The sequence below is a fragment of the Crotalus tigris genome, unplaced genomic scaffold, assembly GCF_016545835.1.
Source record: "Crotalus tigris isolate CLP2741 ecotype Arizona unplaced genomic scaffold, ASM1654583v1 scf7180000018018.2415403412:4055106, whole genome shotgun sequence".
Lineage (NCBI taxonomy): Eukaryota > Metazoa > Chordata > Lepidosauria > Squamata > Viperidae > Crotalus > Crotalus tigris.
In genome coordinates this window covers 3758012-3811292 of record NW_024096780.1, presented here as the reverse complement: position 1 = coordinate 3811292, position 53281 = coordinate 3758012, and the positions used below count along the sequence as shown (strand labels likewise).

The 53281-nt window shown below is 37.3% G+C and overlaps 1 protein-coding gene across 4 annotated transcripts; it reads right to left on the bottom strand.

The window, feature by feature from the left end:
* Positions 1 to 969: 969 nt before the first annotated feature.
* Positions 970 to 16282, bottom strand: OTULIN (OTU deubiquitinase with linear linkage specificity). Of its 4 annotated transcripts, none has more exons than XM_039346774.1 (10): positions 16031 to 16282; positions 15422 to 15516; positions 14676 to 14897; positions 12886 to 13194; positions 9062 to 9138; positions 7976 to 8079; positions 5441 to 5584; positions 5089 to 5214; positions 2619 to 2888; positions 970 to 1217 (listed from the first exon to the last, which is right to left on the bottom strand). In XM_039346774.1, the coding sequence occupies exons 3-10, from the start codon at positions 14873 to 14875 to the stop codon at positions 1023 to 1025; spliced, it is 1425 nt and encodes a 474-aa protein (XP_039202708.1). In that variant the 5' UTR covers positions 14876 to 14897; positions 15422 to 15516; positions 16031 to 16282; the 3' UTR covers positions 970 to 1022. The 4 variants fall into 4 exon arrangements, with proteins under 4 accessions (XP_039202708.1, XP_039202707.1, XP_039202711.1 ...); XM_039346773.1 differs by having other exon boundaries at positions 15422 to 15562; positions 16031 to 16145; XM_039346777.1 differs by lacking the exon at positions 12886 to 13194 and having other exon boundaries at positions 15422 to 16120.
* Positions 16283 to 53281: the final 36999 nt, after the last annotated feature.

Below are 53281 nucleotides of genomic sequence, written 5' to 3'. Positions count from 1 at the left end.
AAAAAGCTAGAGTTTATTGTCAAGAAAACTAGCAAGATCAACTTAAATTATACAGAGAAAAAATACAATGTAAATCTTGATTCCGATACTGAATGCTTTGAATGCTTATAAAAATACTTCACTTACATAAGAAAATCATGTTTTGTCTAAATGAGAATTTATAAAGCTTCCAAAGTCAGTCTCTTGCACTCTAGATCCATCCCCTTGAAATAGTTAAAAATAACAGAGAACGGTTTCATCCTTCTAATGAACCAATTCCATTATTGCCAATTTTCCTCATCTGCTCAGAATTTACACAACAGATTTCAGTGCCAACCCTTACAAAACAGGATTATGCACGTTTGGATGGGGCAGTTAGACAAACATTTGAACAAGCAGCCATTGTTGTTATATTGATAATCCATTCTATGTAATGGATTACTCACACTTTATAGACTAAAATAGACAATCATAAAAGAAAATGAGCTTTATTTTAAACAGGAGCTCCCCAATGGAAATTTTATTAAACTATCCCAGGGGTAGGCAACTTTGGCTTTTTTATGACTCGTGGACTTCAACTCCCAGAATTCCTGAGCCAGCATGGTTCAGGAATTCTGGGAGTTATAGTTCACAAGTCATAAAAGTACCAAGATTGCCTACCCCTGAACTATCCTATGAAAGCAACAAGAGGAACTTTTTATATGTCTCTCTTTCCTGTAGTGACACCTACTGGCAAGTCACTCAAATATCAGGTTCATCTGTTCTATATTGGAGGAGTGCACAATCTCCTTTGGGTACAATTCCCCAAGAAAAGTCCTGTAAAAATTGACCCCAGATTGTACTATAATTGCAATGTGATCAACAGTGAGATATCATATTACCACTTAATCCCCTCTGCCTATAAAACATTCACCAATCTAACTAAATTCAGTGTTCCAAAGTTTTGTTAAATTAACTGTCACAATCCAAATAATATTACAAATTAAGAAGTTTGCTTTTACATCATTTATTCAGTTTATATAACTGGAAGGGAATCATATCGCTTATACACTGGTCTCTTCACACATTCGGGCAGGAATATTGTAATGTCGGTCATCTTCTGTTATAAGAGTTACCATGGGCCAGGTTTCTTCAGGATCATTGGGATACAGAGTGATGAATTCTTCTGTTTTGTACTTATACAATCGGTAAACCTGGATGGTATGCTGCAAAGCATAGGCAAGGAGAAACATTTCAACCTAAGAGATGGGAGGGAGAACAAAATCTGATGTTATAAAGAGACAAGCATTGAGGCAGTTTTGATTTCATTGAATAAAGGTAATAGGTTTCCTCCCTATGCTTTCAGACTTCTGATCTATTTAGGAAACTATATACACACAGTGTCAAGCATGCAAGGCTCCACCTTGACCTACTACATGTGCATATATAGTTAAGTTTCTGAATGACTGCAAGAAGAAACCATCTCTGTATATCTCAGTTCTTTTAAATTTAAGCAAACCTAAAATAGCTTGGCGTCTTCCGGCTATTTTGACTTCAACTCCCATCAGTCCAGGCAGCATGCCAAAGGGAAAAAAGATTGAGAAGACATCTGGTGGCCATCAAGCTACCTACCTTAAACTCTAAAGACTCTATGAACTTTTAAAAGCCAACTCCATTCAGTTAACAGTCTGATCGGAGACCTTCCTACGGTGTCTTCTCACCCAGATCTTTGTTCTTCTATAGCTGCAGCTCTGCTTCTTCTTTATATCTCTTTATGTTGCACTCCACTGATGCTTTTTGCTAACATCAAGCTTTGTCCGGCTTTCAACTCTGTGTGTTGTTTAACTTTTTGTTTTCTCTGGCCAAAGCCCTCAATCACTTTTTAACAACTGGCAGACTGCAAGCTCACGGGCCTATTTGTAACTGCCAAGGAATATAATTAGAACACTTTCTCATGGACTGATCTTTTAAAATTCCACCTAGTTTTAAACTGTTGAGAATGCAACAACTTGGCTCCCATGCTCATCCATTACCTCTCACACAATGCATCATTGAGAAGTAAACGCTGCAACATTTTGCGATGTGCAGAACCCAAATAATTTTGTAGTATATAAAACTATTATTAGCAAACCATGCAACGCTTAAGACAACCTATTCCCACACTTAAAAAAAAAAACAACCCCTAATAAGCAGTGTTCTGATATCTTATTCAAATAGGCATGAACACACCAGCTGCTTTTCCAACACTGAATAATGGCCGTGAGGTACTTTTATTCAAAACCAAGCAGATTGACTACGGAGAAAGAAAGGAAAGTTAAACGTACTGAGCATGCCTGTCCTTTTCGTGTTTGTTTTTATTTCCAGATGAGTTAACTCTGCTTTATCATAAAGCTACATTGACATAATTTGGTAAACCTGAAAGGACAATTCTGCTTTACAGCCTGAGAAATTGCACAGGATGGGGTGGAAGTGGGGTCTCTTCTGAACCTTGCACTATCCATCTGCAGACTATGCTGTCTTTTAGCCTTGAGATGGCTTTTCACCCATTCTCCCAAGGTCTTTCTCACGTTCCTTTCCAGCTATTGATTGTACTGGATTAATTTTTTAACATTACATTAGGTATCGAATATTCAATTAATAAATGCAAGAATTGTGCTTACCTGTTCAAGGCCTCCCGTGTGACCAAGTTGATTCAAGTGGTTTTCCATTAATTGGGAAGGATTGCTAGATGTGTCTCGAGCAAACAGAAGCCAAGAGAACACAGGGACCTCTTTGCCCTTTTCGCTGTCTTCATACAATTGAATGGCAGTGCTCAGCATAAGAAACTTGACTGCTTCATAGAGCTTGTATTCTTCTTCTTCACTTTTGAAAAGCTCATCACAGGCTGCTTGCCTCTCTACAAAGGTTTTTATGTCACTCATATTTTTCCACTACAACAGGAAATAAACAGTGACTAGATTAACTGGGATGAAAAGATGTCCCTGGTGAAACAAACTGAAACCCTCTAGCATAGAGGCCCCCAACCCCTGGTTGGTGGACCAGTACGGGTCCGCGGCGTGCCAGCAACCGGTCTGCACAAACAAGCAAAGCCCCATACGCGAGATGCAGGCAGCACACAAAACCACACCCCCTCTGGTCCGCGGAAAAACCTCTCTCCGCGGAACCGGTCCCTGGTGCCCAAAAGGTTGGGGACCTCTGCTCTAGCACAATTGATATTCCAACCTTGTTTTGAAGCTCATCAATTGGTACCAAATATCAATTGGTACCCTTGAATATTCTCTGACCATGCTGCAGATGACTTGATTTCCAACTCATTAAGCTATTTAAAATGTTCAAACAGAGGAGAAAAGGGGGAAAAAACCTTCTAATTCTCCAATTATTGTGAATTGTCACGATCAACTATAATTACTTTATGAAATATAGCTGTTATTAAAAAAGTCAAGTGCCTAATATATTAATAAAAAACTCCATATTGTTAATGACAGCTTAACCTGTATCATGATGAAGTGCAGAAGTATGTCTTGCAAAAATTATTTAACATTTAAATTGTCTGTGTAACACACAATGAGATTGATTTCTAAGCAGTTTTTATGCAGATCTATTTTTATTTTTATACACCATTATTTACGTTTTTCAAAATGCTTTTTGAGATACTTTCAAAATAAAAATTCAGTTAATGCACATCAATAAATGTGGTGCAAAACAATCCAGTCTTGCCATTAATTTATTTAAGGGATCTATATCTCCACCTTTTTAATGCATACCTGTGCAATAGTGTTAAAATTTAAAACAAGCAACAGAATCTTATCCTAATAATAAAATACATGCAAGAAATGTTCGTCAAAGCTGATCTACCTCTATAAATATCAAAATAAGGAGTTTTAGATTAGCATTCTGAATTACATTTCACTTCAAAGGATATTCTTCTCTTCCAATATATTCCATTGTTTGTCAGCAATCCCCCAACTACATTTAACCCAGGACAAAGTGGTTAGGTTCTGTACAAAATAATAACAACTGTGGATTTGTAATCAAAAGTGCAATATTTAATGAGTGGGAGATCATTTCAACCTTTCATTATACATTGTCAGTGACCTTTGGTGACCGTTCTTGAACAAAAGGAATTTAAAGTAGATTTCATTATGAAAAACCTGCCCTAGGATTCATCAATCTGTGGCATGAGTTCAGGTGTTTTTCAAGACACACATATTTCTACTCAGCAATATAAGGGTGGCTGTAGGACCTCCCAAAACTATTTGATGAGTAGTCACGATAAATAAGGAATAATGACCAGTACTTTTTGCGTTTCATTTCTCTCTGACAAACCTGCCACTAATAATGTATTTTCTGTATATTTATCATTCCAGAAAAAGAGCAAGTCTACCAAGATGAAATGCAATAATGAACTTGTAAATCTTTAAGGTACTACAAAATTCTGTTTTTACTGCTAACTCAACTTACTTCTGGAAAAGGATTTAAACCACCATGTAGCAAATAAAGGACCATGCAATTATGTTCAATGCATAATATAATTAACTACAATCCAGTTAATTAACTATGGAACTAGTTAATTCCAACTTGCTTTATTTTGAAACTCTAGAAAGAGCTCAGAGAAGAGCAGCAAACATGATTAGGGGACTGGAGGCTAAATCATATAAAGAACGGTTGCTGGAGTTGGGTATGTCTAGCTTAATGAAGAGGAAGACGAGGGGTGACATGATAGCAGTGTTCCAATATCTTAGGGGTTGCCACAAAGAAGAAGGAATCAAGCTATTCTCCAAAGGACCTGAAGGCAGGACAAGAAGCAACAGATGGAAACTAATCAAGGAGAGAAGCAACCTAGAACTAAGGAGAAATTTCCTGACACTTGAGAACAATTAATCAGTGGAACGGCTTTCTTCCAGAGGTTGTGGGTGCTGCAACACTGGAGGTTTTTAAGAAGAGATATGACAGCCATTTGTCTCAATGACATAGGGTTTCCTGCCTGAGCAGGGGGTTGGACTAGATGACCTCCAAGGTCCCTTCTAACTTTATTATTATTGTTGTTGTTTTTATATGTTTAGAAACCAGGTTGCCTAGATAAGACTGCTAAGCTGCAACTATTTCATTTTCATACATTATTACTCATACCTTTCTTTTTAATAACATCAAACAATCTTTAATTTCATCCATTAGGCTTTCCACTTTACTTGTCCATGTGTGCCTGAGTCGCCACTGAGTGATCCATTCATATCTGACCATCAGCTTCTCCGGTAACTAAAAGGTTCAGATATTAAGTGTTAACATGTGTTAGAAAGTTAAAAAAAAAAAGATTATTTAAGTATTACATTTTAATTAAGCTTCTTATCCCCCCTAAAGCTATTTAATAAGCCATTTAAAGGTTTTTCTTTAAATGCCTCAGCTAAGGCTGATGAATAAAACTCCAAAGCAGAAGTGATCTTAAGTCTGCCTATGAAATAAAGTGGTTGAATATGAGGCCTACCGATATCAGGTCTTCTTTCTGAAGCCACTGAGGAAGGTGACCAGCTTGGCTGAGAGCTTGAAATAAGGTCGCCCGGAGAGCACAGTAATTATCTCCTCGCACTCTTCTTATTGAAATAAATTTATGCGAAACAGCTTCATAGCCCTGTATTAAAAATCATAATCTAATAGAGACGGTCCTAACTCAACAGAATAATGGAGTTGTCATGTTACCTAGAGTTCTAAACCAATCATCAACATTTGCCGGAAGTTAATAATCACAGCTGCTAACTTGTTGCTGAATACATGCACTATATCATCCACAGTGTTCCCAAATGTCATGTTTGGACACCCTCCCAAAATAAAATAAATATTTAGAACTGGCTGAAATCTTGTGAGATCTGCAAAATCTGATTGAACTATAGATTATTTGCATCATCATCATACAAATTCAACATCCGGAAAAAGACTAATGTAATGTAACAGCTAATGTAACAGCTCCATTTATACAATGTAACAGCTCCATTTATACAATCATAAACAATAATCTAATTCATAATTTTGACTACTGGGAATGAGGCTGGAGAGCGCCTTAGAATCACATCTTTCCCTCCCACTCCCAATTTTTCTTTTTGCACGTGGAGAGAAGATAATGACACTTTTCACTTAACCACACAACTCCAAAGAACCTGAGCTGCACTCTAAGCTCCTTTAAACAAGCCAAGATAAAGCAGCAATTGGATGTTCAAATTGGTAACAGCATAAACATCCTGGGAGGAGAAATCTAGTTATGACAAAAACTTTGGGAAGGGATGGTGAGTGAAGGAAGAAGATGAGGCTGTAAATAAGGACTTTTGATCAGAGATGTTTGCCTGATGCAGCAAGACTCTTTTTCTATTCCTATATCTTTTCTTATCCATCTTTATTATTTTTATAAATAATTCAAGGCAATGAAAATACCCAATACTTTTTCCTATTTTCTCTGCCAACAACCCCCATGAAGTGAGTTGGGCTAAAATAGAGTAACAGGCCCAAAGTCACCCAACCAGTTCTCATGCCTAAATGGGACTAGAATTCACAATCTCTCAGTTTCTAGCCTGGCGCCTTCACCACTAGATCTAACTGGCTCTCCTACTTATTTTACTTGCACAATTGCTCTACATCAGTGTTTTACTGAATTCTTGGAACTGAAGTCTGCAGGTTTTAAAGTTGCTAAATTTGATAAATATTGCACTACATTCTTCCTATCCACCTCAAGCAGAATTACAATGGGTAAAAAATCCCCACCCACTTCCAAAACTGGAAACTCCACAGTTATCTTTTTACATATTAAAAACAAGATTTGACTCTCAGTTGTTATGTAAATCAAAACTGATAACATTCTTTATGATGCACAATAAGATTAGCCATTTTCTCTTTTTCAAATCTGCAAGGTTCTTAAGACACCAAGATCACGCCTATTAAAGCCCTTCATGGAACATGGCTGGATTATTTGCAGAGCCCCTCATCTGTAGTTGTGTCTGCCTATCCCACAAGATCTGAAGGAGTGGCTGTGCTTCAAATTACCTCTTTAAAACTATGTCATCTATGTCAGTGTAGCTGGAATAGCATCCCTGCCCTAAGATTTGGGTAGATGTGTAGCTGTTGGCTTCTGCAAGGCTTTAAAAACTCTTTCCCCCCGCCCCCAGCACTGGGACAAGATTTTGGATAAGTCCATCTGAAAAAAATGGTTGTTTTTTTTTTGTACCTTCAAATCAGTTTTTAACTCCTGGCGACTGCCTAGCAAGTCCCTCCAGTTTTTGGGGTAAGATTTTAGAAGTGGTTTGCCATTGCCTGCTTCCTAGGGCTGAGACAGAGTGACTGGCCCAAGATCACCAGCTGACTTTCTGCCTAAGAGCTCATAGATTCTGAATTTCTAGCTTGATACCTTAACCACTATATCAAACTGCCTCTTCTGAAAAATGGTTTAAGCCTCAATTTATGTTGTTTTTATGTACTGCTTTAATGGTATCTATATTCATGGTTTATCTTTTTGTGTGTGCTTTAATCCTCAAGGTGGCCAGAATTGTAATTTTAAAACTGGGTGGTCACATACAATAAATAATAAATGCCTTATCTGATCATCTGATTAATTTCTCCTTCAGTCCGAACAAAAGGAATCCAATTACGAGCATAATTTTGCAAACTTAAATTGTATTGAAACATCACACTGAGAAGAGCTGGGTGCACCTTGAGCGATTTGTATGCAATAATCGTTCCTACACTGCATCTTTCTACAAAATAACCATATAAATTAGATTAAATTTAAATTAAAGGCCATTATCTTTTACAACTTCCAAAAATAAACTTTATTTTCAATTCTGCAATTACCAAAAATACAAAGAACAATTTACTCATGATAAACAATTTATACTCTGTCTTTTGTGTAAATATTAATATTGAGGTTTCACTAGAATATGTCTATATTTATTACTACCGTATATTTTCAAGAAAATAACAATTCGGATTTAGATCCCGAAAAGAGAAATTCCCTACATAGAGAAACAGGAGAACAGACCTTCCGAATACATTCAGCGTGGGATGTGTTTCCTCGCCACTCTTCTTGGCAATAATCCATGATATCTACTTCAGGTTCAATACTTAGCTTATTTTCTAGAAAATCTAAATTCAATTAAGACAAGAAAATTACATTTAAGTTAAACATCAGAAACTCCACTCTACATTTTTTTAAAAAGTATCTCCACATGCAGATGGAAATGGCCAGGATTTCCATCAGTTGCAGATTCCCTGTATCTGGAATGTTTGATCCTCCTTGGAATAAAATACATACACTTTTCATCTGTCAAATGTAATGTCTTCTAAGTGTTCTCATTTATTTGCTACTTTAAGGGTGGGTCTTTCATGCAGATGCAATAAATATGAAAACAAATAAGATACTACGTGCACCAAAACCATGTCATGATAAAAATCCAGGGTTTGGTAATTTCTCATTTAAAATATTGCAATACTTTATGTATGTGTATGTATATATAATTTTGCAGCAAGAGTACTAATTAGAACTGGGTGCTATGAATGGCAGTTGTACAAAGCTTTGAAAAATGTGCTTTCCAGTATTGAAGATTTGCATGAAAAACCTCTTTGAATTTATTATATAAATTACATAAAATGTTGGAATTGATTGTTGTTTTCTTCTAAACATTTTTTTTACTTGTTTGACACATGACTTTTGAACATTCTTAAGTACAATAACTTTGTTGTTAAGTCTGGTTTCTTTAAGAAGAAACTGGACAGCCACTTGTCTGAAATAGTATAGGGTCTCCTGGTTGAGCAGGGGGTTGGACTAGAAGACCTCCAAGGTCCCTTCCAACTCTATTCTGTAACTAACTTTCTCTGACATTGACAAATTCTAATGTGACAATATCCTTTAGGTTAAGAACCAGTTTATTGGGCCTGATTTTCAGTATACCTTGTAATTTTAGTCTTTGCTCCAAATTTTTATCTTTTAAGCTGCCATGGGGAAAAAATGATTTTGAAGGGCAGCATACTGTACCAATTTTTTTTTAAAGTCAACAAGTGCTAGGTGTTGATTTGTGCATCATCCAGCGTAGGCCTTACGCCATAAAGAAATACTTTTGAAATGTACCTGAAGAATCTGTCCCAATCTCAAGTAACACTTTCTCTCTCTCTATTTCATCCGCATCACGGTACAGGTCCTCCTCACTGCAACAACATTGATATACACTTCACGCAACAGGAAAGACTGAATTCATAGAGATATCTTTCTCAGCAAAAGGAGCTAGGCAGCTTTTCTCAGGCAATAGTTGTCAATTAAGGTTGTCCGTGCTGCAAACCTGATTTGGAAGAAATGCTTCAGAACTCATGCAGCATCCCTCTTCTGCTCATTAAAGCAACTGAATCATTTTTTCAAGCTTTTGCCCAAACTTGAAAACAAAAGAGATGATTTGGGTGACAATTAAAGCAGGCTTATGTATACTGTGGAATTTTTCTAGTCCAGAGGTCCCCAACCTTTTGGGCATCAGGGACAGGTTACGTGGAGAAAGTTTTTTCCGCGGACCGGAGAGTGTGTGGTTTTGGTGCTGCCTGCATCCTGTGGATGGGGCTTTGTTTGTGCAGCCCAGTAGCTGGCATGGTCCAGTACTGGTCCAAAAACCAAGGGTTGGGGACCTCTATTGTAGCCTACTGAAGAATTTTTCCCCATCCCCTTGTTTAAATCCATGTGTAACTGGTATTAGGACAGCACATACTTTGAAATCTACTCAGAAGTGCTTTGCAATGTGCATAAATGCAGCATCTCTCTTATCAAAGTAGCAACCTCATTTTTCAACTGCTTCTGAATTATTTGCAAAGTGCACATAACCATTATGTACATGTACACAGAAAAGGGGAGGGGGGAACTTCTTAAACACATTAGAGGTACTCCAAATTATACATCCTCAAATGTAAATAATTTGAAGACATACCTTTACTCCTCAGGACCATAACAACTCTAACAGATTGTTGCCTCCCAGATTAGAATGCATTTTGCTGGTGATTGCAAAACCTTAAAGGGGAATTAAAATAGGATTTTATTAAGAAAGCATCCAATATTCCACCAGATACATAAATAAATATAATCTAATAACATTGCCCTAGTAACGTCTTGGCACAATAAAATGCCTTCCATGAAAGGAATGGGGAGGAGAATGATTTTGGACTTAACTTTAGTATAGCCTCAAAATCAGTGCCAGAGTATTAGCACCACCCTGGAAAGAAAAAGGAAAGGAAACCCTGGTGTTCCATTCTTAGGATATTTGATTGTGCCCTATATTGGATGTTCAGTTAATTGAGAGCAATTGATTTCAAATGAGTCTTTTACTCCCAATCAATTAAAATAAGAGTACATGATATTCTGAATGCAGAATCCAAACTACCCTATTTGTGCATCTGAAAAACTTTAACGGAATATTACATAAAAGGTTTTCCCATTTTTACTTTTGCTGATAGTTCTTTTAAATATATCAGATGGAGAAAGAAAACATTCGTATTACTTTAATTCGAAGGAAGTTACAGGAAGATTAATTTTCCCACAAGTAGATTCATGGCATTTTGGATGTTACTCTTGCAACATTGTGTCATTTTAAATCTGTAACTCTTAAACTGTATGACCCTATTACTCCTTTTCCCTGTCTCAAATTATGTGATTAGCCCAGAAAAAAAAACAGACTGTGGTGTTTTACACAAGCATCTCGACAGTGTCAGTCCCAAACTGGATCCTTGACTCACAAACAGTAACAAATTGCATCCTTAACCTCCGTTTAATAACCATTGTTTTAAATGAAACTTTCCCAACCTGGTAACTGCTAGAAGACAGAATAATTCCAATAATTTTTAGTTAGCATATCAACTTGATATGTAGCTTAAAAATATCTTGGATCTAGGCAGGTAGGATATAAATGAATACTAAGAGTAATAATTCAAATATTGTTGTAATGACCCACAACAGTGGAGTGACATTGATATATTTCCTAACCTTCCTCTAACCTCTCTAACCCTTGTGCAGGAAAACCAATTTTATTTTTGTTGGGTCAAGGTCAGTGGTGGGATTCAGCCGGTTCACATCAGTTCGGCAGAACCGGTAGCTAATTTGTTGTTGCCCAGGCCCAGAATGGACTTCCAGAAGCGGCATCCACACAGAGAACTGGTTGTTCACATATTTGAATCCCACCACTGGCCAAGGTGCTGCACAAACTCTTGCACTGCATCTCAAGTTATATGGCGGTCCAATGTGCCTGTATCACAAAAAAAAAAAAAAAATCTTTCATAGTTCTCAAATAATATTTTCTAAATTCTGAGAAATATAACTTTGAATCCAACTTTGCTTCACTTCCTCCTCCTCCTCCTCAAAAAAAAAAAAGTTAATTTTGCTATTTTCAAAGGGTAAAAAAACAGGGACAATAGCCAACTTGGTATCAAAGTGTTACCATGTGCGTCAGATAGTAAAATGAACATAGAATTACTTACAGGAGTCTAATGAGCAAATTGCAAGGATGCTCAAGAGTAGGGGCATCATCACCATCAAAATGCATGCTAAATCATCCCACTGGGCAGGAGAAGACAGCAATCTGTGATTTTTAAGGACTTGAAAAACAAAAGTAGCTTTTAACTTTCACAGGTTGGTACTCCACTTCTTTGTCTAAAAGTCTAAGCCCCTAAGAAGCGCCTGGGCTCATTTGATCAGCTGTTGACTTTAATCTTCACCAGTTTAGCATCCTCCCATCTACTTTGATCTTCACTGGAAATTTTGAAAGTTGCGGTCCAATATATCTGGACAGCTTTTGATTATTTTGATTGGCTAGTTGTGATGTACACAAATTGGCTAGTTGTGATGTACACAAATAGCAGGATGCTATGATGGTCATAAATGGGCTCTAGTTGCAAAATGCCTAAACGGCAAATACATGACTGCAGAGACACTGTGCCCTGCAGGTCATAAACACAAGGATTGATCATAAAGTTACATTTTCAGTGCATCGTAACTTCAAATGGTTGCTAAACAAGATGGTTGGTAGTGTGTATTTAGAGATGTATGTGTATTTATATCCTTGCATAAACACCATACACACACACACACACACACACACACACGGCAGTTTGATGAAGGGAACTTTCAGGTATAATGCTAGATCAACAGTAAGTATAAGAACACTGTAAAGAATAACAAAATATAGTTTTCTTTTGGCAACAGTTAACTCTTGCTGTTCTTTAGTAAATTGAATATTACAGAAAACAGATTGTGCAATAAGTCAGACATATCACTATTACAGAAATTTTGGCCACAACTGTTTGTGGAGGCTTCACATTCTCTTACATTTCTTTATCTCTATAATAATGGCTTCGAGAATTTTTGTACCATATCTCAACATTTTGGATTAAGAAAAAAAACCAGGGCGTTCTCACAAATTTTTTCCAGGAGGTGACCACCTCATCCTATATAGCTTTACAAGTCATTAAAATACTAATAATTACTGAAAGATCAAAAAGAATTAGAATGCCAAAGATGCAGACTTGCTGAAAATGGGGTTTCCTCCCCCCCCCAAGTTAATACCAACATAGAGAAATTCAATGAAAGAAAATAAAATTAGACAAATCTAAATCAATTTTAGAGTTAAAAGTAAGGAATTAAAGGAGTTAGGACTATAAGTTGACAAATAAATGCCACTTAATAATGGTCTTAAGTTTTAAATATTAAAATAATAGGGATGTGGAAAGAAGTTATGCAAAAAAGGGGAGTCAGCAGCTTGTTTCTTTTTTTGTAAAACAGCCTGCAGGGAGCCAACATTTTGATCCTACCATCATATCAGCCCCTAAAATACTTCATGCATATATCAAGCACCTGAAAAACCTCAGTTAACTAAGTCACAAACTTTGAAATATACGTGCATAGCAAAACTGATGGCAGGAACTCACAAGTCTACAGAGAACCCCATTGGGCAAGAGATGATTGATGCAGGCAGTTCTTTCCTCTTGAAATAATTCTCGTGGTGGACTACCGATGCTTTCAAGATATCGGCTTGAGCCCTCTGCAAGTGACATGCACTGTCTTCGTTGGCAATTAATTTGTGGCTGATGCTTGTGCTTGACATTTTATCACAAGGAGGGCCTTTTTCTTTTTTGCCTTTAGAAAATGACAGATTAAAAAAACCTTTTCTCCGTTTTTCTTCGGTGATAACTGGAGACCCTGATGCCTTCCTTGCCTTTGGCTGTGACATCCTAGGGCTATGAGAAAAACAGGCATATATGTAGGTGCTGCATTACTTATACAATTAAATGTAAGGCCAATGTTAGACCTGAGGACAGTTGCTTGGCCGGACCTAACTAACCAAATCCCCCAGGTTGAAGATGGCCAGATGCTTCTCAGTTTGTCACTACCTTGTGCCTAATTCCATGCAGGAAGCTTAATGAACACCCACTGTATTGTCAGAGATGATTAATGGTAAAGAAAGAGATATGGCTAGAACATATTTCACTACAGGGAAAGTTTATCATTTTCAAAGTTGTATGATGTTTCCTCTTCAAATGATTATTGTAAGAAAAATGGGGAAACTAAACGTATATTGCAATTGAACATAATTTTATTGCCTACTACCTATCATTTTTCCAATACCTCCATTAACTAGGATCATACTCAAAGTCCGTTAATGGGTATCTAAGATGCTATTCAAGATTAGGAAAATTAATCTTATTTTTATGAGTTTTACTTGAAAATCAGTGCATATTTTAACAGCCATTCATATTTCTTAATAAGCAAAGCAGCATTCTCCAACTTATTGTCCTCAGGTAATATTAAACTACAACTCCCAAATGCTCAGCTGGTAGAGTCAATGATATGCTGGTTAGAAATTCTACAAACTAGTCTAATACCTTTGGACAGGACTAGATTGAAGGAAGGCAGCTATAAAGCAATAAGAAAAAGAACAAGACAACAACAAAAAGCTAATTTGTCCATGAAAAAATATTACTAAAGTTTGTTTTCCACATATATATTTTTTCCTGTGACTTTCACTTAATCAGAATAATAAAACAGACACTTTCTGCTGGGTTGGGGATCCTAAAGCATCTTATTAATCCATGGTGATTAAACCAGAAAAATGCAAATATGTTTATGGGAGAGCAATTACTGCACAATATTTATTATTATTATTAAAGCTTTCTCCTGCCTATCTTACATTAATGCAAGGTACCTAATCCTTCAACCTCCTATTTTACCCATAAAACAACCCTGTAAGGCTGAGTTGGGCTGAGAGAGAGACTGGCCCAAAGTCACTCAGCGGGCTCAGCTGTCATTCTATAAACAAAGGGCCCTAAGAATTCAATAACTAAAATTGTCTAAACCAGGGGTAGGCAACTTTGGCTCTTTTATGACTCATGGACTTCAACTCCCAGAATCCGAGCCAGCATAGCTGGCTCAGGAATTCTGGGAGTTGAAATCCACGAGTCATAAAAGAGCCAAAGTTGCCTACCCCTGGTCTAAACCATTCAGATTTGAGATGAGAAGAGAATCTGATAAAAGTAACAGCAAAAATACAGGGTACAAAGTATCCCTTCCCATAAACCTTATCATTTTTTAAAAAAATAAAAAGCAGTGCCACTATTATTTAATGTACATTTCCTCCCAAACCAGAATATACTGATCTGTTAGAAATACAAGCAGGTGTGCTTTAAAGATACTATTTAATTTAGCTGATGATAGAGCTTACCTTTCTTGGACATATGGTACCTGGATGCTACTTAACTTAAATCGCTTAGTATCGTCCGCCACCATTGTACTGTGGGGACCAGCATAAGCTCGACTCTCTGGATGAGATTTTTGCTTCGTTAGTTTATTCTCATCTTCTACCGCAGCAGCTTTTCCATCATCAACTATCTTGCATAACAGCTCATCTTTATCTGTGCTCATCTCTAGTGGGTTGGCCGAATGACTAATAGGAGAAGATTGGCAAAAGACAGGATTTTAAGTATCTTTGCAAAAAAGAGAAACCAGCCAGTCACAGATATAGATAGGCACAGTAATAAATATAGGGAGATAACAGGGCTCCGTAAAATAACAATCCTAAAAGCCTTTGGGAAATGTACGTGAGCCCCAAGTTAAGTTAGTTAGCTTATTATAAGTATAGTAACTATTATAAGCATAGTAACTAAATTATAAGTATAGTAACTAAGTATAGTCTGTAGTGTAAGTACTATAAGAAACTGCGTTTTATTTCGACTGAATACCTAGTTGTAAGAACTACGCGGAAAGAAATGGAATGGGACGTCGAAACTCAAGATCTGAATGTTAGCTTATCGTTTGCCAACGTTCCATTAGACTCAACAAGACGCGATTGGCAGGAAGCTTGCAAAAGGATCAACCGAGGCTTCCGACAGCCCGCAATTATTCACACCGCCTTAAAGCGCTACCTGAATAGAAAAACAACAGATTAAGTGGCGGAATTGTAAATATTACCTTTTATTGCAGTCAGTCTCGTATTTTCGAGCGACACCAGAAAGGAACGCCCGGGCGTTTTGCGGAATCACTTTTTCTTCCGTATTCTCTGTAGACTGCCGATGATAGACATATACAATTCAGAGCTCATTTCCGAGTTCGCTTTGAAGGATCAAAAAGAGCATTTACTACATTTTATTATTTTAAAAAAATAATAACGGCAGGAGTCATAGCTAGATTAGGAAGCAGAAAGTGTCTGCCGTCTCCACCACGACATCGCCAGATATTAAACCAGACTGGAATCCTGGATCTTTTGAAACAACGCTTATATTTTTAAAAGAATAAAAAGCTTTCCTACAAATTACCGTCCAACGCACGAAGTTCATGTTTTCCTGGAAAAGTAATTGCATTGAAAGCCACAATTAAGTTCCCGCGTTTCAAATAGCGCTTACTCCAGGTTTAGTTGAGATTTAAAAAACCAAGCATTTAAAATACTGGATTTGAGTCTTTCCTTTTAATGGCGCAAACTCCTATTCCCCCTAAGGGAAATAAAGGCAGTTTAAAGAATGGGAGGGGGGGAGCGTTCCTTCTAGCAAAGAAAGTTCCTTTGCAACTTTCCTCTTTTCGTACCTCTATGATTTTCACACTAACAGCTGCCTCCTGTAACCCTCCTTCTCTGACGTCTGAGTTGCAGCTGAGACAGAGATTCCTGAGCCCTGTTAGGGTCGGATTTTTCCCGACATAAAGGATTTTTCTGGATTTGGGTCGCAGTAGCTTTCTGGAGGCTGAGTCGAACAGGAGCTTCACTTGGAAAGGCAGCTCCTGGGGCGGAGCCAGCGTTTGACCTCGTGGGCGGGACCACGGGAGACTTAGGAAGTGGCAATGTTCCCTCTAAGACAGTGCTGTTACTACGTCAGTATCCCTATTGGGATACAAGTAGACGTACAAACAGTTCATTTAGTGACAGTTCGAAGTTTTTCACACGGCCGTTGCAGCATCCCCATGATCACGTCATCAAAATCCAGATACTTGGCAACTGGTTCATATTTATGACGGGTCCTGGGGTCATGTGATCAGCTTTTGCGACCTTCTGTCAAGCAAAGTCAATGGGAAAGGCAAATTCCCTTAACAACCGTGTTGCCAACTTAACAATTGCAATGATTCATTTAACAACGGGCAAAAGTCATAAAATGTACAAAGCTCACTTAGCAACATAAATTTTGGAGTCAATTGTGGTTGTTAGTCGAGGATTGTCTGTAGGTAGAAATGTGTTGTTTTTTAAGGAAGGCTTGGAAAAAAAGATTCCCTTTCCCCCTTTCTGCTGTACTGTCTTGTGTGGGACGAGAGGTTGTACATGGGAGGGATGGGCAAAGAAGGCCAGGAGTGTAAACCAAGAGTATAAACTCCCAGCAAAGTCACACAATGTGTCAAGGCCATCCCAGTTGCTTAGCTAAAGGGAGATGGCAATTAAAATAAGCACATTGTTAAATGGACATCACCAGATGATGTACAAAGAAAACAAATCGATTATATAAAGCATGAAAGACATGTACAGGTGTTAGCTGTGAAACATTACAAGTGGCTTATGTGCAAGTTCCAACTTACGCTAAAGAAGAAGAAAGCCAATTAGTTTCTACAATATCATTGTGTGCATATATGCCCAAGTGGGGCCACGAATGCCTGCGATGCTTGAGGTGATGCTCATGCGAGTGGGGCTACGAATGCCCGCAGCGATGCCTGTGCAAGTAGGGCTGCAAACAGCTACAACGACGCTTGTGTGAGTAGGGCCACGAATGCCTGTGATGACACAGTGATGTTCACATGAGTGGAGCTGTGAATGTCCATGATGCTCGCGGCAACACTTATGTGAGTAGGGCTGTGCATGTGCGTACGCATACACACACCGACCAACCAGTCACGTGGCCCAGTGGCCAATAGACTGCGGCCCGGTATTGGGCCACGGCTTTAAAGGACCCCTGCTTTAAAGGACTAGGAGAATCCAATTTCCAGTGTGGCAGAAAAGAAAGAAGAATGACTTTTATGGGCACACTCTAAAATACACCTTTGTAACACTTCCCTGGAAGCACAGGAAAGACATATTGAAAGAATGTGACTTATTTTATGATGTCTCGTTAATTTGGAATCAAAGCCTTTGCAAATCTCTTTGTTAAGTCCATGGCCTTCCTCCATGGAGTGGAAGCAAAAGCACAACTGAGGCCAACTGAGGTTACGTAGAAGTAGCTATATTAAAGAGCCTTGTTATGTCTCTAAGTGACAGCTTGGGAGAATGGTGCTCATTTTTGTAACTGTATAGAACAGCGGTTCTCAACCTGTGGGTCGCGACCCCATTTGGGGTCGAACGACCATTTCACGGGGGTCTCCAAACAACGCAGTCCGCCATTTTCCCCCCTTTTCCTTAGCTGTGCTTTTATTCTATTGGCTTTTGAAAGCCAATAGAATAGACTCTCTTGAATAGAGTCTAATTCTATTGGCTTTCAAAAGCCAATAGGAATTGTCCAGGCTGTCTCTGCCCTGCTGAGCCTGCCAAAAGTCCCATTCTGCAAATGGTGCTGCAAGTTGTCTGCAGCGAAGGCGAGCTGTCTGGAAGTTTCCACCCCTCCCTGCTGAGCAACTACTAAAAATGTTAGTAAAAGAGGGCCAGGGGTGGGAGGTGGGAGGCCGGCGGGTGCAGGGAGGGTTGCTGGTGCGTGTAGGGCCCAGCGGGTGCCTTACCTCCCTTGGGTTGGGCCAGCTGGTGGCCCAGCCGGTGGTCGGCCTGCGCCATCTCTGCTGCTTGCCAGCTACGCCTCGGCCGGCGCAGGGGGCGGCACCACGCATGTGTGGCGCTCCCGGGCAGGGAAAGTCCTCGACTTATGACTGGTTGGGTAGTCCTCGACTTACGACCGGTGGGGGTCGCGGCATTAAAAAGGTTGAGAACCACTGGTATAGAATCAAACCATTAAATTGATATGGAAACCAGCAAAGAGTGAAGTTACAGTCTCAACTGTCCTTTTTCTGAATAGGAATTCAAACAGCAATGCTCCCTAGATGATTGCATTTAACCTACGTGCTGGTTTTATTGTGAACATTTTTATAATAGCAATAGTTCTCCTATTGACAAAAAATAGTTCTAGTTTCTGTTACAGTCTTTCTCCAGGGATCAAGTCAAATACCGATTTAAGATTTTCAAAGAATACATGTAATGCTTCTGGGGAGGGGAGGAAGTGCTGAACTGTTTCTGTGCCAAATATAAAATGTCAATCAATCTATTTTATTTGTGGCCAAAAGTCCCCAAAACAAATTACAAATATAATCTAACCTTGCCATTAGATAAAGCAGTCTAACAAATTAAATATTTAACAAATATTACATAATCCATTTAAAACAACTCATTGATATTTTTTTTTACTAAATACCTTGCTTTATTGCCTCAGTTAAAATGGAGCTGTTTCCAGTATAATATTAGACGTTTCATTTGTAAGTAACATTTTTAATTAATCTGAAAGGTCTCTTCCTGGTTTGGATTTTAAAATAGGACAGGTAACTTCTTCCTAAAGATTCTTATAAAATTCGTAATGTAATAAAATACAGTCCATTGTTTCAGAATTAGTAACAGTACAGGGACAAAAGCTTAGAAAGATGGGTATTTTTTTGAAATCTACCATATGGCACATTTGATGACACACATTTAATCTGGAAATTAAAGCAAGGGAGGAGAAATGTGATTTCAAACTTGCAGAATTCTATTACTGTAATCTTATGATAACAGTATGGTTAGTATTTATGATATTGATGTCTTGTCTGCATTACCTCATATTCTGAGCCATAGCTTTCCCAGTTTCTTACAGAAGCAAATGTGTAAGAGTTGTGTCAGCTCATTTTCCTTTTGCTTCTCACTGAACAACTGAGAGGGATGAGCAGGTGATATATGAACAGGAAGGACTGGGTCACAAGACAAAGAAAAGATTAATGGAATATAGAGGGAATACATTGATGGAGGTTGTCGTAATTGGTAGCTAAGGGTCAATTTGGATACTGATTAAGATTGACTCTATAGAGTGGGAACATACTTTCCATGTTGATCCTTAGAAAGATCAATATTCAGAACAGTAAGCAAACCTCATCACTCCTTTGTAATGAGACCAACTTGATTCTTTCGGTATGCAAAACTTTTATAACTGACATTAGTGTGGGTGGGTGGGGGAGTTTATATGAATGACAGTGTATTTCTTCAGTTATTTTTTTTAATATACAAACAAAATAAACAAGATAAAATTTCTAAAAGCCTGCAGTTCCAACTGGGTCTGCTGTTTCCCAATCAAGCAGGAGCTATTAACAGTCTCTGGGCATTTGACTTGTAAAATGTTGTGCTTTCTATAACATAAAACATCTGTTTTGCTTTCATCTTGAGCCTTTTTGGTTTTAGAGCAGCGGTTCTCAACCTATGGGTCGCGAACCCATTTGGGGTCGATCGACCATTTTTCGGGGGTCGCCAAAGAAGGCGATCTGCCATTTTCTCCCCTCAGGGGGCGCCGCCGCGCATGCGCGCCGCGCATGGGGGTGCCGCTGCGCATGTGTGCTGCGCATGGGGGCATCGCCATGCATGCGTGCCGCGCATGCGTGGCCCCACCCCATGCGCGCATTGCCGCGCATGCGCATAACGTTTGTGTGACGGGGGTCGCCGTCACACAAACGTTGAGAACCACTGTTTTAGAGGGAAGGAAACCAGGACTCCCTTGTTGCCTAATTTCCATAATTTGTGGACATGCCACCCTCCTTTTTCATCCATATCAAAACAGAGAACAGCATGCCAAAGCATCAGTTGATATACAGACATCGTTCAGTCAATGTTGTTATATATTGTAAACTAAGTGTAATAGAAGTGGTTGTCTGAGCTCTTCCTAGAATTGGGTCCATATGCTATTAACTGGAATTTAGTGCAGTAGCAACTTGCCCTTGTAAGGTGTAGATCAGGCATGTCAAACTCGCGACATCACATGATGTTGTGCGACGTATCGGAGCTTTTTCTCCATTGCCAGCAATGGGGTGGGCGCAGTTTTGGGATGACGCGTCCAGCCCATGGGCTGGCAGTTTGACACCCCTGGTGTAGATGAAAGAAATTGCCCATATCTTTGGATAAGATTTCCTGTTACAAACTCTGTCAATTGCTAAATACTGGATTCTAGTGCTTGTTCCAACAGTTGTAACGTAACCCATTTCGTAACAGAATACCAATGAAACTTTTCTTTTCTAACATGTTTTCATTATTTGGCAAAGGTTACTTTGGCTGCTATAAGCAAAAACTTAATGAAGTTTTTTATTTAGGAATTTATTATACTGACCATCAAATATGTGTAACAAACAAGTGCTAATGATCAGATGACTGCAAGAATATAAATGTTTCCAATCCCCACCAGTCAGATAGAACTGAAGAAGCGATTAGATGAGAAGCAAAAGTTTTTCGAACAAAAAATCCAAGAAAGTCCAGTTGCCTTTTGGAAAAGCATATTTGGGTTTTCAACATATTATAAAATTTGTTTCTGGCAATTAGAAAAATAATTGTTGGAAATACCTATCAGGAGGTTGAAAAAAATACATTAGTTTTGTTAGTGCTATCACCTTTTCTGCTACTATATTATTTAAAATGCTTAGAGAAATTTTGTTCCAGCTTTTCATACCTTTACTTATTGTTTTTTCCTCAAAGTAATTATTATTGAATTGGAGGTGGTTATGATCATGTCATTGGCAAATAAATTCAGTAATTTTCACTGCGTTAATTCCTTGCATTTGATCATTTGCATGTAGTACAATAACCAATAGTTCAATGATTAAAATAAACAGTAAAAGAAAAGGGACTTTCCTGTTTTGATGTCTTGTGTTATCAGAAAATGTTCTTATCAAAATTGTTTTTGAAATTTATTTTAAAGAAGTGGTTTATATTTAATAACTGGACAGCCATTTGTCCGAAATGGTATAGGGTTACCTGCCTGAGCAGGGGGGTTGGACTTGATGACCTCCAAGATTCCTTCCAACTTTATTATTATTATTATTATTATTATTATTATTATTATTATTATTATTATTATTAACTTTCTGGTATGACTAGATTTAATTTAGTTAAGAATAAAGCTAAATTGATCAGGCTACAATTAACCTGATACAATTGGCTATTAATTTACAATGTAATAATGAACTAGCTCTATATAAATAACTTATAGGTTTTCTTGGCTTTAAGTTTAATTTTAATTTTTCTTTATAAAGGAGAGGGTTTCTCCCCTGGTATAGTAGATTACATATTTCTAAAAATTCTAGAATTAGAATATCCTAACTCTATATACTTCTTTATAGAATATATTAGTAAATTTGTGTGGACTAGGTGACTTCCTATTTTTTAAATTTTGGAAAGCTGTTATTGTCAGATTCTGTGATGGTTAGTCTAAACCAGAGGTCTTCAAACTTCGCCCTTTTATGACTCGTGGACTTCAGTTCCCAGAATTCCTCAGCCAGCGTGCCTGGCTGAGGAATTCTGGGAGTTGAAGTCCACGAGTCATAAAAGGGCCAGGTTTGAAGACCCCTGGTCTATACAATGAATATCATGTGTTGATAAAGCCAAAATACCAATTTATTTAATTAGTTCTAATGTCTCCTTGGTGTTGGATTTTTGGATATATATAATTCTGTTAATAATCTTATAATTTCAGTATTGTTATTATCAGTGCTAATAATTATTTGACTTTTAAACTGTTTTTATGAATAATTTTATTTTGCCTTTTTTGGTGTAATAGTTAATAATGCAGAATTCTTGTTATCACACTTACAACATTTATATTTGGAATAGAGAAACTGCAGTGAAATTGTACTGATCTGTATGATATCTAATTATTTTCCAATTTTGAGTGTTTGTTATATTTTGCTAACAAATCTTTAATTTCTAAATGTAGTTTACCAGAGAGGCATTAACTTTTCTTTTTCCTTATATTCCTTTGCTTAATATGCTTCCCTTTCATTGCTTTCCATCTCGTCATAGGAGCCGAGTTTAATCTGAAAGCATCTTTCCCTTTTATAATTTAAGCATCCATTTCAGATAAGCCTGCTAGTGTTTTAAGTGTAAAGTGCAGCTGAATATGCAACAGAAGTGGAAAACTGTAAGGATTTACAGAAAGAAAAAGAAAAGCAGAAATGTTCTTCCTCCCCCCCCCCAAAAGGTTTCATTGCTTTCTATTAACAAACACAAAAACATAATTCAGTTCCACCATCTGTTTCCAATAAAAGTATAATTCTTAGAAATTGCAACACATGTGTTCTAATCCCAAGACAATCTCTCCTCCGTTTTGACTAGATATCAGATTTCAAAAACAGAGATCCTCACACAAAGCTGTATCTTTAATAACAAACCAGAGTAAAATAGTGATTTCCTCTTCCAAGAAATTCCGTCAACTTAATTAAATTCCAGCTTTGGGGAATCCACCAGTGTATGTCTAGACGACCAATGTTATTCTTTCTACATTGCTTTCATATAATGTCATGGGGAAAGCAGAATGAGCAAACATCACTATTGTATGTGTTTTAAAAAAATAGCTTTTCCCTTGAGAGAGTTTGGAACTGTAATTTGTAACCCAAAGTGTTTGAAATACATAGAATCTTCACATGGTATCAGTCTCAGTTTGCATCTGAGGTTTTTAAGGCTAGAGGTACCATTCTAACAGATGATGGATGGATGGATGGATGGATGGCTAGATGGCTAGATAGATAGATAGATAGATAGATAGATAGATAGATAGATAGATGATGGATGGTCACAAACATATTACTGAGGCAAATATTTTCTATAGTTTGCCTTGTAACTGTTGCCCACATTGTACATTGGTCTGGTTTAGATATAGCATTAAGCTATGGTTGGTATTATATGCATAAGCGTCAGTTTTTCCATGCTTTGGATTCCTCCCTTCCTTTAATAACATCAAAGAAGATTGGGTTTTGGTTTGCTTTTGTGTTGATCAGATTTTAATCTAAATTCTAGTCATTCTTCTCTTTTGTTTTCTTTTTTGTTGTTTTCTCTTTTGTTGAAATAATTCAGATTGTTAAACCACCAATTGGGAATAGTTTGCTTCAATAAAGTGTAGTTAAGAATCAGTAGTTTTTGAAGCATAATCCCAATCTTAGAGTTAACCAGTGGAGACATTTCTTCCAGTTTTAAATCTATAAACTATCCCTATCGTTTAGAAATTTGTTTACTGCACATTCCTCCTGTTCCTAATAGTCTGACCTTTCTTTTTTCCTCCCTTCTTATTGCAGAAATGAAATGAAACAGTTACAACATCTTCCATTGGGCAAATAGTTACCTGTCAGTGGAATATGGCTCATCATAATCTTCTTAAACTAAATAAATCTTTATTAGTTACCCACATATTCAGTTTGGGAAGATCAAAGAACCCTCTTCAAAGAACATTAATTTGTATTTATTTATTCAATTCCTATAGTTGCACATCTCACAAGTTGACTCTGGGCATTTTACAATCCTAAAATCATAAAACAATAAAAACAGTAAAACCAGAAAAGCATGCAAAAAATAAAATACAGCAGCCAAGCTAATTAAGCAACTGACAGTAAAGCCTAGATATAGGGCCCTTAACACATTCCGAGCCCCAGGCCCAGGTATATAGTCATGTTTTTAAAATCATAATCTAATCTTTGAGGGGAGAAAGCAGAGATTATAGTAAAGAAGCCCCTCTTCTATTTTCCCACCAATCAACACTCTTGACTGGCCATCAACATTTGCAACATGTCCAATTCACTGGATCGAATTGGATGGGTAAAGACTCTTAGAATTTACCAAATAACCAGAATAAAAAAAAATAATTTGTGCTTTCAAATGTAACTTTTCTTGCTTTAAGTTTTGAAAGTTAGTTGCTAGTTCCTTTAGATCTAGTTTTTCCAGTTATTTCATGCTCTGTTGTTATTGTGGTGAGTCCAACAAGTCTTGTGTACATCGTTGTTGCACTGATTTATTTTTATCAGTTTTAACTTTAAGCAGCTATGTTCCACATAATCAAGCAGAATTAAAAGATCCATTGAGTCTCTGTGAGTTTATTTTTACAAACATGATTGCTTCTTGAGGAAGGAAATGTTTCTTAGGTCATTTTTAAAAAGACTATAACTCACTCTAACCTCAAGTGTTTATGAATTTCCAAAAGTTAATCCCATCTCCAGTTTTATACAAAAGTCTTGTTTGCTTTTTTCTTTCATAAATTATGAATATTTTAGAAAATGCCAAATATGAAACTAGCAACTACATCTATTGAAATCTTTCATCAACTGAGGGAACAGCAATATTAAATTAATTTTGAATCTTATTTGGTGTTGTGAATGGGTGTGTTGCCTTCATATGAAAACTCTTCATTTCTGATGAATGTGGTTCAGATTTTGTCAGAAAACGCAGTTCTTTGGCAAGCCTAAAATAATCTTTCCTTGTTCTTCTGAATCTTTCATCACTGTAATTTCCCTAGAATATTTTTTTTAAGTTGGCTGCATCTTTTGAATACTAAAATGCATGTTCCAATTCTTTTCCTTCTTAGGGTAATCGTAGAATAGATAATGAATGAAGTCATAAATCTGGACTTGGAAATGCTATCTGTTCAAGAGCTTGCTGTCTCTGAGCGAACTGTATTATTAGATGGTCCAATAAAGAGAGTATTATTGAAAGTTAACATTTCCAAACTTGTAGGCTGCAAAGTATCAATGAAACTTCCTTATCTTCTCTAAGCCAAGTTGAAGAATTCACATGGTGAGTCACAATGTCCCAATAGTGTACTAAGCTTGAGAAAATCTCATAAGCACACTGCATCGGGTAAAACATACTGCTTGCTCCCAAGCAGCATCTAGTTCGGTGATGGCGAACCTTTTAGAGACCGAGTGCCCAAACTGCAACCCAAACCCACTTATGCATCGTCAAGTGCTGGGTGGGTATGGCCTATTGGCTGGGCATGGCCCATTGGGTGGGCGTGGCTGCGGTGGTAACGGCAGACTAGGTGGGACTAAAAAATTCAATTCCAACTTTGCAAGATCTTTTTTTTCCCCGCGAGAAGTTGAAATTGACTGATTGAACCTTTTTTGTTTTTTGCACACGGCAGTGGAGGCCTAAACCGAAAAGGTTTTATAAAACCGAGCTGAAGGCGTAGGACTGGGGTGACAGTGCGCGTGCCCACAGAGAGGGCTCTGAGTGCCGCCTCTGACACCTGTGCCATAGGTTCGCCACCACTGATCTAGCTGCTTCACTGAGAAGTAGATTTAGGAAATACACGCCGCACATTGCAAAGAATGAAAAAAAACTCCAGAATCAATTTCCATGGTACTTCTTTGCACATCATTGTCTTTACTTTTCATATTGCTCTATTGTAATACCTTTGTTACTTAGGTTTTCCATAGATTGATTCCACTGCGGAATCAAATCAAAAGAAAAGTTTATTACTTCCAAACAGCAGCAGAAAGAAATCAACCGACCAACAAACATAGCCAAGTAATTAATACGGAATAACATTCAGGGCTGATCAGCCATGTTCTGGAAGCTAGGAAGCAAATTGTCACATAGGATAGCTTCTGTTCTAAATTCTCAAATGGTAAAAATCCTGGGGAAAAAAAATCCCTTATGTGCATTTCAGTATTATTTTCCTTTTGAGAGTGAACACAATCAATTGTTCAAGGCAGCCCACATCTGTATAGAGGCCAGGACTGCTAAAAAATCTTGAGTGGCATAGAATGTTCTTAAAACAGTTTTTTAAAGGTGCCCTTGTTAGAATTTCAGTTGGTTTGTTCTTCATATTTTTTCCTAAATAACAATCCTGTATTATTTAACAATCCTGATAATTTAGTTTAGATAGATACCACTTTGTTACTGTTTCAAAGTCATCTCAAAATAACTTTGCCTTGGTTTGGTTTAGGTGAAAAAACTGTGTGTATGTGTGTGTATGTGTGTGTGTGTGTGTGTGTGTGTGAGAGAGAGAGAGAGAGAGAGAGAGAATATGAGTATATGTTGTCCTTACTGGACTTTTAATATTTTGATTTTTTTTAATTAAGAGTTGAGGTAGGGGGATAATTATGCTGTATTTAAAGATGGTAGATAAGCTACTAAAATTGTTTTCACCTGTTGGGATGAAGGAGAAAGGTTTTTTTCCCTCTTTCTTCAAAATTTGTTTTCTTTGTAGCAGTTCATTGAGAGAGAGACTGGAACCCTTGTTGCTTCTGTTTTTTTGACTTTGCCTACCTCACAGGGCTGACATCAGACAACAGATGAAAGGGAGTAAGAATTGCTATAGATTGTCAAAGGGCAGAGTTAAATCTGTTGTCCTCAATGGTAGGAAGAGACACGGTGCATTGATAGCTCTTTGAAGAAGTTCAGACAAGAGCATAAGCCTTGAGTACTAATCCTACCTTTATTGTAAGATTACAATGATAGGTGATAATATCTTGCAAATCTGAATGCACTTCTCCCCTGCTTTATTTTTCTTTCCAGAAAACTAGGGTGGGTCCTTCTGAGATACTTTCACCCCCTTGTACATGTATCTCTGTGCATTTGGGGAGGAGCCAACAATTTGTCTTTTGCCTTAAGAAGCAAAAAAATTTGTTCTGCTTCATCTCTACTTCCAGTTATAAAAAAAGGCTGCCACTAATGTAGAGTTTGACAGGTTTTCCACAACAGCAACCTATGTTTTATTTTGACAATAGAATGAGTTGCTACCATAAGCAAGAATTATCTGTGTCTCTTTGCTACCCATTATATTTTGTAATTCAATGGTGTTTCGCAGCACAAAAAGTAGCAGAGCAAGGGTGTGTAAATCATAAATTGGGAACAGGTAAAGTTGGGTGGCTATGCTATTCCAGTGTAAAAGAATTCTGAGCTGACCTAGGGGAAAGTAGCGGAAGCCATTAAGGATTTGAACAAGAGATTCAGAGTCCAAAGACAGAAGGAAGCATGAGAAAGAAACTCAAAACAACTCCGCCTTGATTTTGTTTATAATGGGACAGAAGAAACTTGGAAAGGCTTTCAAGATTCAGTTAATATATCCTACAACATAAACGTAGCATTCCTGGAAACCATGCAATGTCTTTTCTTGATCTAACTTACTTCGTAAAAAAAAAAAGCACTAATGAAGAGAAGTCTTTAATCCAGTGTTTCTCAACCTTGACAATTTTAAGGCATGTGGACTTCAACTCCCAGAATTCCACAGCCAGCAATGCTGGCTATGGAATTCTGGGAGTTGAAGTCCACATGCCTTAAAATTGTCAAGGTTGAGAAACACTGCTTTAATCCAATTCTGATTTCAATGGAATTTATTTCTTCCATAATATGTTTATACACTTTGACAGCATTTTGTTCGTGCCACTTTATTTAATGAATTACTGTCTTATGTTTTAGGAGGCATTTCCAGGATTTGCTATATAAATAAACAGCAGGGGAATCCTTATCACTGGTATTCTGGAAGATTATGCGATATGTTGTAAGTTTAGAAGAATTCAGTGTCTCAGCAAATAGATAGGTATGCTTTCAATTTTGCTCATAAATTATTCAGTATGAATCCAATACGTCTTTCCAAAGAGCCAAATGAAAAAAAGGTGCTGTATTCCTAAAGTCTGCCATAAGATGTCACTTAACTCTTCTGTGGATGAACACAGATGATACAACACATGCATAATGTTTAGAGTAAAGAAAACATATTTAAGTACATACGACATTAAATCTGTTTTATTTTGCCTTTTGAAATGGAGCAAATCTTGAAAATAAGTTACATTACTTTTAATCTAATAAATAATGTAATCTTGACATAGTTGTCAAGACCAGCCCAAAAGAGAAAAAGACTCCAGGACTCTCCACCAGTAATCATCATTCAGATCAGTATAGATTAATACCAAGGACCCCTGACATAGTTGTATTGTTTAATTCCAAAACAATACGTGAAATAAACCTTAACTGTGTGAAAATATTTACTTCCTGATATTTGATTATGTGCCATCAAGTTGGAATAGGCTATTAGCTACCACATAGACAGAGCTTCTCCAGGATGATCTGTTCCTAACCTACTTCTGTATTCGACATTACACCCATTACTGCGGTAATTGTATCTATACAATTTGCTACCATCCTCTTTCTTTTCCTTCTATTTTTTCTAATTATAGGCATCTCAAGAAAGCTAGATCATCTAATATGTCCAAAAATGCAATCATCTAAACCTCCCATTTGCGCTTTGAGTGAGAATTTTGGGTTGGTTTTTTTCTATATTCATTACCTTATTTTCTACGCTATCCATGGTATTATCAGAAATCTTACCCAACACCAGAATTCAGAAACAGCAATATTGTTCTACTTCTTTAGGTCCAACTTTCACTTCCAAAGAATATGACAGGGAAAAAACCATCCTCTGTATAATTTTATAGGAATAGACACATCACGGCAATGTAATATCTTTTCTGAGGCCTTTATTTCTAATCTACCAAGTGAGAGTTTGAAGTGTATTTCTTGATTGGTAGTTCCTTTACCGTTGAGGGGTTAAATCCTAAAAGGCAGAAGCTAACTATATCTCCCAATATTACCCTTGTCGTTTCTATGACTGGTTGCTGTGCCTGTTATTTGGCCTTCTTGATATGTAATCTTAGCCCCTTTTTTCACATGTTCCTTAACTTTCATAACTGGGGTTTGCAAATCCTTTGCATTTTCAGATGCCAGAGTAATGTCATCAGCACAGTGCAGGTTATTCCAATTTTAAAATCATGATCATCTTCCAATCCATTTCCCTCTATATGTACATATTCAGCATATATGTTGAATAAATAAGAGGAGAGTGGTTGTTTCATTGTTTTATTAACCTGGTGCCAATCTATTTTGCCACGTCCCACCTCAGTTGTGGCTTCCAGACCTGTGTATAGGTTTTGCATGATGGCAATGATATGTTCTGGGATTCTCATTTTCCTATGCACATTTCACAGGTTGACAAAATCAGCATTCTCAAAGACCTTTCTATAATTAATGTACACATATTGTCTTATTTTGAGTATTCTTTAGTTCTTTCAATTATCCAGAGTACATCGACAATAATGTCTTTTATGGCTTGGCTTTTTAAAATCAGCTTGACTATTTCACATTTCTCTTTCTTTATAGAGCCCTAATCTGTGTTGTAGGATCCGAAACATTATTTTGCTTACATGCGAAAGGAAGAATATTGTATAATAGCTAGTGCATTCTGTTCAGCCGTTTTTCTTTACTACTATATACAGAGGGACTTTATTATATATAGAGTGACTTTCCAGTCTGTGTGTATTAAACTGTGGATTAAACTGGCATTGTTTGGTTGCAACATTTATAGTTTCTCCTTTTGTTCTTTTCCATAAAGTGTTTTAATGATTAGCATCCCTATTGTATAGAATTTTAGTATATTCCTTCCATTTTTGTTTGTCTTGCTTTAATTCAGTTACTGTCTGTCTGTTTGGAAGGCTTTCGTTGTTCCATATTTGTGTCCACTTTCAGTGTTTTTGTAGATGTTGCTGGAGTACAGCACTGCTTCTTGTCTCATCTAACAGTTCTTTGGAATTCTTTGTTAAATTCCTTCCTGATAACTCTGTCTTTCTTGAATTTGGCTTCTCTTTTCTTTTTTTCTACCATTAGTTTTACATCCAGCTTGCTTTCTTCTGTTCCTTGATCTTTACCAGCCTCCTCTTACATTCATATTTAACCATTTATTTGATTTCATTTCATAGTCCCTTTGGTCAATGGTGGGATTCAAATATGTGAACAACCAGTTCTCTGTGTGGATGTCGTTTCTGGGCCTAGGCACCAAAAAATTAGCTACCGGTTCTGCTGAACTGATGTGAACCAGCTGAATCCCACCACTGCCTTTGGTTCCACATCAATGACGTTCAGAAGTTTAAAGCAATTCTAAATATTCTTAAAAATACACTGTATGTTCAAGATCATGTTGGTTAGCTTTCTTGTTGTTGTTCAGCTTAATTTGGAACTTGCCCATGAGGAGTTCATGATCTGTTTCACAGTCAACTTTGGCCTTCTTCGCTTTTATAATTGAGCACTTCTTTACACCAATAATGTCATGAATTTGATTTTTTTTAAATCTGATGTTCATGCACATAGATGGATTTCTGATCATTTTTTAATATGTAGTTGAGTCATTTTTCTGTCTTTTCAACTTGGGTTTTTATTTTCTTGCATGGCAACATCAGCAGCTATAGATCCTAAAGACCTTAATTTAGCCACATCTGAAAGATCATCAGTTCCTCAGGATGTTGAGCACCAGCCAATCAGCTTAACAATATATTGTCAGCCACTTTATCTTGTCTATACATTTGGTTTACTTGATGAAAAAAAAAGTGGTTAACAATGATCTTCTCGCATGCAGCACGATGTCTTTGTTGCCACAAAAGTGACCATTTGCCTCTAGCATTTTCTTGTACATTGCAAAGGCAAGACAAAGAAAAGGACAGACAGAGTGGAAATTACAAACATGATGTGGGCATATTTTAGGCAACCCCCTCCGTGTGACCTTTTCATCAGTTAGGTCAGAAAGGCAGCTATAACTATCTTTGAGATATGATTTACTGAGCAATAGGCTCTACCTAAGTGAATCTTCCCCGTTACCAATCATTTAAATTCCGTTTGCTGTGAATATTTTCTTACAAGGGCACTTTAAACAATTCACATGTATTGTGTGTATGTGTGTGTGAGCATCTCATCGGTTTAGTAGTGAATGCACCTCATATGGAGGTACCTTTTACCACCACGTTATATTGCTTCCAATTTAAAAAGGATCTCAGACCAGTTCCAGAACAGCAGCCTCATAGGTGGGGATAGCTCCAAACTCAGCTTCTTTGCTCTCTTAGGTTTTAGATTGCAGCTCCTTTGTATGTCATAAAGATTTTCAAGGCTAAAATTCAGTTAATTAATTGGAGTTGGCCATCATATTGCCAAAGAACGGCATTCTTCAGATTATATTAAAATCAAAATGGTGCTCAATTTATAATAAGAGAATCATATATTTCCACCAAATAGTAGACGTACGTTACAGTTGCTGTAATACCTATCTCTCTTATTCCATTAAGAGAAGTGGGGAAGGTTAAGCTGAAGAGAAAAGGATTTGTAGGATCAATAAGAATGAATTAAGAATATGAAAGTAGCAATAAAGAGGAAAAGGAGGATATATTCGTTGAGAGAAAGGTTAGAAATTGTTGTTTAAGGGTAAGACTGAAAAAATATTTTTATGCCCATGGTGTTGTGGTTATCAAAGGTGGTTTTGTGGGTATCAAAGCAGGTAGAGATTGCACAACAGATTTGTTTATCCCATCTAAAGCTAAAATTTCACTGTGGGATAAGGCAGAAATGAATAAACAAATAGTAATATACAAGTACAATTCAGGAAATACAACCACTGTCTGAATCAAAACAATGTGTTGTTTATGCCTGGAAATATTTGGGAAATGTATTAAATACTGAGATGTTATAAACTTTTTCAATTGAGTGGAAAATTGAGCTGAAAATTTTGGGGTTGTCTAAGAGAATTGAGTTGAGCTCATAACCGTATATAAATATAAAATTGTTCTGTCCAGCTTTTAACTATTTGAATTGCCTAGTAGCGAACTGTCTTGAGAATCTTTCTTTCCATCCTATAAAAGCAGGTTATAAAAATAATTGGAATGGTACACAGATGTCACACTTAAGTCTCATCTGCCCGAAGTCACTTAATTTGAAAAAACGACTTCTGTTCACAAATCACACCAAAATAAATAACAGAAAGTTAATTTTTGCCTGTTATCCAGAACTAAAACCAGCTGCTGAAAATCCAGATGTTATGAATGAGGAAGCAGAATAGTTCTATATAACTGTATTTCACAGAAATGCTATGCACTAACAAAAAATAGGTCTTCTCCCTGGGAAACTGTAGTGCAACTTCCAACATCCCTCCCTCCTTCTTCAGCTGCATTTTCCGTCACATTTAACTTCTCCTGTCTAATGAGCCTACTTAGGTATTCCTCCTCTTGGATGATACTCAAACTAGGTTGCTCTTATTTCCTGGGTTGGCATGGCTTGGTGGACATACCATGCTATTCCAAAATGATCTGCTTCTGAGTAATAACATAGAGCCTCTTCTGTCTCCAATGAACTTTTTTCTTCATGCTAGATTTTGTAGGGTTTCTCCTAGCTGCATGGGCTTCTACTGTACAAAACTGCATTAACAACTTATTAACTCTAGCCATTATATTTTTAAAAGTTGTGACGCTTAAAGTACAAACATCACTGCAATGTCATTTTGCCAAACATTTGCACAGGCCAAATGAATTCGAGGAGGGAGTACTGGCAATAATATTTTAGTAGGCTGTGCTGTTTCTTTTGGGTGAAGTCCAAACTAAAGTCTTTTCTTGGTAATTGTGTAAGCTATTGAAGCTTAGTCTAAAGCACATAGGATAAAATAGTCTGGAGTCATACCCATCGGTTCTGTTGAGAAGGCAAGAGAGAAAATTGAGGCAAACATGATCGTACTCCTTTACACTGCTATGCAAGGGTGGTCTTGCTACTTCTTAAATCCTCATTTACCCAAATTCAGCTTTGGGGAAAGGAGCACTTTCAACTTGAAACTTTTTGGAAGTTTCAGAAAACCTTGTTAATATCAAAATATACTTACTGTATATTTAGAATGTTGCTTTAAAATATGGGTAGCAACTTTCTGCAAAACTCCAGAATGTCTGGTTTTCTTCTCCCAGCTGCCCTACTGTATTTCTCAGATGGCCTTGCTATTTTTTTTTGTAAGTTCTATGATGTTCTAAATGTGACATTCTGTGCAAAACAGAGGTATGTAGGGTATTCAACATGTTTGGAACAAAAAAAAAAAAAAGCTTCCATTTCAGAAAGAAACTTCCAGAAAAATCTGTGGACGATCCTCAGAAAAACCAGATTAGCACAACTGGAGGAGAAATGGGACATTCTCCAGAACTTTCATTTAATGGAATGGTAGTAGTCATTCATACCTAATGGACAGCCTGTTTGGTTTTGAGGGCTTCACACATTGTAGTTATACCTAGGAAAGTTAAGCATGAAGAAGAGAAACACATATCATGTCATAAATATCAGTGCGACTGAAGTCTTTAATAAAATTCATTGGTCCAATATAATATGCAACATGTTTCGTCGTAAATATGTGCCATTTTGCTTACTAAGAATGAAGGGTAACTTAATGGGGAAATTGTTCATGAAGTGTATGCTGAGCCAATGTGTATTTCAAATATGAATTTGTTATGTATTGATAATATTGTCTTTGATTTCAGCATTAGCATTTCTTACCAGCCTTTCCCAACCCATGGCTGGCTAAAGAATTCTAGGAGTTGAAGCCCCTACACCTTAAAGTTGCCAAAATTGAGAAACACTCTCATTCAATTAAAATGTTTATTCTACTAAAATTTATTCACTTAACAATTATTAATTTATGTAGTACTTCAGAAATTAAGACCACTTCATACAGTATCCATTATTTAGTTCATCGCTTCCCAAACTTTCATGGTTCTTCCATCCTTAGGCAAGCCAGCCAAATCCTTGTACCTCTGCCATAAAAAGTGTAGATTTGGGAACTTTGTTTTTCACCAGCACTTAAACCAAATTTCTTTCTTTCTTCTTTTATCACTAGATATCAAAATCAAAGTTGTTTGCACTTTCATGTTAATAAATTCCATGAAATACCTAAACCTAATAGCCTGAAAGATGTTTTGCTTTTGTTAATTATGAATGCAGAACACCATCAAGGTTCCAGTTTTCTTTCTAAAAACAAACAAATCAAAGAATGGATGTATTACGATACTCATTTCTTTACCACCCTCAAGGTTCAGTGGAAATATTGATATTGGTTTTTTTTCAATCAGAATGGTTAAAGTCAAGCCAACATTTGCAAAATCAATATTGTTGGATTTATAAACTATTTTTTTCCTTCCAGGTGCTCAAACTGCTGTACTTTCCTGATTTTTCCCACAACAATGTACATATAGTCCCAAATACCAAGTTGGATCTAAGATTTATTTTTGATCAAACTAGCCCCAAAAATTGAGATAGTGGCAAATGGGATGTTCCAAGATTTGCTTCCCAAAAGAACTATAAGCATCAACTAGGGAGCACCAGAAATTACCCACTTTTAAAACTCAGTTGCAATATTTCCTTCACCCACAAATCAGTCAAGTCATCCTTTGCAAAATTAAAATCAAGGGAAATAGGTTCAAGAAAAAATACATTCCAGCTGTGTTTCAGTTTTAAGTAATCACAATGGAACTGACTGTCATAGATACAATCTAAGATACAAGGTGTTTATCAGTATTTTTTTCTCCAGAGAAACAGTCAAGATTTTCTCATCCTCAGTGCTTGCTGCACAATGTACTATTTTTAGTATTGTTGGAAATCTGTTGAAAGTAACTTTCTGCAGTCTTCACTTTGAGAGAAGCAATTTGGCCAGAAACAGAATGAATAGCCTTGAAGCGATTTACCTTGGATAAGTGGTAGGAAATCCTTGCAAGATCAATCAGTCCAGGAATAAAATCTTCTTTTTGAAATTCCCAGAAGCTTTATGTCTTTCTCTAATATACAAAGATCAGTGGATTTCTACATGGTACAAGACTTTTATTCTTATTTCTTCATAGTGTTCCCCACAGTCAGTAGGATTTCTTTCAAGACTGGAAAGTCTTTGAGAACAGTACACGGCAGTAAGTCACTGAAGCAACTAGAACTTCTTTCATAGGAAGAGAAAAGCTTGATTCATTGCCAAGATTTTTGATGTTCTATCCCTTTATGTTTCCCAGCTTCACCTTTGGTTAACCTGTGAAAGATTCATTGGAGCATTACAGAAACTCACCTATTAAGTTAGGTAACATCATTGTATTTAGGACTTTTTACCTTGCTGCAAAGTAGTTAATGGACATCATAATGAGAACAATCTGTACAGCACCCAGAATCATTCTGTGAGTGAAATGAGCAGTACTTAACATTTGATAAGTATAAAAAAAATAAATGTAAACCAAATCATGCCTGGCAAAACATAGGAATAGAAAGGTTTTTTTTTTCTCCTTCTCACAATTTTAGGACTCAGAGCAATTCAGTGAAGACATATGTGGAGGAGATCTAACCTGATAAAAGGAAGTTGGTGGAATTCTGGTAAGGAGATGGTTTTAAGGAAGTACAGGACAATTTCATGGAGGGTTGGGCTATCCATGCTACATCTTGATAGTCTACTATCTGGGGAATTAGAAATGATATATTTTAAATAACAGTTTCTATGGAACACAGAGGAAGAAAGCTATTCCTCTCTTGACTAATTCTGAGCTTCTTAAATATATTATGAAGGGGAAAGTTGTCATAGTGGGTTTCTGGACTGATTTCACAGGTTTCTTTCTGTTCTTATGTTTAAATGCAAAATATTTGAGATGCATTAGAATTTGAGTAGACTTTGTTCTTCAGTTTTTTTACACAAACATGAATGTCATTTTAATGATTAAGAAGAAAGACAAATATGCTTTATGTTGTCCTTGTAACAATAGAGATATTAGAAGAGAAGGGGAATCTTGCAAGTTTCTTTTGTTATTCCTGGGAACCTATGAAAAAATTGTTATTGGTAGACTGGATTCATAAAGTGCCAAGATGATGCTCCTTAAATAATGACTTAGAACAGCCAGTAGATCTTCCTTTGAAAAGTCCTGGGGCTAAGGAGGGATCACAGAGCAATAAACTGCAATATTATCAACTTGTTTGCATTATTTTCATTACCCTAATACAGTGTTTCTCAACCCCAGCAACTTTTAAGATGTGTGAACTTCAGCTCCCAGAACTCCCCCAGCCAACCAAGGAGTTGAAATCCACACATCTTAAAAGTTGCTGAGGTTGAGAAACACTGTCCTAATACAACAAGCCACAGGAAAGCAGCATTGTGGTGTCATCAAGATAGGGGCACGAGTAGGCAGAGTACATTATTGTTGATCCACAGCAGCCTTTGCACTCTACACTGAGAAAATGAGTACAAATACATTGTAAGCCTTGGACTGATGTACCATGGATAAAATAGTGACAGGAAACAAGACAGGGAAGAAGTATCACCAGTGAAGAGATGCAGTTAGTGTATGGTTAACAACCTATAGCCCATAGTCCAGATGTGACCTGCCACTCAGAATGATCAGGCCCATGATCTGAAAAAGAAATATATCCACTTGCCTGTGAGAGAAAGGGAGACTGTGCTCAAAGCCTTCTCAGTTGGCCATTTTTGCAATGGTTTTTCCAGCTGCCTTGATGTGGGTGGAGCAACAAAATTCCCAGCATAGTCTCCAGCCACCACCCAGAGGAAAGTTGCCAATCCCTGGCTTACAAGCCTTCTGATTTGTCGAATAGTCTTTTCATCAAGCTTTCCCTAGCCTGTTTCCACTCATCTGAAGGCCATTTTTAGATTTGCCCAGTTTACTGTCTACTCATTCCTTGCAGCCCCAACATTTTCAAAGGGCACATCTATTTTTATTGTTAGCAATTTTTTCTAGCCGAAAATGTTACAATTAATAGCCTCTCTAGTTTCATTGCTAAGAAATTCTCACTTTGACCCTCTCTTTCTTAAGAGGGCTTCCTCTTTAGTTTGTATTTTGTTCACACATCATTTTATGTCATCAATTTTGCATATATCCTCAAGACAACTCTATTATGACTTTAATAGTCATATGCATTTTTTTTTCTTTTGGTCACCCGCCACCTTGCTGTAAAATAAATTTGGTTGACATGCTTTTGTCTACTTGGCATTTACTTCTTTTTGGCTGCATTTGAATGTTTTCCTTTTGTTCTTCTGTCTCACTGCTGTGTTAGTAAATGTGATTTTTCCAGTTATGGAAATCCTCTTAGTTGTTCAGTCTCATAGCCACATTGTCATGGTTCCGACAGATGAAACTCTTTAAAAGAACTTTGAGGCATTGTTTACCTTAAAGAATCTTTTATTCAAGAAACAGAGCATCGGCACTACATAGTTAAAGCCAAAAACTGAATTCCCCCCCCACAAAGTATCAAAGCACAATTCCGTCCTCCAATTAACAGTCATAAATCACATTCCCCAATTAGCTTGAAGCGGTCTTTCTCCCCAGCTCTCCAGCCTGCCAAATCTTTATCAGCTCTGGGCTCAATAACTTTGATTCCCATGGCTGAGTTATTGTTGTTATGTCTAACTGGACTCTCATTCACATCCCTCCTCCCAGCATCATCTAGCTCTAAAGGTGAAAGAGAAAAGATGGCTACATTTCTATCTGTTGTCAAAGCAAGAACATCTGATGTTAGCAGCGTTGACATACATCAATTTAGCTATTGTCCTTAAAGTATGTTTTTTCTTTCTCTCTCTCTCGTTCTTGCATTTGAAAAGCCTAGTAAATAAGAGGAAGGAATTCTTTTGGCAAAATAGATCAAACTAGATTTAGGGATGGATATACTAGTGAGTTTAACAACTGACAGAACAAAAAGCCAATACCATTATTAAGCAAGTTCAGGTGGAGAATACCATCATACCACTCTGTATGATCGTATTCTCTACTTTAACTTTTGATTTATTCTCTCCAGGCCAAGTTGAAATAATCAGCAGATGGTTTTCTAATTATAAAAAAATACTATAATTGTAATATAATGAATTAACACAATCTAACATACATTTTGGAAAGCACCAATCAAAGCTGTGAACAATCATAATACTTACATCAGTGTTTCTCAATCTTGACTGTTCTAAGATGGGTGAATTTCAGCTCCCAGAATTCTCTCACCTGCACACTGGCCAGGAAATTCTGGGTATTGAAGCCCAACCAACTTAAAGCAGCAAAAGTCGAGAAACACTGACTTACATGATAGAATTAAAACCCCAGGCCTCTATTTCACAAGTGATTTCCTCATTGTATTGTTAACCCAGTGCTGCCTTCTGGGTTATGTTTTCAATATTTCAGCTTGGCCTATAATTCTGGAATTTCCATGTGGTCTCCTATCCAAGTATTCTCAGGTACCAATGATGCTTTTTTGATAACAGCTATGGTTAGTCAGATACACATCTGGGTCCCTGGTTGCGGCCTGGAATGAGGCGGCGTCCGGGGCCCTGGATCGAATTGCGCCTTTGCGACCTCTCTGTGGTGGTGGTCCCCGGAGGGCGCCTTGGTTTACTGAGGAGCTCCGGGAGATGAAGCGCCACAAGAGACGTCTAGAGCGACGTTGGAGGGCCAGTAACTCTGAATCTGACCGATCACTATTAAGAGCCTATCTTAGGACTTATTTAGTGGCGATAAGGGCGGCAAAGCGTGTTCACTTTTCCGCACTTTTTGCGTCCGCAGAATCTCGCCCGGCCGCCTTGTTTAGGGTGACCCGCTCCCTTCTTAAAGTGGAGGAGGCGGAGGAACCCTTGCAGGGGAGAGCTGAGGAGTTTGTTCAGTTTCTTTCGGACAAAATCGCTCAGATTCAGAGAGACCTGGACTCCGACTGGGCAGTGCCAGCCGAGTTGCCAGGGGCTGGTCTTAGTCATGTTATCTGGAGCGAGTTTGAGCCTGTGACCCCTGATGAAGTGGACAAGGCCGTGAGGGCAATGAATGCCGCCACCTGTTTATTGGACCCGTGCCCCTCCTGGCTGGTTTCTGCCAGTAGGGAGGTGACACGAGGCTGGCTCCAGGCGATAATCAACGCCTCCTTGATGGAGGGGTCTTTCCCGCAACCTTTAAAGGAAGCGGTGGTGAGGCCCCTCCTCAAGAAGCCTTCCCTGGACCCAGCTGTTTTGAAGAACTTTCGTCCCGTCTCCAACCTCCCCTTTGTGGGGAAGGTTGTAGAGAAGGTGGTGGCGTCCCAACTCTTGCGATCCTTGGATGAAACTAATTATCTGGACCCTTTTCAATCTGGTTTCAGGCCCGGCTACAGCACTGAGACTGCTTTGGTCGCACTGACCGATGACCTCTGGCGAGCCCGGGATAGGGGTTATTCCTCTATCCTGGTGCTTCTTGACCTCTCAGCGGCTTTCGATACCATCGACCATGGTATCCTTCTGCGTCGTCTCGGAGAGGTGGGGGTGGGCGGCACCATATTGCGGTGGTTCTCCTACCTCTCTGACAGGTCGCAGTCGGTGTTGGCGGGCGGACAGAGATCGACCCCTAGGCACCTCGATCATGGGGTGCCTCAGGGCTCGGTCCTGTCCCCCCTCCTTTTTAACATCTACATGGAACCGCTGGGTGAGATCATTCGGCGACACCGGGTGAGGTATCATCAGTACGCGGATGATACCCAATTATATATCTCTACCCCGTGTCCTTTCAGTGAAGCAGTTGACGTGATGTGCCGGTGCCTGGAAGATGTGAGGGTCTGGATGGGGGCAAACAGGCTTAGACTCAACCCTGACAAGACCGAGTGGCTCTGGGTCTTGCCTCCCAAAGGCCAACTGGATGGTCCATCATTAGTCCTGGGGGGGGGGCAAATTTACCTCCCTCAGTGCAGGCACGCAACTTGGGTGTCCTGCTGGACTCACAGCTAAATTTGGAACAACATCTATCAGCTGTGGCCAGGGGGACCTTTGCACAGGTTCGCCTAGTGCACCAGTTGCGACCTTATTTGGACCGGGAGGCTTTACTCACAGTCACTCATGCCCTTGTCACCTCAAGACTGGATTACTGTAACGCGCTCTACATGGGGCTACCCTTGAAGGGCGTTCGGAGGCTGCAGTTGGTTCAGAACGCAGCCGTGAGAGCGATTGTGGGCGCGCCAAGGTACGCCCACGTGTCACCTATCCTCCGCGAGCTGCACTGGCTTCCTGTGGGTCTCCGGACGCAATTCAAGGTGTTGGTTATCACCTTTAAAGCCCTTCATGGCATAGGGCCAGGTTACTTACAGGACCGCATTTTGCCGCACAGTTCCCAGAGACCGGTGAGGTCCCATAGATTGGGCCTTCTTCAGGTCCCGTCGGCCAGACAATGTCGGCTGGCGGGCCCTCAGGGAAGGGCCTTTTCTGTGGTGGCTCCGACCTGGTGGAACCAACTTCCCCCGAGGTTTGAGCTACTCCCACCCTGCCGGCCTTTAAGAAAGCCGTTAAAACTCTCCTGTTCCGGCAGGCCTGGGGCTGATGTCCCCGGGGGGGACCGGGATATGATCGGACTCGCGGAATGACTGTATTATTTTATTGTTTTATGATTGTTTTAACTCTGTACGCCGCCCTGAGTCCTTTGGGATTGGGCGGCATATAAATTAAATTAAATACAAATAAAAAATCTTCTACACCAAAATCATAAGCAGGTTAAATAGGATAACAGTATTCAATTAACCTTGAATAACTATACTGAAAAAGATGTAGGCTAAATTTATATAAATGTTGATTTTATGTAAATGTGAATAAAAATAATTGTAATTCTTTGTAGGAGTACATTTCTGCCTTAAACATTTACTAACTTCTATATTTGAGATGTAATTATTCTTCACAAGCAGTTATAGCTTTGGTTAAATGAATGCACTGATTTAGCAGAGTGGACCACACTACTATAAGAAATTAAGTGGACTCTAATATTAGGTACAATGTGGAAATAAAATATACAAATACCTATACTTAAAAGGAATGCTTATTTAATTGTGCTTAAAATGCTGATAAAGTTATCAGAAATCTGTAAAACTGTGTACTAATTACGCAATTTCATTTGAGAAGCATTTTTTTACTGGAGAAAATAGTAGGATTTTAATATACTTATTAGAGATCATGTTAAAATATGAAGATCAGAACAAATGAATAAAACATTTAGATGTTATTATACCATTTTTGAAAAATTTAGACTCCCATATATTTCCTAACTTTATGTTATTTAGACTCACTTATGTTTCCTAACTTTTATTATTGGGGAATCCCAAGGAAACTTCTTGAGCTGCTATCAAGATCATATCTATCTTTCACTAAGATTTATCTCGCTTCAAAAAAGGCTATATTGTTCTGCCTAGCAACGTGTGTCTTATTGGAGGACCTGCTTTTTAAGTCACAATATTAGGATTCTGGTTTCTATGGTGACAGAAAAATATAAAGGATACTGCAAAGAACTTTCAACTGTTTTTAAAAGCAGGACTTGCTGGATCATGAATTCTGAAAGGCAGTTCCAGTTGATCAACATCCTATGATTAAAAAAAAAAAGATTATGAAGAGAGGAAGTGGCCTTCATCTCCTTTTTCAGGCAAGATGTGCCCTATTACATTTTTGTAATTCTAGATAGTTGCAAACAAATTCTGGAAATCAAGGGATTGGTGAAACTTCCTGAGTCAGGCCTTATGTTAGACAAGAAAGAAAAAGAAACCCTGTAGGCATCTTTTAAAAGGCTGTAATAATACTTAAATTTTATAGGTATGTTATCTGAGAGAGAGATTCTAATAGAGATTGAAGGCCTTCTATCCAATTCTAATAAAAGTTGATCAAGACGTCATTAACAATTAATACCAGAATTCATTCTACTGTTATTAAAATATTGAATTTACTATGAATGAGAGAATTGAAGGAAGAATAAAAAATCTGCTGTTTCCATGAGGAAAACAACTGTCATTCTTTCCTTGTAACTATCATCCCTTAACATTCTCTTGCTTCTTCTCTCAACCTGAAGGTGGAATTTCAAAAGATTCTTTAGCTTTGACCTGGAGTGTTGTGTAAATTCAACCATTGGGGTCAACTAGATTGTTGTGAGTTGCGAAGGCAAATAAAAGTAGAATTAGCTAAAGAAAGAGGAGGTTTGAGTTCACTAGATCTGAAAGTGTATTTTGATGGCTGCCGTTTGCTCTGGATAAAAGATTGTGTGCATCTCCAAAACAAGAGATTACTTGAACTAGAAGATTATGAACTAAGATTTGGATGGCACACCTACTTATGGTATTACAAGATTAAAATAAATCCCAATTTAAGAATCATTCTTGTTAGGCATACCATCTTAAGGGATTGGAATAAATATAAAATAAGGTTCTCTACAAAGATACCTGTTTGGGTGTCACCTCAGGGGACTTGTTTTAAGAAAAGAAACAATGGTGATGCCAAACTGGTGGACTTATGATCAAATAATATTTTTTAATCAAGGTGGTATAATATCAAATTCAAAGAAGAATTGGAGTCAGCAGGACATGTCTGACACTTGTTTGCATACTTAGAATTGAAAGAAAGATTCAGATAAGATAAAAACAGTTATGGGTTTGACTTTTTAAAAAATGAAATAAAAATGTTATGAAATCATTATGATGTTTGAAATCATATTGTGTGGTACACGAAAGTAAAAAGTTGAGACTGTAATTATTCTACTGCACTGAAAAGATTTGGAAATTAATGCTTCCCCCCATTTTTTCCCCTTTACCCTACAGTTCTGTTTTCCACTTTCCACTTTCCTAATATCTTTATTTTCAGTTGCATGCTATATTTTATATTTCATTGAGTTTAATAAGAATTATATATTTTGCAAAAAAAGTAAAAATTACTAGATTTGCAATAAATATATGTTATGCTTCAATGAATGATTACATACAATGAGATTACATATCAAAGCCATATATAAAGGCATTATTAGAAAGCAGCAATAAAAGTGGACAAATATTTTTGGTGACTTTCTACAGACACGTGGGGGGAGTCATTAAATCATACATCAGTATTTTTTGCTTTTAAAAACAGATCCCTTAACTCCTCTCTTTTTCTAATAGATCAATGTTTATAGCACCTATAAAGTGCTATAAATACAGCACCTGCTTTTATATTCAGAAGGCCATTACTGGATTTTAAAATGGAGTCATTAATTTAATTTACGATTTCAGTGAGAATTAGGATTTGTCTTCTTAACTTGGGAGAAACATGTTCCTATGCAACATTTCATAGTGAACTAATGGGAAGGAGTACCATGAATAAGGGGAAATTAGATTTTTCTAATTTTTGCTAAAAAAAACAACAACAAATTTTGGTAAAGAAGTGAGACATTTTGATTAACAGCATTGTACTGGAATATATTAAAAGGCACCTTTATTTTATTTTTATTTCAGCACTCAGGGTCAGAAAAGACTTGGAATGATGTTTCTATGATGGTGGAGCTTGTGTGAATTTATAAGCACATTCCACATAACGATAAATACCCAGCCTGGAACCACATTCTTTCTGTTTTGTTTGTTCAAATGAATTTATATGATATGTAGATTTATAACAATAATCCACCCACTAACCCAATACTGTTTTTGTACCAATGAAGAGTCTCATGTATTAAAAGAAAATTAAACAGATTTATGGTTTTCCTGACTAAGGGTAAAAATAAAATGTGAAAGTGGTAAAGGCAGTTTTAAAATACTTAAAAAAAATACATACACTTTTTTTTCTACTTTGTGGAACAAGCTCAGATGAATGTTAAATAATGGAACATAGATTATTGGATTTTCCATTCTTGATTATCATTTTAGAGCAGACTCTTTGATTACTAATGAGATCAGAGGGGAATGAAATTTTTTTTCCCAAGGGGTACATATCTCTGAGAATGTCTGTTACACTAGTGATTTTCAGATTCTTCTATTTTCTATCCCCCAATCCCTAAATTAAAGAACTTGGATTCCACTGTGACAGAAACTAAAAACCCATTTTTCTTTGTACATTTAAATGAATTCTGTTGCTCTGTTAATTATTTAAAATAAGCTTCAAGAAAATAAAAATACAGTGATGTTCAGTAAATTGCACTGCAAAATAAAAAAAAATTCCATCAGTGTTGAAAATTATAATGATACCATGGAGGAAAAATTTTCATTCTATGTCTGAGAACATAAAATCAAGACAAAATATGCCAACATGAGGAAGGTTGTGATACTTATTTCACCTGATTGGTATGAAAACTGTGGTTATATTTCACTCACTAGCATGTTGATTCTGGGATTGTTGTTTGAAACAGCAACACATAGTGTGGCTTGGTTGAAAATGATCTGTTTCATTTTTGGAGTTGTCCTCTCAGAGAAAATATGCTCATGTAAGTAATTTGATTAAAAGTAACAGTTTTTAATAGCTCTTCCACCAAATACTTAATATTCGGATTTGCTTTACATCATAAAATATCTAAATGTCAACTTTTAAATAATCCTAATATTCAGTCACTTGATCATCAAATAAAAATGTCCCAGGAAGGTAATAAACAGTTTATTTGCTTCATTATCATTTTGAAATAATAACTTAATAACTCACAAATATTCAATTTGATATTGGCCGCAGATGGAAAATATTCATAAAATCAGAAATATGTACAGATAATCAGAAATAATTAACAAACTACCACATTTTATATTCCCTGGTAGATCTGCAAAACAATACCAGTTAAGAAATATGCCTTCATCAAACCTTTTCTTCCAAGAGGCTAATTTATTTTTTAAAGTTTCTATTTTATTTGGAAGATGAGTCACAAATTAATGAAATGTGTTTAGTTTACACATGCTAATTTCAATATTATTGAAACATTATTCAGTGGTTATTAAATTACTTGTTTTTTTTATTCCTGAATAGTACTTTATGACATGACAGTTGTTTCCTTCAAAGATTTGGCAGTTTAGTTATTGGCTTTAGAAAGATTAACAGTTATTTTTTTTCAATTAGGACACACATCAAACCATTCAGGAGTCATCTGTTCATATGCAAAGATTGCATTATAGATCACACAGTATATACTACAACATCAATCAGTATTCGTAATCCTTTGCCTTAATCCTACTTTGATACATGCCTACATAGCAATAGTACTACCATTTATATAGAAATCAAGAACAATTTTTCAGTCCAGTTAATTTTGTGAAAGCTATTCATCAATAAAGCAAAAATCTCTAAACTTGAGCAGAGCCTAGGCAATGTTGAGAGACTATACTGTGCAGCAGTCTATGAATCATGATACATTTATTGGCACTTTCTTCTCATTGGGTATTTGGAGATGAGTAAAAAAAGTTAAGATGGTATTCATGACTTTGAGATTTATTCCCAAGCTGTTCTATTTGTGTCATGAAAGCTAAGCACTAAAAAAGAGCATGGCTTTGATTGTGTGATCACAACCATTATCCTGACCCCTTGTGAATACCCCTAGTTACTAAAAAAAATAATAATAATCCTGACATTGTTTGAAATTTATGCTGATTCATCAGTTGAAAGCATAAACAGGTTGAATTTCACCAACAGGATAATAGACTGAGCTTCATCATTGCAAAACATGTTCCAGTTTGTCACATCATTAAATAGAGAGCTTTAACTACTGTATTTACTACTTAATCTCAAAGTACTTTGTGAGCATCTGATATTGTTGGCTTCATCATTATCTCTCTTATTGTATCCAGCTTTTTATATTCAACTTTCTTTTGAGATTTATTGCTGGTTTAAGTTATTAAAAATAGCCAATAGGTCTTTTCTTGAGATAAGCATACAAATGCCTCTTTAAAGTGATAGATTTCACTGCACAGTTCAATAAGGACTCAACGTTTCTTGTAAAGTGGAACAGGCTGTCTATTAGCTCTTTGTTTGACAAATCATATTGAAGATAGCTTCCTGTTTACAGTCTTTTGCTTTTTCATGGCTGCATAACTATGTCAAATATTTCTAAAGCTTCTTTAATTCTTATTGATTCCTTATTATAGGACTCTACCAATTTCACAACAGAATTTGTTTTGTTCATATATTTTCATTCAATTCAATTTAAGATTAATCTCTGACTTTCAAAATCTCAAGCTAGATATTCTGTTCCCTTCCTCCTGACCATTATTTGAAGTAATATATTGGTCTGGTTGTCAGTGGATCCAATATAGTTTAGGAAAGATATGCTATGTATTAAGCGGATTTGATATAATTCTCCATATTTTATTTTAAGATCTTGTTTTGCAAATCAGCAAGTAAGACAACTATATTGTTTGTAGCTGAGCAAGACAAGCTGTAAGGAGAACTTATAATGTTAACTGTTTCTCAGTGAACAGAATGCAAAAGTATTCAAATATTTTGCATAAAGAACAGACTCTAACAACACTGACATTTAATAATAGCTGGGTATTTTGGCCGCCTTAATATTATTCTGGGTGGTTTATTAATTTCAGCTGTCTGGAACCTGAAGCCCAAGCTGGATGCCATATGCTCTTTTTAAAAGGAGGGAAAAGCTTTTTAATGTATTTATTTTAGTTAGATATATGATTTAAGTTCTTGGAGAAGTGCAATATATCATTAAGTGAATTTGCAGTGATCAACCTGGGAACATATTATTTTATAATACTTATTCATGTTGTGTGTGTGTACATTTTCAATTATTGTTGTTTAGTACATGTTTTATTTTTTCCCCTCTAAATATCCACTTTAGGTGCCATCTATTTATGAAATATAAAGCTCCTCTGAAAAGAGAAACAAATAGAAAATACCATATTTTATGTTGTTTTTCATAGTTATGTGATTTTTAAGTCTTTGAAATTCTTTCAGTGGCTGTATTCAACATACATAATAGACAGTAATTGTGGAGCTGTAAGTTGAATTAACGTAGATTCAGTTGTTGGTGAAATTTACAAGCTATTAATTTACTAACTGTACTATATAATAACATCAGGGAATGTGATGTAAAGTGCATTGCTGCTTAAAATTCAGAAAAGCTTCATCACAATTCCTGTTGGACATGAACATGGACACACAAATACAAACTTGCTCATTTTTTTCCTGTATAATAAATACCAACATTGATTCAGGACTGGAGGAAATTGTGGATTAAAGGGCCAAGAGGTCATTGCTCAATCACTCTAGACTCCTAGTTCATCTCAGTTAAAAGTTAATTTCTTTACAGGGTTCAGAGAAGGCAGCAATCCTGCCACTTTCTATGTGAGGGTAAATCTGAATTGATGGCCTTATTTCCTGTAGTCACAGAGAGGTCACAGAGATCATTACTTTGTCAGCTAATGCTGGTTAATCCTTTAGGCTTCAGTGATGAATCAATCCTCAGAACAAAATGTAACAAATGAGCTTGATGTTTTGTTTGGGCTACCTTTTGCTTTATTTGCTAATCTTCTGAAAATCAGTATATAAAGTTAAATGATTGCCTCCACAAGGAGACCAAATATTATTTTACCTTAACACGAATGTAAGTACTGTTTTGTTAAAATCTGGACCTCTTTTTTAATTTTTGAAAATTGAAGGCCAGTGGTACTGGCAACAATCCACAGTGATGCCCAAATGACAAAATACAGTGATTGTCCCCTGAATTCAATTATGTACATTCTGACATCTGACACGATTCAATTATGTACATTCTGATATCCGACACTGTAATCCACAGTGTTTGTGTGATGATGTAGTCACATTTGATTATTTTTCTTTTTTCATTAAAATAATCTTAATCTGGAAAAAAGAAATGCCATTCACTGTACAATGAAAAAGACCATACTGATTAAAGTAAACTAAGGAACAATAGCAGGCAGAAATTAAGAAAAATTAAAAAGTATCTCTTTGAGAGCCAGTTTGGTGTAGTGGTTAGGTAATGATAAAAACCGCAAAGCCCCGAGTTCTAGTCCCAGCTTAGTCACAAAGTCACTTTCTCTCAACCTAAGAAGGAGCCAGTGGCAAAGCACTTCTGAGAAACCTTCCTAAGAAAACTTCAGGACTGATGAAAACAGTCTCCAAGAATCAGACATGATTGAATGGAAGAAAAATAAATAAATATCTGTCTAATTCAATGTTTAAACTTCCCCAGTAAATTTAGACCAGGAGTTTCAGGCTTTTTCAAGTCACAGAATCTGCCAGTTACATTTTTTTCCCCAGAACTCCTGACCTACAAAATGGCAATCTTACGATTTTTTAAATGCAAGAACAAGTTCTGCACTTCGCACTACAGTATGGATGCCTCCAGCTGTGCCCAAGTGACTTTTTTCCTTAGTCTCTCACAGAATCCATCAAATGATCACAAGACTAGAGTTCCAGAGAACAAAGTTTCCCTATCTAAACTTTATGGGAGATATGGTTTGATAGATATGATTTCTTGTACTCATTGTTTAGAGTAGAATGGATATCAAAAATTCCACTGGGTACCTGCCTCCTTTGGATCACACACATTTCTTCACTTGCTTCCCCTTGATGATGCCTGTGCCAAGAGCAGTTTTCTTGTTAATTTTGGGAGCCAGGAATAAACCCTTCAAGCCTTTTGCCCTGCTTCATTCCACTGTCTGTTTTGAAAAACAGGAGGATCTATAGCATTTTCTTTGTATTCTCTTATTCAGGCCTGGTTTGTGGGAGTCATGTCATGTGCTGCAGCACTAGATTTCAGAAATATGGGGGCTCTCCCCCAACCCATGTTGGTGCCTTTATCTTTCTCATGCTCTGCCTGCTGCCATCACAGTTTCTTCCTGTTGCTATTTTACTAGTCTCCTGTGCTGTGCTCTGATTGCAGAAACTCAGGGCGCATCCAGATAGTCAGTTTCATGTGGTTTCCTTCAATCCACAAGGTAGTCCTTAGTATGCTGGCGTGATTTGCTTGGCCTTAAAGTAAACTAGGTTTTGTTTGGTCTCAGTAAAAAGGACAAATAGTACTATCTTGACAGTTTAATACGTACAAGGAAAGTGATTGGTGGATTTCCTGACAGGGCTGTGCTGGGAGACTCATCTCTTGTCCTCCATAATGTTAGGAGGGGTGGGGATGAAAGTGGGGGAAGAAGTGAGATTTGACCAGTAGGTTTAGGATCTGTTAGTGCCTGATCCATGGAGATGGGGAGGTGGAGGCCTTCTGCTTCTCTGGGAGCCCTCCCCCATTCATCTCTCTTTCTTGCGTGTTGTGTTCACGCAGCCTTTTTGTTCACTAATCTTTGTCTTGCATGCTTGTTCCTTTCACTTGTTTGTTTCTCTCGATCACTCTTGCTCGTTTGTCTGTTGCTCATTCCATCTCCTGTTGTGCCACTTTCTTTGATTCTCTTACTTGCTCCATCATGCTACACGCCTTTTTTTTTGCTCCATTACATACGGTTATCTTGTTTGCTCCATCACTCCCTTCACTGCCTGCTCTCATCTCTTGCTCCAGCTTTATGCTTTGATCATGCCTATTTTCTCAGCCACTCTCATTCTATGATTCATCCCACTGCCCCTTCATCACCCTAACTATCACTGTTGCTCCATCAGTCTCATTTGTGTTTCTCTCAGACTGTCTTGCTTATTTGCCTTGCTTGCTTGCCTCCCTCATCCCTCTCTCACCTTTTCAGTGCGATTGCTCTTTTGATCGTTTGCTTGTTCACTCACTGTATAAATCAGTTGCTGGGGTGCTGTTAACCTGCCTCAATTAGTGCTGCTCTATTGCACTATAGCTAAAAAGCCCATATAATGCCTGGCCAGTGTTGTGCATCAATGCTCCATGCCTGATCCTTTTTGCTGTCCAAGCCACAATGGCAATAGAGGAGAGTTGCTATCAAGGTAGGGGATGGGCCCACAGCATCTGTCAGGTGCTAGGCAGGCCCAAACTCCTGCTGTGTCGTGACTAGTGAGGCAAGAAAAATTCTATACATAACAGGACTGTGTTGGGAAAAGATGGGGAACAGTTCTTTAAAATTGGATCAGATAAATGTGAAGCTAAGTGGCCTCAGCTGTGAGCTGGGGATCAAATGAATGCTACATTGTAAAGATGTGTAATGAGCACAAAACAGACGACCACATTAAGCTTCTAAATGAAAACAAGAATATAAGTCTAACAAACAAATACTTGTCTTTAAGCAATGGCACTTAGGAGGGCATATCAACGAGCCTCAACAAAGAAAACCATTGACAGCCAGCCATTGCTCAGGAAGAGCTGTGTTGTCCTCTTTCTGCTTGCTGACCTGCATGCCCACTGGGGACCAGAGTAAGAAAAATCTCTTTCAAAATTTCATAAGGGACGTGATTTAGACTCAAGAGCTACCATACCTACCACTAGATGGCAGTGAAGGGATACAAAAATTTCCTTCAGATTCTTTTCAGCCCACATCTGGTACTGTGGTCCTATAAAGCAGCCAAAAATCCCAGTGTGAGTGTGTTTATGTGTGTGTGTGTCTGCATGTGTGGAGGACAAACAAATGGAAAAAGTTGTCTATATGGAAGAGATAAAATGTGTGTGTGAGAAGGTGGGGAAATGAAAGTTATGGATGTCAGAGAAAAGAATAGTTGTGCATTGGATCATTTTGCCTAAAGACCCTAGAACAATTTTATAAATTGTCCGCCTATCTCTAAGCAAGCCAGATTTACTTAAGAATTGTGTTATTAACAACTGCATGCTTCATTTAACAACTGTGACAAGAAGGGTCATAAAAGGGGGCATACTTAACAACTGTCTCACTTAGCAATAGAAATTTTGGGCTCAGTTGTGGACTACTACAGATAGTTGCAGGGCTTTTTTTCTCATAGAACGCCCAGAACGGAGTTCCGGCACCTTTTTTGCATGAATCCTTGTAGGGTAGACAAGGCGGGTTGTATGATGTGTGTGAGTTCCGACACCTTTTTTTTTTTTTTTCAAAAAAAGCACTGGATAGTTGATTTGTTAGGTTAGAAAGAACATGAACTTTCCTCTTTGAAATCTAGTAATTTGAGGATTACACACACACACACACACACACAAATATATATATATGTGTGTATGTCTGTGTGTCTGTGTGCGTGTCTCTCTGTGTGTGTAAGAAGCAGCAGGCCTCTACAAAAAGAAAACCAACAACTTAGTGGACAAAGAGGGGAAAATTATCTTAGATGAGGACGAAAAACTAAAAAGATGGAAGGAATATATTGAAGAACTTTTTGAGGACACTAGGGATGATATAGATATGGGAAGTATAACAACTGGACCAAACATCACTATGGAGGAGGTTGAACATGCAATAAAAATAGCAAAAACAAGAAAAGCCACAGGACCTGATGATATCCCAGTAGAAATTTTAAAATTGCTGGAAGACAATGGGAAGGATTTTTTTACTACAGCTCTTCAACCTAATATATGAAACAGGAAAGATACCAAATGATTGGCTAAAATCAACCTTTGTGACAATCCCCCCAAAAATAAATGCAAAGAAGTGTACCAAATACAGAACAATAAGCTTAATGAGTCATGCCCTGAAAATATTCCTGAAAATAATTCACACAAGAATATACAACAAAATTGAGGAGTGTCTAGGTAACACACAATTTGGTTTCAGAAACAATCCTGGGACACGAGATGCACTATTCAGCATTCAGGTTCTTATACAGCGTTGTAGAGTTGTCAATCACAGTGTTTACATGTGCTTCATTGATTTTGAAAAAGCATTTGATAAAATAAGACACAGCAAACTATTAGAAATCCCAAAACAAAGGGGACCAGATGACAAAGACATCCAAATCATAAAGAATCTATATTGGCATCAGGTAGCAAATGTGAGACTAGGCCAAAAATACTCAGTTGATGCAGAAATATGAAGAGGGGTCAGACAGGGATGTATTCTGTCTCCACTGTTGTTCAATATCTACTCTGAGTCAATCTTCAACGAGGCACTGAAGAAAGAACATCGATGCTGGCATCAAAGTAAACGGTCTTTGGATCAACAATTTAAGATATGCTGATGATACAGTTCTGCTTGCCAATAAACATGAAAATCTTCAGCTCCTCATCAACAGTCACAGAAATATCTGAAAAATACGGCTTGAAGCTTAACACCTCAAAAACCAAGATCATGGTCATCAACAAACAACCCATTAATTTACCACCAATAAATTCGGAAGGAATATCATTAGAAAAAGTTGAAAGGATCATGCACCTCGGTTCCAATTTACATGAAAGCTGGGACATGACCACTGAAGTAAAGGCAAGGATAGAGAAAGCTCAAACAGCATTCTTCAAAATGAAAAAGGTCTTCTGCAGTCACGACGTAAGCTTAAGACTGAAAATCAGGCTTGTCAGATGTTATATTTTTTCTATCCTGCTCTATGGAGTAGAAGGCCACCTGAAGAGACCACTAGAAGTATTTGAAATGTGGAATTACAGGTAGCTGTTACGTATAAGCTGGGTTGACAAGATCAGAAATGAGGGAATGATAAGGCGCCTGGAAAAGCCAAGGGAAATCATCAAAACAATTAAAAAACGAAAGTTAGAATATTTCGGACATATGATGCGACACCCAGAAAAATACGGCATACTCCATTTAATCCTCCAGGGAAAGATTGAAGGCAAACGAGGTCCAGGCAGAAGAAGAACATCATGGCTTTAAAACATTAGGGACTGGTTTGGACACACACACACACACACACACACACACACACACACACACATTGTGTGTGTGTGTGTATGCATATGTGTATATATAGGTATATACAGTATGTGTGTGTGTATATATATATATATACACACATATGTGTGTGTGTGTGTGTGTGTGTGTGTGTGTGTATCCTAAATTTTTGGATTGCTAACAAAGAATTAAGGGGGACTTAATTTCTTCCTTGTATATAATACAAGGAAGTATTAACAGATATTTACATCCTTTGTTCACACTTGGCATAATGCAAGGCATTTGAATTTCATATTAACTCTGAGCATTTGATATTGATTATCTCCTTGGAACATAATTGTTTAGTCTGCACTATAACTCTTATTGCTAAAAATTAGGCAACAGTGCATTTTCTCCAGGAAGGTTAAACAAAGTTTTTTAGGAGCCAAAGTCAGAATGCCTGTTTTTCATGCATATCACCAAACAATAACTTTTAATTGCAGATAATTTCCAGATGATGCTAATCTGAACACATTTTTAAAGGACTATTCATCTTTTAAAAGGTTTTTAAAATAAGGCAAGAGGCATTGAGTCTTACACATTTTTGGACCCTCAAATTTATTCCACTTGCATTATGTAGTCCATTAAAGTTGGGCGGAGAATAAATTCAAATAAGT

Excerpts from the sequence above, each read along its gene's own strand:
- OTULIN (XM_039346774.1), bottom strand. The coding sequence starts at position 14,875 with ATGAGCACAGATAAAGATGAGCTGTTATGCAAGATAGTTGATGATGGA. Across the intron at positions 5,585-7,975 it reads ACGCTGAATGTATTCGGAAG|GGCTATGAAGCTGTTTCGCA; the intron begins GTCTGTTCTCCT and ends TTTTTAATACAG. Across the intron at positions 2,889-5,088 it reads TGATGTTATTAAAAAGAAAG|TGGAAAAATATGAGTGACAT; the intron begins GTATGAGTAATA and ends TTCCTGTTGTAG.